This window comes from Dipteris shenzhenensis, chromosome 7, assembly GCF_047967505.1.
Source record: "Dipteris shenzhenensis isolate YYH24624 ecotype China chromosome 7, Dip_SZ_1.0, whole genome shotgun sequence".
NCBI classification, from domain to species: domain Eukaryota; kingdom Viridiplantae; phylum Streptophyta; class Polypodiopsida; order Gleicheniales; family Dipteridaceae; genus Dipteris; species Dipteris shenzhenensis.
In genome coordinates this window covers 27,102,756-27,174,844 of record NC_141602.1, presented here as the reverse complement: position 1 = coordinate 27,174,844, position 72,089 = coordinate 27,102,756, and positions in this window count along the sequence as shown.

Here is a 72,089-nt window from a genome sequence, read left to right as displayed (position 1 = left end):
TTTTGATAAGTGCAAATGTAGATATTGCTGGCTACTGCACTAGTGTGTGTGAAATACTGACATTCGCATATAGAGCATGATGATGCGAATGATCATAGTGCAGATAGATGCTCATTTGAGAAAGAGCGGGACATGGGAAAAGGCAAATTGCCATCCCATGCCTATTTCTACAGGTAGATTACCACATCTATAACCATCCATTTACGTTGAGAGGGGGCAAGACGATTGGATGGTTGCTCTCTCCTGAGGTCTAACAAACATACATTTGTTATCGATTACATGTTAGTGACATTGTCTTGAGTTGCAGAAAACATGTTAATAATTGAGATGTTTTTTCTCTTTTACATGTACAGCAACCATGGCGGACAGAGAAGTTAGGGTAGGCAAACATCAAACTCCAAACCAATCTCAAGGAGAAGGCCAAAGTGTTTCAAAACCACAAGATTTTGTTCCAATGCTAGGGCAGCAAAAGTGGAAGTGTAACTTTTGCAACCAAGTCTTTACAGGATCGGCCATGAGGATAAGAAAACATCTAATTGGCAATGAAAATAAATTAATAAAGAAATGTGATGGACCAAATGTTGAATCAGTTGCTGGCATCCTGCAAGGCATTAACAATGCCTCAAGTTGAATCACTTGTGTACCACTTGAATATGTAAATGAGTGAACATTTACTATGTCCAACTATTGTAATGAAATTTGAGAATGATTTTCATCATGGATGTTCTCAATCAATTAATTGTTAGTTCCTTGTGTATTTATTTGAGTCTTGATGTTGTAGATTGCTTGTAGCATGAACTAATGCATTTAGATCCTTCGTATAATTGTGTTGAAGAATTAAGATTGTAAAGTAGAAGGCGAGAGAGAGAAACCCACAAGCCGCCGCATGCATGTAAGCAATGCTAGCTACTGCACTAGTGTGTGTGAAAAATTGACTTTCGTATACAAGCATGATGTTACGAATGATCATAGCGCAGATAGATGCTTACTCTGAGAAGGAGCAAGCTATGGGAAAAGGCAATATGCCATCCCACGCCCAGGTCCCTAGGTAGATTACCACATCTATAATTATCCAATTATGTCAGGAGGGGGCAAGACGATTGGATGGTTGCTCTGTCTCGAGGTTTGGTGCACTTACTGAATGTTGGTGGAATTTAAATGAGGGAAATGATTTCTCCATGCAACACATGTTCGAGAAATAAAAGTTTAAGATCAAAGAAATGTTTTTATACATGACAATTGACAATTTCACATTATTGATCCATTGAAATGAGTTCGTGAGCATGGCTCTAGAGAAATGAGGCCGAAACCCTGCAAAAGCTTGAGACTATGTTACACTCATAACAACCACAAAGTGGAGATATACCATTTGCCATGAAGAGTACACAAGTTCAGGAACTCATATGCACAAACATTTCTTAGGTGACCCTCAAAGACAAATTGGAAAGTGTAAGGGTCTAGGAGTGGAAAGGGTGATTGCCATCTTGGGTGGTCAGACAGTCAGCACTGTAGACACGATTGTGGATGAAATAGTTGCAGGTCACCAATCTCAACTTATAATTGAAGAAAGAACCATGGGTCTTGAAAACTTAGTTTAGCAATCGGCAACTATGGAAAGTTGTTCACAAAGTGCAACTGCACATAGTAGTGGTGCTGGATCCCTTGCACAATTGGCGAGCTGCTTGAATGTGCAGATGGAAAGAGGACAATGCAATAATGGGCCTCGTTCGAATGCCTGTGCACGTGTGCTGCAACAATCCCTCGAAGCTTCCTTTAAAGCACAACATATTGAGAAAGCGCAACAAGATGTGTTTGAAGCTATATGTTGCACAAGATATCCATTTAGCATGGTGCAAAGCCCACATTGGAAAAAGCCATGGCCTCTGTCACTAAAGCTGCCCTGGGTTTTACAATGCCTAGTTACGATGCTTTCCGTAACAGCATGTTGGATGCTTACTACAGTAGGATGAAAGAGGAGATGCAACAAGTTGTTTATGATGGCATTGAGAAGACTGCTTGCACCATCATATCAGATGGATGGAAGAATGTTAGCAAGCGGCTCGTGATTAACATCATGGTTGTGACGTTCAAAGGGGAGGCTTTCCGATAGTCAATTGATACAAGCACTGAGGCTAAGACGGGAGAATTCATTGTAGAGTAGTTAAGTAGATGCATAGAAGAAATTGGTCTTGAAAATATGATTCAGTTGATTATTGATAATGCCAAGAATTGTCAAAAGGTAGGAAAATTATAAATTGCACATATCGATGTATTTGGGCATCACCATGCTAGTGCCACTGTCTGGATTTAGTCTTAGAGGATTGGTACAAAACACCTGAGAAAAGCTTCTTCAAAGTTGTTGTGGATGAGGCACGAAAGGTCATGTTGTACTTTCTTAACCATGAGCAACTACTAGGCATATTCAAGACTAAACAACCTGCAAGTCACCCGCTAGAGCTTCTAAAGCCAAGTGAAACGCGATTTGGCACAAACTATATAATGATAAGCAACAAGACCTTGTAACGCAGATGCTATTCAGTGCTGAAGCAGCAGAGTGGATAGCCAAGGCATGCTCAAACAACTATCGTAGCAAATTTGGAGACCTAAAGGCATTGGTTAATGACCTGACATTTTGGAGGAGGGTATTCGATGCAGTGGAAGCTATGAAGCCAATTTGGTTTGCAATCTGTACGTTGAATGTGAAAGGACCAAGCATGTGAAGTGCTTATATGGCATGGTGGATTGCTGAGAGGGATGTTTTGAAGGAAGATGTGAGGCCCGACAAGGTGGGTATGGCATTACAAGATGAACCGCATTGCAAAAATGGTGCAAAAATGATGGAATTAAGCTCACAAATCTCTGCACTATGCCGCCCATATATTAGACCCGCAATGGTGGGAATATCGCACAGAAACTGATGTTCATATAATGCAATCGTGGCATGATATTCTTGGATGTTTCTTTGAGGATAGGATAGAGTATGCCTCTGCTGTTAGGGAATTGTCAACTTTTTGAAATACAGAAGGATTGTTTGCTTATCCAAGAATCAAAGAACTAGCAAAAGAGAGGCAAAAGACATGCCAGCATAGAGATGGTGTGGAGTGTGGAGCATCCATGCCTCATTTGCAAGCCTTGGCCATGAAGGTGTTGTTGCAACCTTGTAGCAACTCCTCTAGCGAACGCAACTAGAGTAACTATAAGTTTGTGCATTCTGACACAAGAAACCGCTTGACATCAAAAAGATCGGAAAAGCTAGTTTACCTCTATGTGAATGGTAGAGTTTTGGATGATGTAAAGGGGGTATTCAGCAATGGTGATATGCCAAAGTGGGTACATACTAATCTTCCAGGTCCCTTGCATGATGCCCCTATACTGACTCACCCTAAGCCGAATTCTAGTGACTCAAAAGAGGAGATGTTGGTTTGATGGTATGTTATAATTGGAACATGTTGCAATTGCAATTTTTTTAACATGCAATCCTTCTAAAATGCAGTTTATTTAAAATGTAAATCAAAATGCCACTTAAAATGCAATTTATTTGATATGTAAAGTATTTGATATGCAGTTTAATTTGATATCAAAGTGTTTGTGAAATGTTTACAATTTCAATGACAATTAATCTATGATAATTTTCTAACATTGCAAATTTTCACATCAAACATAATAATGAATCATTATCATATTATTGTACACGGTATTGAGTTTGATCATAGTTTACATTTCAAGCCACGGTCGCTAGGCGAAAAGTATATATGTGCTTAGTTTCCAAATTTTATAGTTGCAGATTAAGTGGCCAAAATTTTATACTAAGAAGCTCATTTTACAAAAATTGTGAGCATCAAAAGATTGCCGGTGCATGCGAGGTCCATATCCTGTTGCTAATTTTGTGGGCCGCATGAACAATTGCATTGCATGCAATTGTTCAACAGAATGATAAATAACCCGCACATCAACACCACCAACACCAAGGTGGACAAGATGGAGAGCAGTATGATCATCATGGTAGGCAGATTTACAGAGGTCTAAAGAAAAACAATTAAGTATTAATTGCGGAGGTCTGAAGAAAAACAAGCATTAAAATTGCACACCTGCAAATTTAGTATTTGAAATAATTAAAATACACTTCTAAAGAAAATTGATTTAAATAAACCCAACAAAGAATTCACACACCATTTACTTTAGTATTTCAAGACAATTAAAATACACCCTTAAGGATAATGGATTTGAAAAAATACATCACTCACGCAACATTTACTTAAATATTTCAAAATAATTAAAAAGCCATCGCATTAGCTCCATTAACAAAATTGGTATATGTCTTTACAAGGCAGTACAATATATGAGATCATAGTGTTGTCAATCGAGGGTCTGTTGAAAATATTGCTCCAATGCCAAGAACATCGTACAATTGCTTCGCTTGGGGAGCATTACAAGTTGGGCAGGCACTCCTGACTTTCATCATATTTGCCAAGCAAGCCAGGTGAAACCGATGATGACATGATAGGACATAATATCCAACCATCGTATGAAAACGATATTGGCATATTGGACATAAAGGTCCATCATCCAAAAAGTGATATGCCTTTCTGACGGACCCTTTCTCCTTCTGGTTTTTTCTAAATTTAGATATTTGCGATGCCTTCCATTCAGTCGTGCAGAGTGCAAGTTTCACCTATCCATTGTTGGGTAAGGCTACATTGCTCACCTTCTCATATAATCCCCATTGTCCTACTGGATCTCCAAATACTCAAGGGATAAATTGTTCAAGTATCACTTTCACCTCCGACCATGTCATTTGATCATGACCTAGCCAGCTCGCATAAACTTAGGTTAAGTATTTGGGATATCATTTGATTGCGTAGAAATTTTGAGCTTGCATGGGCTCGGATTTCTTCATCACTCAATCCTATGAAGTGCTTGATCATTGTCTTATGGGAAAGCATCTGAATCTCATGCTTTAACTGCTCTTGTGTTGCCATTAGAGATGGGTGTATAGACAGTGTAGTGATCTAGTGCATGCAACAATTGTTTTGTAAGAGCTCAAACTTAAAAATGAAGAGCATTCAAAATACCCATGCAAAATACAAAACATTCAAAATACACAATGTAGGTGTAAACTAAATTTCACTCAAAGGCAACATGCAACATCATGAACGTTTCTTGTAGCATAATCTACTACTATAGCAATCACTAACGAGCGAATTCCATAAAGCCTAAAGCCGCCGGCCATCATCTGGATAAAACTCGGCTCTACTGACACCTATGTACATAAATAGATATGATATATAAGAAGATCAAAGTAGGGGGAAACCGGATGGTAGATGCGAGCCATCACCCGGCTTCGATGTTTACTATTATTATACACATCAGCCGAGGCAAGGAGAGTACAATCAGTCGAAGCAGATCATCTCGTGGCCTGATTGAGACATAAACAAACATCTCTCCCTCTCTCTATTTTCCTCTCTCCCTTTTACTCTCCTTCTATGTCCTCTCTCTTTTTTATTCTCCCTCCCTCTCTTTCCTCTCTCTCTCTCTCTCTTTTTCAATCCCTCTCTTTCCCTCTCTCAAACAGCCTACTAGTAGTCAACCAGAGGAGGTGAATCTAACCGACCGAGGCAGGTTATCACCTAGCTCGATTGACCGACTCTAAAAGATCTAGGAGCTCACCAAAAGTAGAAAGTGGGAGTTGCGATGGGAAAGCGACAGGTTTGGTAGGGTGGTAGTGGTGGGGGTGGGGTTCTTTTATAGGATTTGTCATAGACACTGCCGATATCCTTCTTGTACTGTGTGGTATCTCAACATACAAGATTTCATATCCTTCCCAATCAGATGATCCAGGTCGTCACACATGCCCATTGGACACATACCATGTGGTACACAAAGGTTACCAGTGGTGTTTACTAGTGCCGTAATAAGTACCATCGGTATAGACCACGGACCGTGTAGGGCAACTGATATCGCTTGGTATGGCTAGATACCGCGTGGTGTTTGCATAATGGTACTGTGCGATAAGAGCATATACCATGCGATGGTCTTCCGATCGACAACCGATGTAAAGAACCATGTTATTTTCAGTTCAGGGCATTAGGACGCGATCTTTAGTCAAAAAGTACATATTTTTATTTTAAAAAATGTACTTTTTAAATCCCTACTAGGGGGGCCTTGATTCTATCCAACCTGGCTCCCCAATAAGATGAGAACTCATGGTATGCTATAATGTCACCCGATATCTCAACCAGTGGAGATGCACTTTCACTTTCCCTACCCCTTGGCCATCCTTTGGTGCCTTCAAGTTATTTAACATGTTTAGGAGAATTATGGTTCTGAGCACCTTGGAATCATAGGCCACTATTTTCCTCCATGTCTTCTCGATAACATCTATGGTCGCGAGGAAATGCAGCTAGGTCTATGAGAACTCGAGTTCTAGAAACGGAGCATATAGTGTTCATCCCAGTCCTCTCCCATGTCCTTCTTGTTACATTCTTGGAACACATTTAGGGAGGTGGTCCTTTGTGTAGTATCAAACTTGTGAGCAAATACATTTTCGATCATGGGGTGGGCTTGCCATGTATGGAGGTCTCGACCCTCATGATTTGTTCGTCCTTGCACACATAGATTCTATATGAGGACCAATTGTGGATTAGACTTGCTGTGGGCATGAAGGGTCTCACTAGAATAACATCATAGCCATCAAGCTATCTATGGAAATCCATTATGACAAACCAAATGTAGTAGGTGAGGCAAAAGGTTTTGATCTTAGTCCTTTAGAACCCCTACTGGCTGGGCTATAGCTCCATCGGTGAGCTTGACAACTAGGTTGGTGCTTTCAATCTCAGGCCTCCCCCACTTGGCCTAGCACTGTTTGGCAACAATGCTAACTCCCACCCCTCCCTCCAATATTGTTGTAGCATCCTTGTTCTAGTAGGTGATCAAGAACACGTCATTTGTATTTTCACTCTCAAAGTACTAGCCTAGCTTATTGAGACTGGTATCTTTAGTAAATTTGGTTCTTCTATGGGGGCTTTTACGACCTCATAGGAAACTTTCTCAAGGGTGGCCATCTATCCATTCATCCAATCAGAGAGATCTCTGTAAAGGATTAGGTTCCCTCTTAGTAGGGATGCTATAGGAATTTTTACCTTTGTGGACAAGAATCCGGCAGTGAGCCCTTCCATATGTCGACATTGGCTAATCGGCTCTCAGCCTTCTGAATGCATGGGCTAGGTAAGGTCCTCTTCAAACGTTTTGTGTCATTAGAGCAATCATCCCACCGATGTGCCACTTGAAACTTCCTCATCCACTTTTTCTAGGGTGGGAAAAGGTTTGGGGACTTTTTAGGTCTTGGTAGTTTGGATGAAGGTAATCCATGCCGTTGTTGCTCTTAATCCTTTGCTCAAATCTCTCTTGACAGTCGCAGACAAGTTGTTGTGCCTTTGTGAGGCATTCAATTCTCAAAGTGGGGTTAGGTAGTTGTTATGGCCGATTGAGGTCTTATGTCCCCGAGTGTGGGGCTACACCTTCTTTGCATTACCCTTTTCCTCGAGCCAAGGATTGATAGGATCTAGGATCAGTCAGGTGGGACCTAAAGATGTGGAGGTAGATACAATGGTGCTAGTGTTCCCATCAAAATTGCTCTAAATAATGACTCTATTTGATCCCTTCCCTACTTTAATTGCACTTGTAGGCCCTTTGCCTTCAAATTGAGATGTCACCACTTTTTCTCTCTTGGATTGTTTATGGAGTTACTTACTCATAGCCCTAGCCTAAGCCCTTGTAATCACATTCAATGATACTACAAACACTTGGCCTATTTCAATACTTAACAAATTTATGCTGGTTTTAGGATCAGGGGTCATTCTAGGTGCCCTTGTCATGGGACGGTCCTTGTATAGATGGTTTACCCCACAATATGAGCATAACCAAGCATTCAAGTTGGTAGCATACATTCCAGGTAGGGGCGTTCGTCATCCTTGGGACAATCCTTATAGCGAACATTCCAAGTAGGGATTGGTCATCCTTATAGGGACAATCCTTAAGAAGGTGAGGTCCTTGGCATTTATAATAGCTATTGGATGGTTGGCTATTGTCTTGTAAGGACACTCACTTGCTTGAAGTGGGCCTTGATAGGTATAACATTGTATGGCTGGCCTGTGGGCCTGTGGTTTAGCCTATGGTTCATGGTGTTCATATCCCTAGCTCATTGCTTAGTGAGGGCAGTTTGATACACTAGAATATATTATTTGTCTTGCATTATATAGTGGCTTATATGGCTGGACTGATACAGTAAATTCTCATATGGCAAGGAATCGGGTGCCAAAATGGCATAGTCCAAGTCCTCCCACTCACTAGATGGCGCTTCAATAATTATCTGGTTCATAGGCATAATCCATGGTGGTGGAGGTTGAGGACCTAAGACGAGTGGTGGCAATTGAATCTTTGGTGATACATAGGTTGGGGAATAGCCTTGGGGTAATGACATTACGATGTCTCATGATTTCCCCACCTTGCACAGTGGGAATAGTAAAGTGCCAACCTAGCCCTAAGGCAGGGGCACTTAGTTGAGGGTGGTTTCCTATGCAGAGGCCACACCACACATTGTCTTGCCTAAAAAACAAGTGAGGATTACTAGGACCTTCTCTTGTCAACCCTCCTTTAAGTTGTTGGGCCACTACGTTCAATAGATTGGTGGCCACTTCATCTATGTTCATGCCTTGACAAGCAGAGTTGCCTCCTTGGCTTCACCCATGCTAATGGTTTTGCTCATATGAGACTCATCGGATGGAGCTATAGGCAGCTTCTTTGGTTGTGCCTTGTCCTTCATATTATCATCCAAGCATACAATCGACTTGCTACACAATTCAAAAGATGTGGGTTTCAGATGATCATGCAGCTGTGCATCCCTTAACCCAATGAGGAAACGTAGCAATAGTTGCCTATGAGTAGTTAGGGCAGATGCTACAACACATGTCCTCACCAGTGGGACTAATGAGGGTAATTTTCTCTTTCATGCATAGGGCCTTATAGCATTGGCCTACCTTACCATCTAGGCTCAGCCCAAATGCATTTTCTAAGTCACCTATGTCCCTAAAGGTCTCGCAAACATAGTCAAACCTTTCAACATGGGACACTTTGTCTCCCTCTCCTAAGAATTGGGTTATGAGCTTGGAGATGGTGACTAGATGCCTCCTACACTAGCATCCCTCCCCAAAAAAGATGGTGGTGTGACCTCCCTTCCTAGTACTTGTGCTAGGGTCCTCAAAGCCTTATTTGCAAGCAGAGGTACCTTAGGTGCCAACATGGTGCTATAATTGGGTGGTATTTGGGGTGGATTATAAAAGGTTGTAGGCCGTGTAGGTATTGTGTTAGCTAGTCTTGACCTAATAGGACCTAGAGCCAGCATATGTTCATACTAGCCACACCAATGTGGGCCTTGGCATAGGTATGTTAATGTTGGGCACTATCCTATAGGGTGTGGGACCACATATTTTTTGTTCTATGCATATGTATATTCTGAAAAAATAAGCAAAAATGTGCAGAGGCATAAACCAAGATAACCTTGCCCATTTTGATCCAAATGTAAACTTCATGGCCATGCCCACATCCTTTGCAATCTTGTCCTTGTACGATTGCAATGTCCTCAAGTCTAAATTGCTGCAATGCAATCCATGTCTTGAAGTTGTGGTGGTGCAATGGTTTGCAGATGGCCATAGCTTGATGATGTCATTAGAGTGATGTATGTTGCATTATACCAATACACATTCTTCATTTGCAAGGAGGCCAACTTCTCCCCTACATGCATTTGCTTACCTAAATCCTCATGAATCACAGTGAACTTGCCTATGAATGATTCAACTAGTTCCCACTCCTCAAAGTCTGAAGGGAAAACATCTGCCATGAATCAGAGCTCTTAGAAACCAAACATAAAATTTCCAAATGGACTCATTACACTTACAAGTGAAAAAGTTACATAGATAGAAAGGCTCACATTGTGATGGTATCCTAGATTGATTGAATCATGGAGGAAGTCGTGTACCTTTTCCCATGTAGACATGTTGCACTTTTGCAAGCCATCCTTTCTTCCAAAACTTGAACTTCAAGATGCGCCCCTTCCACTCATGCAAGATATCACCTCTCTTGCTCTTAGGAAGCTTATGTGGACCTTTGGCTGATCCTTTTATCCACTATCTAGTCATTTAAGTTGTAGGTGCAAGGGATCCACTCATCCAATGCATTTTTGGTGTTGTGGAAGACACAAGAGGTCACATAATTGCATGGTCTTGTAGCCTTGCTCCTCACCATGCTTGGAGAGGTTGAAACATCAAGAATGGGACTCCTACACAGGGCAATTGTAGCTCCAACAGAGACACAAAAGAGGGAGAAGGAGAGGGACAAAGCAGCACCAGCAGAGACACAAGAGAAGGACAGAGAAGCTCCAAAAAAGGCACAAAAGAGGGAGATGGAGAAGAACAGAGCAGCACCAACATAGGCACAGGAGAGAGAGAGAGAGAGAGAGAGAGCAGAGAGGGAGAGAGAGAGAGAGGGGGGTGGGGGGGGAGGTACACAACAAGTGGAAAAGAGAGAGAGAGAGAGAGAGAGAGAGAGAGAGAGAGAGAGGAGCTGTAGCAAGTAGCCTAGAGCAAGAGGGAGCACAGAAAGAGGGGAAAGAGGGCAAATGCAAGGGAGAGCAACCTCACAATTCAAAAATGGAGGGAATAGCAGGCTGGACCAGAACAGTGGGGGGCAGAGGCCCTAGAAAGAGGGAGGGGAGAAGAAAATCCTACTACAAGGGGCCTACCATCTCATTGAAGGTAGACTTGGGCTCATGTGGGGGAGGTGCACCTAGCTGGTAGGAGGGTCAAACGTGGGTTAAGAGGGGGGAGAATGGTTTGGTTGGTCCCTAGTGTAAGGGGAGCAACCAATAGGGGTTCTCTATAGGCCTGCCCACCCTCCACCTCAACATACCATTGCCCCACACCTTCTAACACTCTCATTGGTACACCTTAAATCCCAAACTAATCCCTTGAAATTACGAAACACTAATTGGAGGCCCTTTTGACACCCCCTTTCTCCCCTAATGTGTGGAGCATAGGGGAGTGATTGCCACTTTACAAGTAATAGCAAGAGAATTTCAATGGCTTACTATAAGAAAAAATGTGGCTAAGTTTGTAGCCAAATGCATCACTTGTCAGAAGATCAAGAGTTATAAGTGGAAGACTCCTAGATCACTAATGCCTTTGCCCATTCCTATGCGATCTTGAGAGCAATATCCATGGATTTCATAATAGGTTTTCCTACTATGGCAAATGAAAATGATATGACATGGACTATATTGGATCACTTTAGTAAAAGCAAGCCTATTTTATCCCATGCAAGAAGACTTTAACAACTCAAGAAGCTACACACATATTCATCAAACACATGTTTGTCCCCATCATGGCTTGCCAAAGATCATAGTTTTTGATTGAGATTCGAAGTTTTGCAGTAAGTTTTAGACTACATTATTTCATAATCTAGGCACTAAGTTAGATTTCTCCTTAGCTTTTCATCCATAATCCAATGGATAAACTAAAGTCACAAATAGTACTATTTTGTACATGTCAAAAGGTTATGTGGGAAGTCAACCAAAGACTTGGGACAAATATCTTCACCTCTTATAGTTTGCCTACAATAATATGCCTCATTTCGCAATTGGAAGAGCACCCTCCTTTGATATCATCATGGGAAAGTTTTACCTATACCTATCACTTGATTGACCCATAGAGTTGAAACAAAAGATGCATTTACTCAAACCTATCAAAATATTCTCAAAGAACTTAGAGAAGCCATCTCAATCACTCAAGAGAAGTAGAAAAAACAAACTAATAAGAAACAAAAACTCATGCTTTTCAAAGAACTTGGTGAATGGACCATTCAAGGTGATTCAAAAATTAATGATCTAGCATATAGGCTTGAATTTCTAAATAATTGGAAAAATACATAATGCTTTTCATATTAGCCTCATAAAGCCATTCAAAGGACCTCTATCTCTACATCCTATTTATGAAGAGGCTCCATTAATTGTTGATGAAGAAGAAATACTAGAATCTGAATGCATTGTTGATCATTAACAAATCTTGATCGAAAAAGGAAATGTCTACACCAAATATTTGCTCAAATTTAAGAATCATCTAAGAGATGATGCTCATTGGATACCTGAGTGGTTCATTCTAGATTTTCTAGAACTCATAAATTCCTATAACCAAATATACAACTGAGGTCAATTGCAATCCAAGCAAGAGGGATGGTACGGAAATCATATTTTTCATACTTCTTGTTTTGGATATTATTTTAGTTTAGTCAAGTGTGACTATGGCAAAGTATTCCATAGGAGCACACTAAATGCAAGGGGGGTCATAGTGGATGCTTTGTGTGGTTTAGCTGGGGTCACCTAACTAGCCTATGGTTTGCCATGCTAGATGGTTAGTATTGTGGGCGATTCCATGTTAATACTGATGTCACTAGTGTTATTGGTATTGTGCTTGATTATTGTACTCTGAGTGCGGTTATATTGGCACCATTTGATTCGATGATTCATTCAATCAATTGTTAATAAACTAATGTAATTGGTGGCTTGAGTATAGGTGATGAACTTATGACAAGGATTGGAGTTAGTGCGATGGTACCAATTGAGGTGTCACACGGTGTATCTTATATGGCCATGGGCCAGTTTTGTGTTGCCTTGATATTGTAAAGTTTGGGTAATAATTTGGAGAGGACATAAATCAATTTTGGGCCCAAAGAGGCTATGTAAAGCAAATCCCTTATTTTGGAAGAGAGAGATATTTTGGCTCCTTATGCTTTAATGAAATATTATAAATACTATAGATGAGGAAGCATGAGCCACTCATCTAGGGGGGGAGATTGTACCCAATCTGGTTGTCGCTATCATTGTGTGGTTATCTTCTTCTTCTCCAATTGATTAAGTGGTGTTTTGTGTGAAATTGTTTCAAAAGGGATTAACACTGACCAAATATGAAGATGGGAGAGGAGAAGAGTGGAGATGAGGAGAGAGGGCACAGCTAGAGAGCACACCACAAATGACTAACTGTACACTAGATTTAGTTGAAAAAATAGAATATATACAAAACCTTTTAGGGTTAGGGTTAGGGGATCTAACCCTTTCCTTTATAGCACTCTATAACGTTAGTGCTATGCACATATGATCACGTGATGGTGCTATGCACACATGATTACATGATGTTGAGCGTGAACTCTCAACACCTTCCCTCAAGATCAACATCATGAAGTAGGCCTTCCCTCAAGATCATGATTCTAGGGAATCGAAGAAGGACTAAGCATTACATTCCATCACACTCCTTTAATGGGAATGTCCTTCCTCTGCATCAAACCAAGAGCTAGTCGGTGTTTCTTGAATAGCTCTTTACCGAGTGGTTTGGTAAAGATGTCTGTGACATTCTCTATGCTATCACAATGCTGCAGAGTGATGTCAGCAATTAACACTCTTTCTCTGATGAAGTGCTCTCTGACATCAATGTGCTTTGTCCTGGAGTGATATACTGGATTCTTGGCCAATGCTTGAGCCGATTGATTATCACAATATATTGTTGTTGGCTTTGACTCATCAAAGTAATATGTTTCTGACAATAGTCTTCTGAGCCATATAGCCTCACATGCACTTGTAGTGAGTGCTCTATATTCTACTTAAGACAAAGACAAAGAAACAGTTGGCTATTTGTTTGACAACCATGATATAGCACCTTGACCAAGGAAAAATGCATATCCCTGTGTCGATCTCTTGGTTGCATTGATCTCTGGCATAGTCATTGTCACAGTATCCATGCAACCATGAATGACTTCCTCTGTATTCTATCCCAAACTGTCTTGTACCTCTGATGTGTCTCAAGACTCTTTTGGCTGCATTCCAATGAGATTGTTTTGGATTTGCCATAAACTGTGCTAGTGAGCTTACTGCATAACAAATATCTAGCCGTGTGATTCTCAAATATATAAGAGATCCAATGAGCTGCCTGTAGTATCTGTCATTGACTATAGGCTTTTCTGAATCTTTAGTAAGTTTCAAACTCTATTCCATGGGAGTGGCTGCAATCTTGCAATCTGCCATATGAAACTTCTTCAGGAGACTATCAATATACTTCGGCTGACTCATGAATGTGCTATCTGAATCTCTCCAGAACTCAATTCCAAGACAATAGTGCATAAGTCCAAGATCTTTCATGTCGAACTCTATAGATTAGTCTTGTTTCAATTTTCTGATGAAGCTATCCTTGCTTCCTGTCACAATCAATTCATCTGCATACAAAAGTGCAATAGTAATGTCTTCCCCTTGAACTTTGTAGTAGAGAGTATGATCTGCATTGGACTTCATGTATCCCAGATCAGCAAAATACTTGTCAATTCTACTGTACCAACTTTTGGGTGCTTGTTTTAAGCCATAGAGGCTTTTCTTGAGATGGCAAACCTTATTCTCCTTTCCTGGTTCAACATAACTTGCCGGTTGTTGCATGTAGACTTCCTCGTCTAGATAACCATTGAGAAATGCATTCTTGACATCGAGCTGATACACATTCCATTTGCTGAGTGTTGCTAGTGATATCAAGAACTGTATGGAATCCATCTTTGCTACTGGAGCATAAGTCTCATCATAGTCTTGACCATATTGTTGTGCAAATCCTTTTGCAACTAATCTAGCTTTATATCTTTGAATACTGCCATTTGGATTGTACTTCACTTTGTATACCCATTTGTTGGCTATGGCCTTCATGCCAATAATCAAAATTCATGGCAGATACTCGATCATTGCCAAAAGCAAAAATTCTCCCATTGAGTATAACTGCATTCAATGTTCAAGCATACACATCATCATCCAACCATCACCTTAAGGACACAATGATCTCAAGGGGATGTGTGCGTGTGTTTTGCAAGACTAACTTTGACAAAACCCATACAATTTTTTTAGCAAGACAAACGAGACAGTGTACTAATGGACAAGTCTTACCAAACAAGGCAAGATAATATATTGGGCATTAAATCACTTTCATAAGAGCATAAAGTATTTGATGAGATTGTAACTGAAGTTATAGAGGGAGTTCCACTCACCTGTATCTATCCAACAAGGAATTGTAAGAACAAAAACCTACAATGCGGGTTTGCAGGCTTCGTTGGCAAAGCTCCACTTGTTATCGATGTCACTACATGAACATGAATTTACAATCACACATCGGCACCTTAGTGGGGTTTGCCTCATGAGCAATTTTAATAGTGGACTCACATGCCTCCAGATTTTCCATTTTTTTTGCACTAGTTATGTGCCTCACTTGCCTTGTCAGATCAAGTTTCATAAGCATGCATGACTGCCATTATCCTATGTGACACAATCATGTGTATAGAGATAGCCCACCTTAATAATATTCTATGGTCAAAGATACTTTGTCCCTATGTGACATTAACCCATGTGTACCAAAAGTATTTTTGTATATTTTGTGTCCCATAGAAAAGGAAGTATAACCAAAATGATAATTGAGATGTGAAAATTTGCCAATAACATTCATACCTTTTGAGCTCACTGTAGTCTAACCTCTATTGTCTCATAGCTAGTCCAAACAATATGTTCCCGACCTCTCGGTTTGTTGATACCAAGTAGTCCTAATCTTGCTCAGCTACTTCCTCTTTTCATGCTTCCTATGATTATTGAAGTCGCATTAATCCAAGAATACTATTTGCCCATGTATACGAGGATATATGCTAAACATCTGCAATATGTAATACAACAATAGTCACCATACATAGGTAACAACCTTATGTATCCAGTGATGCGACAAATTGATGTACTGGGGTTAATACCAAGGATTACAAGGTCTGTGGTTGTGTGTGAACACATGTGTGTCTGTAGGTGTGCGTGAGTTAGATGTGATTGATGATGTGTGAGTTTGTAGGTGTGAATGAGTGAATCTAGGAGTGTGGTGTGTGATTGAGATATCTATTCATGGAGATGATTGTGGATCTAGCTGCTGCTCACTATTGAGCTCACATATGATGCAATCTATAGATGTACCCAATGTCTATAATGACACTCTCTCAATGAATAAACAAGCTTCATTGTTCATCTTGTTGCCTCTATCTTGTCACCATGCTACTCCAACATGTGGTATTAGAGCCACTCAGCATCCATGAGCCTCCTTGAGCCATTTCTAACCACGTCATCATCTTCTTCCTCACACCCTCTTCTTCTCCATTTTTTCCTCTTTTTGAGCAAAATTTCCAAGCGCTTGTTCTCCCTCTATAGGCAAACATTTCCAAAAATTTTTGAGCTATAGAATCCTCTCAATAGGGCAAATTTCCACATCCAAGAAATTAGTGAAATATTGCTCTTGTCGCCCGTGTGCCGACAGCTTCTTCACTCGGCAAACTTTTGCATAATTCTGCATGCTAAGTCATATTTTGTCAATTCCTATTAGCAATAGCTGGGCGGTCCTATGAGCTAGCTCCACTTCAAATTTGAGCCCAAATGCTTTAGTATTCAAGGAGAAATCGGTGAAAAACCAATCCAGAATGACACATTTCTCACAGACAAACCGACATAGCATTGTGCATTTCCTTGCTGGTGGATGATCTCTGGTACAAGACCTTTCTTTTCACCTAGAAAGCCCTCTCAAAGCTACTTATTGTTGGTCGAATTTCATCCTCCAATTTGTTGCTATCTCTGGTTGCTATTTTTGATAGTTTTGTGAATTGGAGGGTTGACTAAGTCAACTAAGATATGGGCCTTTCTTAGTTTGATTGCAAGCATTTTTAGTACTAACTATGCTGGAGTGCTAGATTTCAGCCATTGGACTTGTGGGAGTCTAATTCACCTACAAATTGGGGCTTTTAACCTTAACTAAAAATTGGGGCTTTTGACCTTAACTAAAAGTTTTCAGTATATTGACTCTTCTTGAGCATTAGAACTCAGTTATGGAACTCATGGGTGTCATTGTACTTTTCATTTCTGGAGATGACTTAGTGGTCTATGCAATATATCTTATGATGTATGCAAATTCTTTGCATCTATATGGGAATGACATGATGATTGTGCTCTCGAAGAATATATTCTCAAGCTTGAGTCTATTTGTCAAACCTTGTAAGGCCTTAAACACTGCCCATGTGGTATGACCTTGCCTAGAATTTGATACTTTGCTTCCCATGGACAAAAAGATTATGCTTTGGTATACCACGACGATACACAATGAAGGAAAACTTTGCTTCATCGACACCAAGTACAATGCAATGGACAAGCAAGTTTATGAGTTTGATACAATGGTGGCTTGGAAACGATGCCAGAAAAAGGTTGCCATCAAGGGGGGGAATTTCCCCACAACTTCAACTTAGAATTTTTGTGTGTGGTCAATAAGGTTCTCTGCCCTAGGATGTCCCCCTCAAATGATTGTTAATTTTACCTTGTCAGACCTATGGGAATTTCCCATGCATAGTCATTATCAATTCTCCCAATTGTAAACCAAGAGACCAAAGTCAAAGTGAGATCATGTTGGGGTGAGGATGCCCAAATGAGTATACTCTGTTGATACAACTAGAGTGAGTGCTAGGTTGGGATCATGAGTGTTATCACTAGAGGTGTGCAAGCCATGAAGTTTACCATGGCTACTGCTAGGGTTGAGGTCATTGATTTGTGGGGGGGTTATGATGGGACAAATTGATGTACTGGGGTCACTACCAAGGATTAAAAGGTCTGTGGTTGAGTGTGTGAACACATGTGTGTGTGTGGGTATGCCTGAGTTAGGTGTGACTGATGATGTGAATGGGTGAATCTAGGAGTTACAAGGTGTGAATGAGTGAATCTAGGAGTGTGGTGTGTGATTGAGAGATTCATGGAGATGATTGTGGATCTAGATGCTCATTGTTCATCTTGTTGCCTCTATCTTGTCACCATGCTACTCCAACATCCAAGACTAGTCATCGTAAGTAGGTAAGGGCCCGAAAGCTTTAATGCTACCAACTGGCAATCTTCTAATCATTGAGACTCCATCCGGCTCTCTAATACCCCACTACATCCAATCGATTTCCCAAAACTTCATAATTGTCAATGGGAGAGCTCTGTAATGCATGGCTTATTCTTGCATGAAATGGCACATCTTGTTCGTGAGCAATATGCAAGTCTACCATAGACCGTGAATGAAAACTTTAAAAAGTACCTTACAAGCGAGCTGTTGTGCTGCTCAATCTTTCCCTACCTGTTGCCAATTGCCTAGCCATTTCAGAGGCCCTAGATCTTGTTTTGATCGTAATATAGCCCTTCCATGCAATCAATTCTATAGATAAGCTTTGCAAGAATTTGAAAAATTCCTCAAGGTTGACATACTACTGTATGGAGTCGTTTAATCTGATCATATCCATCATTTCTATCACCATCAAAGGTTTTGATTTGCATCCAAAAGGAAAATCTATGCTTCAGTAGCCAGGCATAGTCATTGCTCATCTTCTCTCGTGTACAATCATTGCCCATGATCAGCTTGCTATTTGTCTTGCAATCTGCTTACTGTTGTTTACAAGTCCGTGGATCAATGTAGTGCAGACCTGGTTGTTGCCGGGAGGCTCTGACCCATAGTTAAACGTGGTATATGGCTTGCTTCTACAAGGTGTAGCCTTCCCTTGTGTAGTGCCAGTTCATGTGAACCGCCACCCGATTCCTCATCTCCTCACAAGTATTTGCATTGCTTGGTGATGGCTATATGGAATGGCATGGTTGTATATATAGCCAACACTAGCTACAACCGACTGAGTCGGGTCTATAATATGGATTCTGTGTTGCGCACGTGGAGGACGTTTTGGTTTCTATTCCATGTGTAGTTTAGGTCGACGTATAGTTGATCATTAATCATCCTTTTTTCTAGTACTTAGTTGTGTATTTTATGTTATCAATGCATGAAAAGTCCCCTTACAAAGCATTTTGTTGTATATTTTACGTTATCATATGCATCTACTGCATAAATGGTTGTATAATCCACACTCCACCACACATGATTTGCTCATCTGGAAATACCACGCCTCTCTTATTCAACCATATAAGTTGGCACATTTTGATATGTCATCTCATTATACTGTATTTGTGTCCCCATCCATTGTAGCTAGATTTTAATTATCTGCATTAAGTAATGTTATGTTATGACAATACTGGTTCAATATGCCTTTGGTGGATATGTATTCATCTAGTGTGATAATGCATGATCATTAATGTTATGATCCAAGTGTCCTACAACCATTCAATGAACACCTTTGTTATACGCTCATATACTCTCATAAAAAACATTATACACATCACCATGTGTGTGTGAGTGTGTGTGTCTGTGTGTGTGTGTGTGTGTGTAAAAATACAATAAAAAACTTTAATTCCCTTTACAACGATTTAAAAGAAAATCACAAAAATAAAATGAAATGTGAATATTATTTGCCAAAAAGTGCTTGACCCTCCTTTACAATTTGTCGAGTCTCCACAAAAGTTGAAGGGACTAGACACTAACTTACATCCATCCAATAAAATCAACTAGTAATAACTTCCTTGAGAATACTAAGACTACACACATCGAAACCTAACCATGTGACAACCAAGGGGCTAGGCACTAACTTGCATCCACCCAATAAAATCAACTAGTTATAACATCCTTGACAATACTAGGACTATACACATTGAAGCCTAACCATGGTTGTTATCCATGTGACAATTTTAAGAATTTGGAAATTTGGAAAAAAGGGTACTAGTCAAAGCATGATTGGTGTTGGTTTTGTCAAAGGTATACTTACAAAATATTATAATACAACGGTAAATGTTTTTATATTTTGTTTCATACCACTAGTGAATTACATAGGGCTATGTGGCAACCCTTTGTAGTCTGAAGGGTGGAGTCATGGTCGGCCCACCTTAGGCTAGCTGGTCAGCCCCTAGAGTAGGAGAGTTCAAAAAGCAGAGGAAATCACCCGTTTGAGAGCTAGAGAGTGCTACTACTTTTTAACACTTTTGTCGAAACAATCCCTAAACATGTTAAATAGCTAATATTTAGGATGCCATTAATCATAAAACCGTAAGAGAGTAAAAGAGATACGTAGACAAATATTTAAAAACATACAATTTCAATCCCATAATTTAGTTGTATGAGCATTCTAACAAGGGAATTGCAAACCATATCAAAATACTAGAGTGATCAAAAGGTTGGAAGAATAGAGAAAGTCACAATCTCATGATCTAGCTCTCGTGAGCATTTTGTTAAGGAAATCACAAACCATGTCAAAAGATTGGAGCAAGATTGGAGCCCAGGGTACCTACTCTATACAACATGTAATGTAATCAGCTCATTAATGGAAGGGGTTCTAATTTGGGGGACTTATGGGGCATTTATGATGGCTTTTTAAAAACCTATATAATATATTTATGGTTTTAAAAATACTTAGCTAATATAATTATGGTATGTACATGTATGGAGGTTAAGTTTAAATTATAGTATAATTATATTTATCTAATATAATTGTGGTATGTACATTTATGGAGCTATTTGAATAGCTAGAAGGAGCTCCGCTCATGATCAAAATTAATGCCTCAAACTTAGCTAGAGAGCTTCAATTCTATTGGTGATGCAAGCTTTGTTTATGCTCAACTAGAGTAGTTTGTGGATGCGTTTGGCCAGCTATATTGAAGATGATTTCAAAAGGTACTTGTTGGAAAATTTGGGCAGCATATAACTCAAGCCAGAGGAGCCATAGTTGTAGTGTTTAGGCTTAGTTTGACTAAAATTTAGCATACATTTGCTTTAGTGAATGCATGATGAATTTTCGCAGGGAAGTTGGACCTGTTTGGGTTTTGTATATGCTGATTTATGCAACAAATCATATCATTCTTTCAAAGGAAGCAATACCTAATTTTTTTGCAGGTTTTATATCTATGAATGTGTTTGTCATGACGAGCGAGAAGCTTGAGAACAACAACTACCTAGCATTAAAATTGCACTAATTAACAAGGATTTGTGGGATATTGTTGATGGGATTGAGGTTAAACCCAAAGGCAATGATGCGGATGCATATGTCAAAGCTTGGAAGAAGAAATCACTTCAAGTTATTCACTATATCTCGGTCACTATTGAGGATACTATCCTTGGGCACATTCAAGTTAAGACAACCACAAAGGATGCTTGGGATGCTATTGCAAAGTTGTTTAAAATGAGCGCAAATGCTTAAAAATTATAGCTCAAGTAGGAAATGCATGATGTGGAGCACAAGAATGCAAGCACTCAAGACTATGGCTTGAAGATTCGAGGCATTGTTGATCAGCTTGGTAGTTTTGGTATCTAAGTTGATGATGATGATGACATTATAACTACATGCTTACATGTAGTTTTGGTATCTAAGTTAATGATGATGATGACATTATAGCTACATGCTTACATGGAGTGTCAAGAGAGTATCAGTCTTTCATCATCACTAGCATCTTTGTTAGGATGAATATTCCATCTTTCAATAAATTCATCCCACTACTCATTAGCGAGGAATCACAATTGTCTAAAGAGGGTATGATTGCACTAGTAGTTCAACATCTACTAATTTAGAGCATGCCTTAGTGATTGGCAGTGGTCAAGGTAGAGGAAGAGGAAATGCATGAGGCCATGGTCAAGGCCAAGGATGTGGTGGATAGCCACAATATGACTAACAAAATCAACAATTTCAACAAAGGATAAACCATAAAATAGTCCAAATAGGGGTGGATATGCCAAAGGTAGGGGGAGCAGTAGAGGCCATGGTGGTACTCAACTAGGAGGGAAGCCACGCTCCAAGTCAAGAGAACAAAGAAAATCATGTGATGAATTGCTTTTTGAATTCCTTCATAAGTGTAATGCCCAATATGATTTCCACATTTTCTATGAAATGTTTAACAAGGAGCTGGATTATTCAGATTTGGTTGATCAACACATTGAATTTCTAGATGAACAATGCAACATCTTTTAAAAGCTCATAGGGGAGGGTAGGGTTTGTATTGGAAGTAAATATTACATCCACATCAAGGATTTATTGACAAATAATAAGTTCAGGACTTCCATTCATAAGGGATATGACCTTTTGCCAAATCCTGTTAAGGTAGAGTGCAACGTGCACAATAAAAAGTGCAAACTTCTAGAGGAATGTTTGGGGTTTGTACTGTACCTAAACTATCACCATGTTGACACTAAGGAAGGCTTGGAGATGCAAGAGGATGAACAAGAAGATGAGAGGCCCTAGGATCAAGAACCAAAAATACAGAGGAACTCCAAGAGGAGATGAAGTATTGGAGAAGGAGGACAAAGAGGAGGTGATAGATGTAGTCAAGGCCCAGTCAAGGAGAGAGATGAAGCTACTAAACTCAACCTTGTGGCACTAAGGTCAAACACACTTAACATGCCAGTAAATAAAGGCCTTGACATTGAAAGCTGTAGCCATGTTGTGCCATTGCTCCCAACTTTCCAAATTGGAGATATGGAGTATATTCTTCTTCATGATATTCAAGCAATATTTGACTTGAGGGAGGATTACGCACTGGCATTGATTGCCCAAGCTTGCCATATGGATTTTGAGATCATTGTGGAGGATGACCCTTTCCATGGCATGGAAGACAACTTCAACTCATAGGAATGTCTATCCATGTGCTTTGAAGAAGCTCAGAAATGTACGGGAGACTATGACATCGATGACGAGACATTCATGAAGATTCAAAGAGACTTTAAATTAGACAAGATCAGAAAAAGGGTGGAGCAAAAATAGTACTAGAAGATTTCATAGAGAGAAGAATCTTCATTTGATATCTCTATTCTCATGTTGCTTTTAATGGAAAGCTCATTTTGATTTGGTTTTTTCAGTTGTATGTTGAAGATGACTCCTTTCTTGTGAGGTCTACTGGGAGTAGAGAGAGAGGTCTTGGCTAGCTTGCCAGTCTCTATCACTATATCAAGATGCTCTCTTCTACAAAACTATAAATTTATCACTGACATTTAAGCAAGTATGGTGAGACAACTATTTGGTTCTTCAAGGCTTTGTCAGAGTTTTTGGGAGGTGATCAAATCAACTAGTAGAAGGACAAGATCATTCTTGTCAAAAAAATCTCTGCTTATAATATTTTTGGCTAATATCCTAGCAAGATCTACTCTAGGGCAGGATATTATCTTGCTAACACTGCCTATGCCCTTGCAAGTGGCATTACAAGCCCTTTGAACTTAGATGTTCATGGAAAACACCATCTTCTTAAGTTTAGAGAGCCAACTTCAGCGCATGAAGCCATTCAATCTGAAGAAGACAATCCAATTCAGTAGCAAGAGATGCAACAGGCAGAAGATGAAAAGGTAGAGGTGCAAGGTAGACCTGTTGATAACGTTTTAAAAGATCCCAGTAATAAAGTTGCAAAGAGGGCCTTGGGCCCTTCACTCTTAGTTGGAGAAAAGTTAGTTTGATACAGTGTAGAACTCAAGCACCATATAGTTACTATTTTGATTATAGTGATTGTACATTGTATTGTTAGTAAGTTTTCAATCTCTTACAAAGGCTTAGTAACTTATTTTGAATCATATTGTATCAATGTAGTAGTTGTATTGAATTTCAAACCTTGCATCATATAGCCATTGATTTACTCTAGGAACTTATGTAAATTTTACATAATATAGTCACTGCTTTGCTCTACTGAGCTGTACATTGTACAGTTTGTTACAAAATTCCTAAGCTCTATTTGTCCACCTGTGCCTCGCAAAATTCTTTGAATGTCTCCATTCCACATGTCTCTGTGTAGCTGTTCAGTTATCCAAGATTTGCCTTCTTCTTTCATTTTGGGACATTTTGAATGCTAGTTTGACTTTTGATGTTGCCACTTTTTTCTTACATTGCAACCTTTGTAGCATACATTGATAGAACCATGTGAAAACTTCTTTGAGGCTATTTGTCTTTTGTGCTCCTCCAAAATGCTATGTCAAAAAAATGCATTTCATGTTGTGTAATGAGACTTCTCCATTCCCTAAGTAGACCAATTTGTAGGGCATCCATATTTTTTAAAAAAATATGGAAGACATTGTAGATAAAATGATGCATTTACAATAAACAAGAAGTAACATTGTGTTGTTAAGAGATAACATAAGGAAATGCCAATAAGAAAAGAATGAAATTTTATTACGATGTAATGTGTTATGTTGCAAGCTGTCCAAGCTTCTGTCATTGATTTTCCAAAAGTCTTTAGTTCCTCCTCCAATGCACCGTGATCATTCTAGGTCCAAGTCTGTTTGTCAAAAAGTATGAAAAGCTTGTCTAAGGATTTCCATACTTTTGTTTGAACAGTTTGTGCAATTCCATCTACTACATGATCTTTAATTGCATTGTGTACGTGCCTCCAAATGCCATACTACACTCTTGAAACATAGTGTGATTGTCTGCTTGGTTTTCTTTTGCCTTGTGGCTATGATAAAAAACGTTCTAGCCTTCACTCCACCAATAGATGGCTTGATGGGCACTTACATTCCATTTTTTGATTTTTTCCAGATTTGTTATGATATGAACGTCCCCTCCATGGACACCAAATACATTCTTGATTGCTTGAAGTGCATCCTTCCTACACTTTTTAGGATGAAGATTCTAGGCAAAACCAATATACAAAAATACTAGCTTCTCAATTATTCGACATAAAGCGTGTAATGTGCATATATGTACATTACACAAAGGGATATCAAGAATGGCTTTGAAATTTGGATCAACCTTATGTTTTCCAGGTGCTTTCCTCTACCATATGGGATCCATGACATATGCTGGCTCCTTGCACTAAAGGCATGGAGATTTTGAATTACCTCCTTTGCTTATGTTGAGCATACACTTGAGGGTCTTGAGGTCACCTACCATATGCCAATCAACCTGGAAATCACCTTTGCCATCAACGTGCAAATACCCTCCTTGAACTTAATCGTTAAAATAGTTGCAGGTATTTCTATGCATTGGAATACCCAATCAAGAGTTTGATGGTCCTCTGTCTTAACCTACCATTGAAAATACAATTGAAGATTTAGTACATTCATAAATACATTATACTTCTAAAAAAACCACTTTCAATCCAAGTGTGTGCTTACCCCAAATGTGCCTAGCCACCAAATGTGTTTTTTTGATTGCACACTGAAGTGATTTAAGTCTGTTGTTGTAATTGAGGGATCAAGAGCTCTACCCATTAGAGTGACAGTCACTTGCTCAATCTTTTTCTCCTTGACAATTTCACATTCTTCTAGTCTTACAACAAATTTTAGAAGCCCCTGGCACTCTTCAAATGTCATACCATAAAACTCAAACATTCTTCTTTGCACGTGTTGAAGATCGACAAAAATGTTGTTAAAAGAGTTATATACAGTGGTCACCTTGTCACTTTCATACACTCCTTCAATATGCATACACATTTCAATATAATCATCTACTTGCTGGTTGAATAGGCCTCTTACCTTCCACACTTTCGTAGGCTTCAGCAAGAGCACACGTTTTATCCTATGATCTTTCAAGGTTGTTGATACTGCATTGAAAATGGAAGTGTAACCTTTCTTGCTCACTCCACTCTCATCGAGTGCCCCTTGGATTACGTTCACATCAACTTTGTTTGTATCTAGATACAAACTATTTCACAAGATTGCATTTGATCATTTTAAAATTTTTCTCCTCTAGCATACTTTTCACAATCGTAGTAGTTGACATCAAACCTTTCATTTGTTTTACTCGAGGGGTATTAGGATCTACATTTTCTTTCTAAGGCTCAAGAATTTTCCTACAACAAGCACAAAAAAAAGAGTTTTTCTAAGCTCAATTGCTATTATCATCAAGTAATCATTATCTTTCAAAATTGCAAAAGTAAAAGAAGACTTACCTTGCTTTCTGAACTCTGGGCTTGCATCCTCCGCTGCTAGCTTTCAAATTCACAAGGTTATGAATTTTTCTATTTCTAAGTCTATCTCCTAAGAGTGCAGCTTTTCTTCTAGGTTTTTGCAACATCTTCTTTGTCATCATGTGTTCTTTAGTTTCTTTCTATAGCTACTCTTTCAATTTAGATATTTTCACTTTTTATTGCAATCATTCCCATCTCTTATTAGTACATTTCCAGGGCCACAGATTGAGCTTTGACATATCCAAGTAGGCCCTTATTGCCATAACCCACAAACTTTAGTAATGTTGTCAGATTGGAAAATGGAGGAGTAAAGTTTTTGATTGGGAATTTTGGGTAAATGCTTCCATCACACCATAAAGCAATATGCTGTAGGCCTTCTATCCCCATGTTCTCTCTTTGGATTGCACCTACTTGTGGACCCTTCCATCATTCTTGCACATGTGGATAGCCTTCTTCTAAATTAGTATGGAGGTGGTAAAGTCTCTTCTTGCTAGATTGTTCTTCAGTGGCATGGTCGCATGTTGCCATTTTTTAAAGCAACGTTGTCCCATTGCTTCACACCCTCATCAAATTTTATAAAACACAGTGTTAGCAATGGACTTACTGCGATAAATCCATCTTAATCTTTCGTGAGGATGTTTAAAAATTTTAAAAACAAAGATTCTTAAAGGTTAGTTATGAGTTTTTGACCACAGAATCTTGCGGCCTACATAAGTCAACAACGATAAGTCCATATTTACTATGATAAGTCCATGTTTATCTTTCATGCGGAGGCTTTTAAAAAAAAAAAAGATTCTTAAACGTGAATTATGGGATTTTGGCATGAAAATCTACTGTCGACATGAGTGAGGACTCGGTGAAACCCGCTTTAAAGAGAGAATATGATAGGATTATTTAATGCCAGTTCATTTTGTTAGATTTTGAAGCAAATAAAAATGAGAAAATAGCGAATTTCTTACATGGCCCCAAAATGAGTTCCCTTTTTTCCTAATGTCTCATACATTGAGGTCTTTTAGCTACATCCGATCACTTGGAGGTCTTTTAGCTTCCTAAATGCTTGAGCTCTTTGGGATATGCCCGGTCCCTAATGGGAGGATTGGCACTTCTTCCTAAGGCTCCCTTTAGGCTCCTTTCTTTCAACGGGCTGGTTCTATCCTTAAAGGCCCTTTCTTTTTCCATGTTTAGCCCAAATGGTGAATTCTCTTTGTAGTATATGTTTTCTTACTACTATGGATAGCTGCAATTGGCAGGCATAATTGATGTTTCCATGATCTGGGTAGTGGCAAATTACAACTAGGTCCTTTGCATTTTGAGATTGCATGCACAAACACCCCAAAGCAAAACACATGCAGAGGGTGGCCACACTGGGGCTAGGCATTGACCTCCCTATACTTGAGTAATATTTTACCTTAAAATTTTGATACTCCTTCATAAATCTATGTATATAAATTCCATTAAGTTGCTATTTTATAAATCCCCTCATGCATATAAATGGCATGTAAGTCCCCCCATTAAACAATAACACCTCATTGCACTAAAGTGCTATGTTACATGTTTATGAGTGACCCCCCAGGGTAATTGCCAAACCCAAATGGGGTTGTGTAATCGAATTTCAGGGAATTGTACATATCTCGCCAAAATTGCACAGTCTCTTTGTGTGCTCCATTGTGGCTGCTCTCTACCTGATTTGCATCCTTCTTGGCCTTGAAGCTCTCTCATAGCTCTTGAATCGATGCTATGGTTTTTGCATTTGCCCTTTTCAATTGCTATATCATTCCATCTTTATCGATGTTAATTGTGTTCTACATGTTGAAGAGCCATTGGTAAAGAGACTCCTTTTGGCTCTTTGATATTCTAGAAGTTTTTTCATCCCTACTAGTTCTTGCTCCATGTTCTCCCTAGCCATACTAGCTTCATCAAGCTGCTTTGATACAATAGATTAATGCACTTCTCTTCTTCTTCTCTTGTATGCCTTTCCATCTTGGCCAATTTTGTAATGGCCTTAGCTTGCTCTCGTGCCTACAAGGCCTTTGCTTCTGCCTCCTTTACCTTGGCTTCTAGACCCTCCTTGACCTCTCTCTCATGTAGCGTTGTCTTTGCTACATATTGATGGCTTTCATATGAAGAAAAGTCATCTTCTTATTGTATGACTCAAAAATTGATTTTGAGGAAAGTCCCCATCAGGTGCATAGTAATTCCGACTAAATGAGATGACAATTTGGATTTGCCATCCCTGCAATTCTTCAAGCTAGTCATCATGCTCCTTGAGATCGCCTGTGAGAAAGAGACCAAACATCCACTCAATTGCTCTACTACTGCTTGAACATGGTTCTTCTTGTATGAGGAAAGTACTACCTTGTCTATTTCAACACATCTTGAATATCTATTGGCAAGCTCAAAACCTTGAAGCTAAAATATCCTTTCTCTTCCATGACTTCTCCAAGAATTGTTCTTGAAAATTTCCTCTAAGAATGCCTCATCAATCATGCTTTTATTTACATTAATTGTTTGGCTTTGATATAAAATGTAGCCATTCTTCACGTTCACTTCATCTATCAACTTGGTGAAGTTGGAGAGAGAATCCAAGTTGAGGGCTTTCAAAAACTCTATGAGGACCTCTCGTATGTCCTGATTTCAAGATTGGGGAAGTACCAATTGTATGAGGAGCTCTCGCATGTCATTATTTCAAGATTGGGTGAGGAAAGATTAAGTGAGAAGCTCTTGCACTATGCAAAGGAGTAGGAAAGATTGTGTGAGATGCTCTTGAACTGTGTAGAGAGGCAGGAGCAGAATGACACATGTGGGAGCTTGGTATATCCAAGGGGGTTAATTGTGAGAGGGGATAGAAGTTATAGGAAGAGTGCAATAGAAAAAGTTCAAGAGGTAATGATGAACAGATTTGGAATTGGTGAACGAGTAAGGTCTAGATGAAATAGTGAAATGAGTCAAAAATGGAGAATGAAATGGAATAGTGGAGGCTTAACTAGAGTGAGGGACATCGTGATCGTTGGTTGAGGCTTATTTAGAAGTCACCATGGTGGTTGCCTAGGCATGTATGATTGATTGGTGGCTAAACCATCGAATAGTAAGACAACTTTGTTTTGCAAGCATCAAAGGCTTGAACTAATCCTTGTATGCTAACCTTAAGTCTTTTTTTGCAAAAAAAAATTGATGACTTGAATTTGTGATTAACTGAATGCAGCTTAGACAAAATAGTGAAAGAAGTAAAAAATGGTGAATAAAATGGAACAGTAGAGGGTTAAGTAGAGTGAAGGCCACCATGGTGGTTGGCTCAAGTGAGGGCCATGGTTGTGGTTGGTTGGGGCTCTGGTTGGGGCTCGTTGGTAGCTAAACCATAAGTCTTTTTCCATAAAAAAAATTGATGGCTCAAATTTTAGATGGCTTGCATGCGATTAAGTAGGGCGTAGTTAATTACCAACCACCACGGTGGCCCATGATGCCAACATTTCCAGGCACGGTGAATCCTTCATGGTTATTTGGACGAGTGGCATGTGATTTATTGGCAGCTCAATTTTTTATTAATCAAATATGCAGCTCATGACGGCATCACCAGGATTACATGGAATTTAATTACCACTTAATTATTAGTCACTAGCATGGCAGCTCCATGATTATTTGGATAGCACCACCAAGCTTGCATGCAATTTAAGGGTGTTTGAATATGCCCATACCTGCCCATGGTACATCGAATGCATTTGCAACATGGGCAGGCAATCTTGTCCCCATCCATGATCCATGGGCAGTGCCCAAGGTGCGCTAGTCTGTAAATGCAATTATCAGTCATCGACATGGTGTCTCCTTCATGATTATTTGGATGGCACCACTGGCATGCATGTGATTAATTTTCACTTACCAATCACTAGCATGGCAACTCCTCATGATTATTTGGATGGGCTTGCATGGGCTTGCATGTGATATTATGTCCCCATTGAGAAGTGGTGATATTAAATATTGGTCACCACAGTGGCATGTGATCAAATAGTAGCTCATGATTCTATAATTGGATGAGCTTGTATGCTACATTTATTTTTTGGGCAAGCAGTCTAGTGCAGTTAATTGCTAGTGACCACGGTGCCACCACCTTTCATGAGAAGGCCAAATTTTACTCTAGCCTTATAAATTTTAGAAATGGTGGCTTTATTTTGAAGCCCTGATGAAGCTTTGCATGGCAAACTATTTGTAAAATACAACACTACTTGGACGGTCAGGCAGGTGATTACTTGATGGCTCGAACTATGACTAATTGAAGATGGATCATGATTATTTGGATGGCACCACACACCTCAAATACTATTTTTTGACGGTTGTGCATAACACTTGGTGAAAAACAGGATTTATGGGGACTTTGACCATTGAAAGCATATCAAATGGACATGATACTTTGCATATGCTTTAACATAGATTTGATTGACGCATGTGCAAAGGATCGTGCCCATCGGTTATGTGCACAGTCGAATAATACACCTCAAATACTATTTTTTGGCTTAAGGTTTAGGATATACGGTTTAGGGTTTAGGGTTTAGGGTATAGTTTTTAGGGTTTAAGTTATAGGAAATAGGGTTTACGATATAGGAATTTGGGTTTACTCTATACGGATCAGGGTTTAGGATTTAGGGTATGGGGTAAAATTACAAATATTAGCCATGCTACCATTTTTAAGTCTTCAATGGGTTTAAGTATAATTAAACTTCATTCACAAGTTTTTAATAAGCTAGAATTTGAATATTCTAACCATATAGATGACTCTTGTGCACCAATTGCTTGTGCAATGACTACAACTAGCATCGACCACTACTAGATGATAGTATTATTTATATTGAATTTGAAACAAAAGAGATTACATCTTGCGAGTATAACAATCAGCCATTGTTGAGAGCAAAATTTGAATAAAAGAGCTTACATCCAAGGACAGTTTATAATAACTCAATAATTTCTCAAAGCCTCATTAAGAAAAAATTAAACAAAACTACATCTATATCTAAAGATAGTTTATGACAACTCGATAATGGCTGAGAGCCTTATCGATCAAAAATTGAACAAAAGAGATTACATCTACATCCAAAGATAGTTTATAACAACTCAACAATTGCTAAGAGCCTCATCAAGCAAAAATAAAACAAAAGAGATTACATCTACATCCAAAGACAATTTATAACAGCTCAGCAATTGCTGAGAGCCTCATCGAGAAAAAATTAAATAAAATAGATTATATTGAAAGACATTTTTTGCCATAATAGTATTATATTAAAGTTGAAATAAAAGATTACATGCAGTGAGGATAACCACTCAAACATTTTTGAGAGCCCAAAAGATTACATTCGGTGAGGATAACCACTCAAACACTGCTGAGAGCCCCATTGAGCAAAAGATATTACATCCAAAGAGGATATTTGTACAACTCAATATTGCCAAGAGCCTCATTGAGGCTTGTTGATAGACAACAATACATTATTGTATTCATAGAGGCCAGCTTGCTACATTTGAATTATTGAGAAGCCAATGGAGTAAATAATAGAGAGGCCAATGGAGAGATGAAGACCATGCACAATTCTAGGAGTCAAAATCTAGGGTTAACAATAATACAAGATAACTCTACCCTAAAAGACCTTAGCACTTTGTCAACGTCTCCAAGGAATCCATAAAAGACTACCACAAAGAGGCCAGCTATGTGCATGAAGACATGAAGACTATGCACAAGAGTAGGCATTTCAATCCCTATCGAGTGCAACACAATGACATTGTACCAAAAATGAGACAAGAAGGGGATCATGTTAGGGGGGTAAAATTGGCTTCAGTCCCTGGCATGGTGATGATGAGTAGGTGGTGAGCAGTGGAGCGAATGAACAGGGGAATGGATGAGCATATGAAATCTGGAAGGAGTGAGCATGGAGCAAAGTAGCCAAATTGTAGAGTAGGGGAGAGAATGAGAGCTGGAAGGAGGGAGCATGGAGCAAAGTAGCCAAATTGTAGAGCAAGGGAGTGGATGAGAAGATGAGAGCTAGAAGCAAGGAGCATGAAGCAAAGTAGCGAAATAGCATTCTCCAAGTTTGGGGCCACAGTTAAATAGTAACCATGGCACTCTCCTTAATCGTCCAAATAATAATGAGCCACCTTCAATTAATCAAAATTTGGGCCACCATGGTGATTGGAGGATTAACTGCACATATACAGTCCTGGTGATGTGCACATAACCGATGGGCATGATACTCTCTACACACATGAATACAACCTATGTTAATGCATGTACAAATTATCATACCCATCGTATATGCTTTGGGTGGACAAAGTCGCCACAAACCCCATTTTCCATCAAGTGTTATGCACAACCATTAAAAAATAGTATTTGGGGTGTGTTATTTGTATGTGCACATACCCGATGGGGACGATAATCCTCGCTTATGTCAATCCAGCCTATGTTGAGGACAGTACAAAGTATCCTACCCATCGGATATGCTTGGGATGGTTAAACTTGCCACGATACTATTGATACAAGTCAATCTAATAGATGTTGATGCTTGTGCAATGTATCATGCCCATCAGAGATGCTTTGGATGGTCAAACTTGCCACTAACCTCATTTTTCACAAAGTGTTATGCACGCTCCTCTGAGGTGTGTTATTCAAATGTGCACATACCTTATGGGCATGATACTTTGCATGTGCATTAATACAACCTATGTTTATATGTATGCAAAGTATTGTGCCCATTAGATATGCTCTGGATGGTCAAAGTTGCCACAAACCTCGTTTTTCACCAAGTGTTATGCACAACCACCAAAAAATAGTATATGAGGTGTGTCATTTCGAATGCGCTCATATCTGATGGATGCTATAATTTGCATACACATAAATATAATATATGTTGAGGCGCATGCAAAATATCATGCCCATTGCTTTCGATTGTCAAATGTGCCACAAACTCTGTTTTTCACCAAGTGTTATGCACAACCGCCAAAAAATAGTTTCTAAGGTGTATTATTCAAATTCTCTCATACTAGATGGGCACGATGCTTTGGACATGTATTAATCTAACCTAATTAGAGATGCATGAAAAATATTGTGTCCATCAAATATGCTTTGGATGGTAAAACACGCCACAAACCCCATTTTTCACCAAGTGAAATAGCATCTGAAGTGTGTTATTCAAATGCACTCATACCCAATGGGCACGACACTTTGCACACACGTCAGTACAACCTATGTTGAGGTGCATGCAAAGTATTATGCCCATAGGATATCCTTTGGATGGTCAAAGTCAGCACAAACCCAAATTTTCATCAAGTATTATGCACAAGCCCAGTTTTTCATCAAGTATTATGGATAACCGCCAAAAAGTAGTATTTGAGGTGTGTTATTTAAATGTGCACATACTGGATGGGCATGATACCTTGCACTGGTTTCAATTTAACCTTTGTTGAGTCCTGTGCAACATATTGTTATCAGATATGCTTTGGATGGTCAAACTCACCACAAACCCTATTTTTCACTAAGTGTCATGCACAATCACTAAAAAACACGCTCTGGGTGTGTTATTTGAATGTGCACACACTGGATGGACATGACACTTTGCACGTGTGTCATTCTAACCTATGATGATCTGTGTGCAAAGTATCGTGCCCATCAAATATGCTATGGATGGTCAAGGTCGTCAGAAACCCCATTTTCCACCAAGTGTTATGCACAGCTGTCATAAAATGTATCTGAGGTGTGTCATTCTAATGCACTCATACCCGATGGTGGGCATGATACTTTGCACACATATCAATACAATCTATGTTGAGTCGCGTGCAAAATATCATGCCCATCGCATTTTCTTTAGATGGTCAAACGTGCCACAAACTCCGCTTTTCACCAAGTGTTATGCACAATTGTCAAAAAATAGTATCTGAGGTGTATTATTCAAATGCTCTTATACCCGATGGAAATAATTCTTTACATACATGTTAATCTAATCTAATTAGAGGTGCATGGAAAATATTGTGTCCATCGGATATGATTTGGATGGTCAAACGCACCATAAACCCCATTTTTCATCATGTTATGCACAATTACCAAAGAATAGTATCTTAGGTGTGTATTCAAATGCACTCATACCTAATGGGCATGATACTTTGCACACACTTTTAAGGTGCCTGCAAATTATCGTGCCCATCGGATATGTTTTGGATGGTCAAAGCTGGCACAAACCCAATTTTTTATTAAGTATTATGCACAACTGTCAAAAAATTGTATTTGAGGTGTGTTATTCAAGTGCATACATACCATTTGGGCATGATACCTTGCATTCGTGTCAATTTCATATTTTTTGAGTCCTGTGCAAAGTATCCTGTCCATCGAATACGCTTTGGATGGTCAAACTAGCCACAAATCTTATTTTTCACTAAGTGTCATGCACAACCGCCAAAAAACACGCACTAAGGTGTGTTATTCAAGTGCGCACATACCCGATAGACATGATATTATGTGTAGGCATCAATCTTGCATATTTTGATGCATGTCAAAATTATCATGCCCATGGTTTGGATGGTCAATGTTGCCACAAACCCCGTATTTCACCAAGTAATATGCTTAACTACCAAAAGAAACTATCTGAGGTGTGTCATAAGAATGCACTCATACTTGATGGGCATGATACTTTACACATGTGAATCCAACCTATGTTGAGGCACGTGCAAATTATCATGCCCATCGGATATGCTTTGGATCGTCAAACTCACGACCACAAACATCGTTTTTCACCAAGTGTTATGAGTATCTGAGTTGTGTCATTCAAATGTGCTCATACTTGATGGGCACGATACTTTGCCCACGTTTTCCATAAGTTGAAATTTGAAAATTCTAACCATATATATGACTCCAAATGGCTTATGCCGATCGATTTGAGTGCTTGGAGGGCTAAATTTGGGTCTCATACGAGGAAGTTATGTTAATTTTTGGGCAAATTTATCAAATTTCGAGATTGAAATATTAGCTAAAATAGTTTGGAGAAGCTCCTAGATTTGCCTTTGGGCAAATATTCGCCCTTAAAAATTTACTTTCCCCTTGGAAAGTTAGGAAAAAAAGAAATTAATGAAATGGAGGAGAGGAATAGAAGGAAGTACACTTGCATTGGCAGGGAAAGTGAGGAGAGGGGAGGGAGGGAAGGAAAAGGGGGGAAGGAAAGTGGGTGGGGGGGGGGAGGAGGGGGAAGGGGGGGAAAGGGGAGGTGGGGGAAGGGGGGGAAAGGGGAGGTGGGGGGGTAAAGGGGGAACAGGAGGGGGAGGGGCGGAGAGGAAGGGGAAAGGGGGGGGTAAAAGGGGGGAAGGGGTGGGGGAGGTAAAGAAGGAAAGGAGGGGGAGGGGAAGAGGGGGGGGGGGGGGGGTAAAAAGGGGGGGGAGGGGGGAAAATAGAGAAAGGTGGGAGGGGAAAGGGGCGGGGAGGGAAAGGGGGAAGGGGGGAGGGGAAAGGGGGAATGGGGGGAGAGGAAGGGGGAATGGGGGAGGGGAAGGGGGAAATGAGGGAAAGGGAGATCTCCTAGACTAGCTCTTAATCCAAAAGTCATCATTAACTTGCTCAGTATTGAGACAAGGCAATGTCCTCAGTATCATTGAATGTGATCACGAGGGCCCAAACTAAGTCCATGAGTAAGGAGCTCTACAAACAAGCTAATAGGGAAAAGGCAACCACCTCCTAGTCTAAGGCCCCAACCACCTCCTAGTCTAAGGCCAAAGGCCAAGCGAGTGCAGTTAAGGTAGGGAAAGGTTCAGATCGGGTCATCATCCACGGGTCATCATCCAGAGGAGTTCGGATGAAGAGACCGCAAAATGGTCTGCACCTTGACATCATTAGGTTCTACATGGTCAATATTAAACCCCACTATACCATGGCTCGAGGATAGGGTTAGGGTAGGTGAACCATAGCCGCATAAATGAGATGTAAGCCTAGTGGGTTAGAATGAGTACCCCGACCTAGCCATGGAAAAGCCACACCGCTTGGAAGAGGCACAACAATTAATTTGGGAATGTCAGGAGAGATTTGAGCAATGGCTCACAAAAGTCATGGACGCCATCCACCCAAACCATCAGACTCCAAAAAGAACCTTAAAGCTCTTGCCTACCCTAAATAAGGTGGATGAGATGGTCGTAAATAGCACCTCATCGGGGAAGTCCCTACTACGTCATAAGATGTTCAATAAGGACCCTACTTTGCAATAGGTGGATGTAAATGAGGACCTCACATCCTTTTATGATTTTAAAGAACCCTAGCTTGAGGTTCCAGAACCAATTGGTCAACTGTGGGATGTGGCTAGGCTCGTCGCATTCCTGGCCACCAAGATAAAGATGCCCACAGCAGCTCGAATCCCATCCTTTGGAGATATCTCTCCGATTGGATGAACGGGCAAATGGCCAACCTAGAAGAATTGGACACCGAGGTCATCAAAGCCCACACAAGGAGCCAAATGTGCTAAAAATATCGGTCAATAGTCTCGACCAGTACTTTGAGAGCGATGATACAAATTTGACATTATGCCAAGGTAAGAAAGCCACGTCAATCTTGATGGCAAGGCGGTGTTAGCATCATTACAAAGTGTTGTTGAAAAAAATGGGAAAATCCTAACATGGGCAGCACCAATCTGATTGTAAAATTAGCTGATGGTACGACAACACAGCCAATTAATGGGAGTCCTAAAGGATATAAAGATCAAAACCTTTGGTCCCACCTACCATGTTTAGTTTGTGGTGATAGACTTCCACGGGTAGCTGGATGGCTATTATGTCATCCTAGGCAAGCCTTTTATGCACACCGTAGGCCTAGTACATGACTAGGCCTCTAATAGGATTTATTTGCACAAGGACGATAAAATTGTAAGGGCTGACCTACAGATTTGGAAGGATACCCCATGATCAACAATCTATTTGCAGCAGCGGCTGAGTCGAACACTACTTAGAGAACTAATCCTATGAATGTGTTCCAAGCCTGTAATGAAAAAGATAAGGGTGAGCACAAGGATGAGCACTGGTGCACTCCGTTGCCAGAGCCTAAATTCTCCCAAAATTGGATGCATATCCTTACGACCATAGATGCGGTCGAAAAGATAGGAACTAAGATGGCGGCTTACGATCCCCAGGGGATGGGTATGGTAGTTCCCCTTAACATGATAAATGTCATGAGGGCCCCAACTGAGGTTCAAGGGGTGAGGAAAGTGAGGAAGACCTCCACTAGCTAAGACATGCGAGTGTCCTGAGTGACATTACACCATGAGTTCTCATCGAACTAGGGAGCCAGATTGAATATAATAAAGGCCCCCTTGGCTCCCTTAAGGCAGAGGAGGCCCCTCCTGCAAAGATGCCTCCTATGAAGGATAAACCACTGCAAAACACGAGTGCCTCAACAGCCAAGGATAAATAGGCCCTCCAATGGCCAATGGTCACTGCCTTCAAGGAATATCTAAGGGATTTTCTAGAGGTATTCCTAGATGATCTGTGCATTCACTCTAAATGGGGGATCATCTCAAGTATTTGAGACTTGTATTCAAGAGACGTCTCTACCAAATCTCCCTCAATCCCTTGAAGTGCCACTTTAGGGTGAACCACGGGGTAATAATCGAGCATGTAGTGTCCAAGAATGGATTTCCATTGACTATAATAAGATTCAGCTCATTTTGGAACTACCCCCAGTCACGAATGCAAAGAGGCATATAGGCTACTACCGCTAATTTATTTATAATTATGTTGAGATTGCTTGCCCCTTGTACAAATTTCTAATTGTATTCCATTGGACAAAGGAGTGCCAATTATCCTGTGAGGCCCTTAAGTTGGTCTTGGCATCTGCCCCTATTCTGCAAGCACCAGACTTAGTATTTCATGTTCACAATGATGCCTCGAAATTTGCGATAGGGTGCGTACTGGCATAGCTAGGTGAGTTTAACTTGGATTATCCTCCATTGGACAAAGGAGTGCCAATTATCCTATGAGGCCCTTAAGTTGGTCTTGGCATCTTCCCCTATTCTGCAAGCACTAGACTTAGTATTTCATGTTCACAATGATGCCTCAAAATTTGCGATAGGGTGCATACTGGCATAGCTAGGTGAGTTTAACTTGGAAAGGAGGGGGAGGGGAAGAGGGGGGGGGGGGGGGGGTACAAAGGGGGGGGAGGGGGGAAAACAGAGAAAGGTGGGAGGGGAATGTGGGAGAGGAGAGCACACACAAAAGGGGTAAGGAGACACCAAAATGTGGTGGAGCAAAAGCTACTCCAGCTTATTCCTCTATCATATAAATATGAGTATACATGGGCACTGTACAAGTGGGTGGGCACACTGCCCTTTACCCCAACAACCTCCCACTTAAAGGTAGTGTGCCTTTAAGGGAGTATGGTACACATATAATACAATCAGCCATAGGCTGAAAAACAAGATGACCAGACCGTCATCCTATGCCCATCGGCACTTTACAATGTGCAAAGTGCATAGAGGATAAGCTGCTAGCAGACATCAGGTTTGCAGGATAGAAAATGACAAGCTGTAGATGCGTGTCAACCAAGATCTCATGCCAGATCTCACTGGGAGAGTGAACTCTCACCACCACGTGCTCTTGTGCTAAGTCCATAGCACCTGAACTGTCACTGGGTAAAGAAAATGTCTCTGTACCACCTGTGACCATAAGCACATGCCCTACAATAGACCTCTGCTGGTCTACCCAACCTGCATCACCTGCATGCTGCTCCTGGAAGCATAAGGACCTGATGTCCACAACCACTTCCCTACTGCCAAAATCTGCCATAATCATGCTACCAACTCCCACTGCAACGGAAGCAAGAACCGGAAGTGTAGCCCCAATGGCAAACATGTGAGAACCAAGTCTCAACACAGTCATGGATGCATGAAGTACTATGGCTGCCATATCAACCATAACTTGCTGCTCAACTGATCTGTGATCGTCAAACCTACTGTGTTTCAAGTATGGAGCCAATACAAGCAATGGAGTACTCAGTAACTTCCCCCTCTCCATACTGAAACAACCAAGTATCTGACAAACATCATCAAGACCATGCAGCTCCCACTGCAAAGCATCCCTGTCCATAAGGAACCATATGGCAAGTAACCTCAGAAGGATAGCAACCTCCTGAATACTAAGACCATAACCTGTCTCACTGCGCATCACATCCTGAGCTCTCATAACGGTATCAAACCTATGAAGCCAAGCTCGAGGGGATTGCTTCTGGCTATGAAGGCACTTACGAAGCAAACATATCAATGATTCCTGCCCATGCGCAATATGACCCGAGTCAATAACTGCAGAAACCACATCTATCCTGGCATAACCAGCCAATGGATCATACCGGGCATCATTAGCCAAGGTATCCTCCTCACCATGCATAGCCTCATCCTCATCTGCAAGAGGCACTCCGCATCCTGGGAGTAAACTATAACTGTCCATAGAAGATGCATCAACAATCTCCATAGGAGTATAAACCTGTGGAATACTAGAGACATCTGATCGTCTCTGACCAAAATCAGGAAGTAATCGTGGCTGTCCCAACTTTATAACCTGCTCACCGTGGGAAAAACCTCCCACTCCAAGGGATATGGGCTGCCCCTGCAAAGAATTCGGAGGTATCAGTGCACTTACACCCTCCTGGAACACCACTCTCCTGCTATCCACAGTCTTGGGCTGTCTAAACATAGCATCCTCTCTGAAATAGACATTATGGCTGCGTATCAACTCTCTAGTTGAAGAATCCCATAACCTGTAGTCCCTACTGGACTCACTGTATCCAAGGAAGATACACCTCCTCGATCGGGAACCATGAGCATAAGCCTCGCAGCCAAACACACGTAAATGCTCATAACATGGTGCCTTGCCTGTCAAGAAGTCAAATGGCACTCTACCATTTAGAGATCTCCTGGGTGACCTGTTAAGCAAGTATGCAGCTGTCTTACATGCCTCAGCCCAATAGCATTCGGTAAGACCTGCATACCGTAGCATGCTACCCATCCTGTCCAATAGAATCTGATTTATGCCTTCTGCTAAGGCATCGTGAGTAGAAAGATGAGGAGTGGTCAACACCCTCCTGATACCAAGTGTATCACATAGATGCTGAAATCTAGAAGAGGTAAATTCTGCATCACCATCAGTCATCAAGCTCAATAGCTTCTTTCTTGACTGATTTTCAGCATTACCCAAGAAGCGCTGAAATGTATCATATACATCATGCTTCTGTCGAATCGGATAGACCCATATGTACTTTGTAGCAGCATCAATAAATGTCACAAAGTAAGAGGCACCACCTAGTGAAATGGTAGGCATAGGTCCACAAACTGCACTATGAACCAACTGTAATGGCTCAACATACCTCTCACTGACTGTCTTCCTCACAAAGGAGGATCCTGACTGCTGACCATCATCACAATCATGACATAAAATTTGAGAGACATCCATAATAGGAATGTATCTCAATGTTGTAAGGGCTTCCATACCTGCAGTAGACATATGTCCAAGTCTGGCATACCATAAACTAGCTGATGGCTGCTTACTAATCATAAGCATCTTATCCTGGACACCTGATACATGCAATGCATAAGAGAATCCAACCCGTGATCCCCTAGCCATAACCAGATTGCCACTAGCAATCTTCCATGCATGATCACCCAAAGAGACATGATAACCTGCCTCAACCAACTGTCCAGTACTGATCTTGCTCGTAGCAAGTCCTGGTATATGTCTAACCCTATGTAGAACAAGAATAGAGCCACTAGGCATAACAAGGTGGATATCCCCATAACCATAGACATCCATAGAATGATCAATGCCCATCAAACCACTCTCCACAATGCATTCCTGATATGCACTGAACCATGACCTATGAGGGGTCATATGACATGAAGCACATGGATCTAACATCCAATCACCGAGAATGGGTACATCAGTGGCCAAGAAGGAGGTGTCAGACATAGACAAAAGAATGCCTTCATCACTGCTACTGTCAGTGGAAACCCTGGCATCCATGCCTTGAAGCTCAACATGCTTCTTCTCCTTCTTCCTGTCATTCTTAACCTTGCTCTTCTTCTTGCATTTTCTTAGCCATTTCCAGCAATACTTTCTCATGTGGCCATACTTTCCACAATAGAAACATTTAACACAAGTCCGAGAGCTAGACTCGCTCTTAGAATTCCCCCTTGAACATGACCTGTTTCTACCAATTGATCGACCTTTGGAGTGCATATCAAGGCTGTATTTCAGCCCATCATGCTGTAACATAACACTATCATGGTCATACATCCGGCATATACGAGTATAGAACTCATATGCATGGTAGTCTACACCCTGTACACCATCCTGTACCTGCAAGTAGACCGACTTCGAGAGTGATGACTGAATGATAGAGCATGCTTGCTCATCCATGTCATCCCAATCACTCTGTTTAATGCTATTAGGCTTGACACCTTTGCATTGAATGGGCTTATGCTGCCTCTTCTGCACTAACACATCATAAATCTGCTCTTTCCAATACTGAAAGTTTGATCCATCCAACCTCTCAATATCAAAGAGGGCACTACCAGCTGTAGATGCCATATCTGTGGCACAATAGGTCACAACCAAAGAGCAGTATAGTGCAATAGGCAACCCAAATGACCAAAAAATATAGTGTTGTCTAGACCAATCAGGTCTCCAAATAAATTGGCTCATCCAATGCTCAAAAGCACTCAGCCATAAAGAGGCATAAACAAGAATATATGCAGCCCAGTAACCTTCCAATGCCTAGCAATCCAAGTAAGAAATGCACTGAACCAAATGAGCAATGCCTGCTCAACCAATGGCAATAGGAGCCCAGCTCAACTATCCATAAACATCAGTGCAGCATCCACCAATGCAAATCCATAATGCATTGAAATGGCATTTACTGCATCACCAATGCATCACCTCGAGTGTGCAATCCTTTGGCAACAAAATCAAGCATTCACCACTTGCCAAATGTGCCAAAGTGACTTGCCAAAATGCCAATAATGCCCTTGGACTGAAGTGAGATTCCAATCACTTTTTGTAATTTACTGTGAGTTCCCAATTCACTGTTGTGCAAGAGAAATTCCTACAACAATACCTCACAGCCACTTTGGGCAAAATAACACGCTGTCCCTGTTTTTGAACAGCGATATCTTTTCACTGAAAGATCGGATGCCAAAGCTGTAAACAGCAAAGTTGTAGCTGGTAGAAAGATCTACAACTTATCAGTTGACCTCAAGAGCCAAATCCTTGTGGACTCTCAAATATTCTCACCTGAAAAACAGCTTCCTGCACATTGGTCACAAATAGACAGTAGACTGCAACTTTTTGTGGTCTTGCAGAGGCTGTAACTCCTGCAGCTTATACTGGATCAACTTGCTTCCAAAATCAAAGTTGTAGTATTTTCTGTGAACTACAACTTTCTAGTTCGGCACAAAGTGCAATTCCGCACCAGGAAAGAGATATTCAGTCCTGAAAATGACTGTTCTGTCATTTTTAAAAAAAAACAGCAGCAACTATTCAATGACTTGGACTATGATTTTTTTTCAAATGCTGAAGGCTATTCAATCGAGAGCTAGCACAAGGGGGCTCCACACTCCTTTATCTCCTTCCATAGCCAAGCCTTTAAGCTCCTTCTCAATGGTGCATTGAAGACACATTCATCCACCATATTCTATTTCATTTGGTCTGTGATGTCTCCTGCGCTATCTCATACGACGAAAACAATGCCGCCGAATGTGCCCTATGTGACCACAATGCCAACATCTCAAATGTCGACCTGCAGAAGAAAACGCTCACAAAAGAGTTCACCAGCACTCGTAGTGCTCAAGCATATAAATGCATAAACTCTCCTGCAGTAGTGCAAACCACACTATGCTCTGTAATCGCCACACTGATGCAAATCTCAACTGCCAAAATGTACCCGAAATATGTAGATCGAGTGGGAGATCAACTCAACCACTACACAAGCTCAAATCACCTGTAGAAATCAATAGAATCCGGCTCAAAATCGAGCACCGAATGCTCTCACAATTAGAGCATTACTCCATGACAATCCTGGGCATAAACCGTAGCAAACTGTATCGCAAAAGAACCTGTGCATAATAGATCTGCTAAAGGCTCACAAAGAGCATGCTCAACCACATAACCATACATAGAGCACAAACAGCTCGCAAGTCTTGCCACACTGTGTGCATAACACCTGTAGGAGGCAAGAAACCATTGTGGGAGTAAACCACTCAACCTGCAACACCTGTAGGAGCAAGGAAGGAGCTATACAAGCTCACAACGCTACAAATCTGAGCTCGAAACTACTGCAAACCACCTACATGAGCAAAAATTCTCGAAATTTGTGTAGGACAGATTTTCGGATTTTGCTGCAGCAGAAAATCAGTGCACTTTTTGGTGAATCTGACACCACCAGTGCGTCCGGAACGTGCCAAAACCCCAATATAGACTACTGGTTCAAATTTTTCTGACACCCGGAGAGTGATTTATGGCCTCCGGACGCTCCGAAACGGCCCTTTTTTACAGTAGCGATTTCTGTATCTTCTCATCCGGCTAACAGATCTGAGCTCAATCAAGACCAAAGCTGAGGTACATGGAGGGGAATCAAAGGGGAGCTTATGGGCTGAAAATCTCAGCAAAAGAAGCTCCAAAAACAACTCCCAAAACAGCCCTAAATCTGCCTGCAGACTTCATCCACAACAGCCATACATAGGTGCAATTTGTGTAGCCAAACCACCTGCAAATATGGCACTCCAAAACACTCGATCTGTGGGCAAACCAAGAGTAAATCCTCAACTGAAAATCCTCTGTTCAAAGCTCTCAAACATGGCTGCAAATCAGCCCCTTCACCATAGCCGAGCTCGAAGCTCGAAGCGTGATGGCTCCACTGCACATGCACGTAGACCGCACGCCTCCTGCTCTGATACCAGTTGTGGGAGAGGAGAGCACACACAAAAGGGGTAAGGAGACACCAAAATGTGGTGGAGCAAAAGCTACTCCAGCTTATTCCTCTATCATATAAATATGAGTATACATGGGCACTGTACAAGTGGGTGGGCACACTGCCCTTTACCCCAACAGGGAAAGGGGCGGGGAGGGAAAGGGGGAAGGGGGGAGGGGAATGGGGGAATGGGGGGAGAGGAAGGGGGAATGGGGGAGGGGAAGGGGGAAATGAGGGAAAGGGGGATCTCCTAGTCCAGCTCTTAATCCAAAAGTCATCATTAACTTGCTGAGTATTGAGACAGGGCAGTGTCCTCAGTATCATTGAATGTGATCACGAGGGCCCAAACTAAGTCCATGAGTAAGGAGCTCTACAAACAAGCTAATAGGGAAAAGGCAACCACCTCCTAGTCTAAGGCCCCAACCACCTCCTAGTCTAAGGCCAAAGGCCAAGCGAGTGCAGTTAAGGTAGGGAAAGGTTCAGATCGGGTCATCATCCAGAGGAGTTCGGATGAAGAGACCGCAAAATGGTCTCCACCTTGACATCATTAGGTTCTACATGGTCAATATTAAACCCCACTATACCATGGCTCGAGGATAGGGTTAGGGTAGGTGAACCATAGCCGCATAAATGAGATGTAAGCCTAGTGGGTTAGAATGAGTACCCGGACCTAGCCATGGAAAAGCCACACCGCTTGGAAGAGGCACAACAATTAATTTGGGAATGTCAGGAGAGATTTGAGCAATGGCTCACAAAAGTCATGGACGCCATCCACCCAAACCATCAGACTCCAAAAAGAACCTTAAAGCTCTTGCCTACCCTAAATAAGGTGGATGAGATGGTCGTAAATAGCACCTCATCGGGGAAGTCCCTACTACGTCATAAGATGTTCAATAAGGACCCTACTTTGCAATAGGTGGATGTAAATGAGGACCTCACATCCTTTTCTGATTTTAAAGAACCCTAGCTTGAGGTTCCAGAACCAATTGGTCAACTGCGAGATGTGGCTAGGCTCGTCGCATTCCTGGCCACCAAGATAAAGATGCCCACAGCAGCTCGAATCCCATCCTTTGGAGATATCTCTCCGATTGGATGAACGGGCAGATGGCCAACCTAGAAGAATTGGACACCGAGGTCATCAAAGCCCACACAAGGAGCCAAATGTGCTAAAAATATCGGTCAATAGTCTCGACCAGTACTTTGAGAGCGATGATACAAATTTGACATTATGCCAAGGTAAGAAAGCCACGTCAATCTTGATGGCAAGGCGGTGTTAGCATCATTACAAAGTGTTGTTGAAAAAAATGGGAAAATCCTAACATGGGCAGCACCAATCTGATTGTAAAATTAGCTGATGGTACGACAACACAGCCAATTAATGGGAGTCCTAAAGGATATAAAGATCAAAACCTTTGGTCCCACCTACCATGTTTAGTTTGTGGTGATAGACTTCCACGGGTAGCTGGATGGCTATTATGTCATCCTAGGCAAGCCTTTTATGCACACCGTAGGCCTAGTACATGACTAGGCCTCTAATAGGATTTATTTGCACAAGGACGCTAAAATTGTAAGGGCTGACCTACAGATTTGGAAGGATACCCCATGATCAACAATGTATTTGCAACGGCGGCTGAGTCGAACACTATTTAGAGAACTAATCCTATGAATGTGTTCCAAGCTTGTAATGAAAAAGATAAGGGTGAGGACCAGGATGAGCACTGGTGCACTCCATTGCCAGAGCCTAAATTCTCCCAAAATTGGATGCATATCCTTACGACCATAGATGCAGTCGAAAAGATAGAAACTAAGATGGCGGCTTACAATCCCGAGGGGATGGGTATGGTAGTTCCCCTTAACATGATAAATGTCATGAGGGCCCCAACTGAGGTTCAAGGGGTGAGGAAAGTGAGGAAGACCTCCACTAGCTAAGACATGTGAGTGTCCTGAGTGACATTACACCATGAGTTCTCATCGAACTAGGGAGCCAGATTGAATATAATAAAGGCCCCCTTGGCTCCCTTAAGGTAGAGGAGGCCCCTCCTGCAAAGATGCCTCCTACGAAGGATAAACCACTGCAAAACACCAGTGCCTCAATGGCCAAGGATAGTTAGGCCCTCCAATGGCCAATGGTCACTGCCTTCAAGGAATATCTAAGGGATTTTCTAGAGGTATTCCTAGATGATCTGTGCGTTCACTCTAAATGGGATGATCATCTCAAGTATTTGAGACTTGTATTCAAGAGATGTCTCTACCAAATCTCCCTCAATCCCTTGAAGTCCAATTTAGGGTGAAGCACGGGGTAATAATCGAGCATGTAGTGTCCAAGAATGGATTTCCACTGACTATAATAAGATTCAGCTCATTTTAAATTACCCCCAGTCATGAATGCAAAGGGTGTTCAACAATTCATCAGGCATATAGGCTACTACCGCTACTTTATTTATAATTATGTTGAGATTGCTTGCCCCTTGTACAAATTTCTAATTGTATTCCATTGGACAAAGGAGTGCCAATTATCCTGTGAGGCCCTTAAGTTGGTCTTGACATCTGCCCCTATTCTGCAAGCACCAGACTTAGTATTTCATGTTCACAATGATGCCTCAAAATTTGCGATAGGGTGCGTACTGGCATAGCTAGGTGAGTTTAACTTGGATTATCCAAAGTCACCAGCTGAACAATGCCGAAATGAACTATACCACAACTAAATGTGAAGGTCTAGCCATGGTGTATGCAATTAAAAGGTTTAGGCATTACTTGTTAGCTAACAAGTTTGTCTTTTTCATAGATTACCAGGCTCTTCTTTACTTAGTCAACAAACCATGCATGCCCAGCCATATCACCCGATGGATGCTCATCCTCCTAGAATTTGACTTCATAGTGGTGATGGTCAGGAAAGGATGTATGCACTTCATGGCTGATCATTTGTCCCAGATCCCTAATGGAGAACTCGTGACAAGAGTGGAACTCGGATGCCCCATTATTCTTGGTGGACTTGGTTCCTGAGTGGGCACAAGAGATCGAACACTTCTTAGCAAATGGGTTTCTTCAAGACAAAACACTCAGTAAGGATAGGGCTAGAAAATTGATCAAAGTCCCATACCAATTGATAGCCGAAAAACTCTACCGGATGGGAAAAGATGGTATTACACATTGATGTGTCTGGGAAGATGAGTTTGTGGAAGTCGTGAAAGAAGCTCATTTTGGCATTGTTGGTGGCCACTTCACGGGAGAGCTTATGGCCTGTAAGGTGTTACAAGATGGAGTATGGTGGCCAATGCTCTTCGCGGATGCCCCCGAGTTTGTCAAATGTTGTGATTCTATCCAACGCTGTGATTCTATCCAATGCGTCTCCACACCACACAGTAAGGACTGCATGCCTTTGACTAGAGTTTTCACTTACCAACCCTTTGAAAAGTGGGGGATAGATTTTCTTGGTCCAATCAATCCCGCCGCTAAAGGGACTTAGGCCTATTATATTATAGTGGCCACAAGCTATTTCACCAAATGGGTGGAAGCCAGAGCCATAAGGGAAGTGGATGCGAGGGCTACCACAAGGAAAGTGGATGCGAGGGCTACTGTGAAGTTCATGTACAAAAATGTAATATCCTGCTTTGGCCTTCCAATTGAGATTGTGAGCGACCGAGGGACGCTCTTTGTGAATGATACAATTCAAATATTGATGAGTGAGGTTCTCATTGTGCATTGGAATTCCACTCCATACTCTTAAGAAAATGGTTACGCAACGAAAGCTCAGATAAGTTTTTTTGCCAAATTATGATGTGCATGGTTGAGGCCAGTCGCAACAACTTGGAGCACAAACTCACTGCAAGACTATGGGCCTACCAAACGGCCTACAAAGTGGCAACGAGGTGGAGCCAGTTATGCCCATGGAATTTATTGTGCCAAGCCTGAGAATATTCAAGGAGGCAATTCTTGAGAGATTAATTGACCTGGAAAAGCTTGATGAAACAAAGTTAAGTGCAGCTTATGGCATAAGTTACGTTGCAAAAAATGGTTTGACTGCCACTTACACAATAAGGATTTGAAAGAGGGTGATCTCGTTGTTTTATATAGCATTAGAAACTTTTATATAGCATTAGAAACACCAGTGCAAGCTGAAGTCTCGTGGCATGAGCGCTACCATGACCTTTTAACATTACAAAAATTACATGGCATCCATCAAGAAAAGGAACTAAAATTGGAGAGTGCATTCAACCTATTGCTAAAATGTGTAACATGTTTGTTGAAGTTCTCAAGCACTACCACATCTACTGGTCATAACATGGCATGAGGCTTTTGACTTTATAAACAATACTTCCAAATTTCTATGAGCGTCTCTTCAATCGATGACATCAAGTCATCCATGGTACATTCCACATGTCCCTGCAAAAAAAAAGGGTAGTGTGATTGCTCAAGTACTGATTAAGACTGTAAATACCCTCACAACGACAACAAAGACTAACGAGTGGGGATGATTATTGTGACTTTGTGTACGTGAGATTATGTTCCTCGTAAATTCTTGTGTATCCCCCACATGAAATTGAAAAGATGGGTGTGAAGAGATAAGTTTAAGATAAGCATCTCTCAAGCTTATTACTAGTACCTAATGATGCGTACTCACTTATATGCATGTGAGCTGATGTAATATTTAGAGTTAATGTAAGAAACTTAAGGAATGAAGCATATGTGTCGTACTCTTCACCTGCAAGTACTTGTTCAAAAGGATAGCCTTCATCCTCACAAAACGCCCGACCTCAGTAGACTCTAGGCTCCACTTAAACGTGGCTCCTTTGAATGAACAAGTCTTGGACGACAACATTTGCGCAAACTCAAATCGACCAGAAGAGGAAGATGCAAGATCCCAACGGGAAAAAGGACGTCCATCGACAAATACGACATTGCATAGGAGCGACTCCAAATCAGACCTTTCCTCTGCCTGCAACAACAAGCCAATGCAAAGACGTGTAATCCCTTCATCATATAAAAGGAAGTTGCAGTACTGGCTGGTTTTACACTTTACAGGCATGGATAAAACTCTATCCTCTCGATCAATACTGAACAAAATCGATTTGATCATAGGCAGAAGCAGGCATGTTATAATGAGTATAACCAGCTTCGCTTACAGTGATACATTTCTCATCATTGTAGAGCATTATCCGAAGATCTTGACTCTTGTCAATGCATGCAATGTCCGTAACCATATGACGCAGACGAGTCAATCGTTTCACCTGTTTGGAACAACCTAATTATGTGTCAAGAAAACGAAGATCTTGTCAATACGGTTGTGCACTTCAATAGGTCTGGAAATTATACGAACCTTTCTCATTTCTAGGCGTTGCAGTCTAGCTGCGTTCTCTTGAGATGTTGCAACAGAGGCATCGCCTACACAGCACACACAGACCAGGCCTGTGCCTGGTCTTTCGTTGTCTTGAACCTACAAATTCGAAGTAAACAGTTTCAATACAAAAGGTTCCGCTATTGCATTAAAATAGGATCACAACTTACTACATTATCAAAGGATTGCCTACCACGATGTGATAACGCTCCTTGGTGCGAATTTGAAGAGCGTCTTGCTCTGCTCTCTCTTTAAAAAACGCGAACAGATTGGAGGGCTGAGGATCATAAAATGACTTCATGATCTTCTTACCTTTTCCCGACATTTTAAATTCCTCTTCAAGGTATTGGGGTGTGTAAGGTTGTTTCCAGTCAAAAAATCGCCTACAGAGTTAATTGGTGACGTTAGTAGTCAAGACCAAAACTCAACTTCAAGTAAATGTCAGAGATTTAAGTTGCAATCTAACAGTCTGCTGGACGAGGAGACTAACCCGTCTATTGATGAAAATAGGATGCGCCCAACGCTTAGAAGCATCTTAGGTCGAACTGTGTCGTCCAAATGAGTACTTCTCAATTTCTGTATTATACATGTGAGATCATCCCGTAAAGTTTCCACAATGGAATGACAAATTGCAAACTTGTTGCCTTCTTCATTGCCCACAGAAAAATTCGCCACCCCGGTTGCCTGGCGCTCCGGCCTCTCGGCAGCTGTGGAAAAGGGGAGTTGGTGGTGGTGTGTGAGAAAAAAACATATCTATACAGTTCCAGAATTGCTTAACGCAGACGAACACGATCTTCCCGTAAAAATAGATCACATGGGAGGAAATGCGCCACCTTCATCAGCGCTCTCTTTTTTGATCGCATACAGAGAAGAGCCGGCCAAATGCGAGAAAGCAAGTTTGTCTTGGAACGGTACAAACTCGAGCAATCTGGGCGAGCTTTGAGAAACCACCAAGAACCTTCTAATAGAGAAGGGAGAGTAATTGAGCTGCAGCCAATGATCTTGGCTATTCGTGGAGGGTGATGCGGGTGGGGAGGTAATGGTAGTGGCGGTAACGGGAGGAAGAGCACTAAGACGTTTGTGGGGGGGTATGTAAGCCATAGTCGATAGAGCTCAGACTGATTGATCGCGGAATTGAGATCACAAATGGAGCTGTAAATTTGAACATGGGCGTTCATGAGATGAGAATCTCCTTGAGAAACAATGGCCAACGAACTTTACAACGAAGAGAGTTTGAAACTTTAGAACAAAACGAAGGCGTGATCATAAGCGTGAGAAATCCGCTTTGCTTTTCTTCAACTCCCAAGGGTAGGGCCTATTCCCACTAGCAATTAGGTTATATTAGTGAGCTTAACATAACCAATTCTGTTAAGTTAAAGTTAACCTTTAAAAGGGAACTCAAAGGGAATTGCATTCCCATTGGTAACCCATTATGTTATGAACTAAGTGGTCTTCACTAAAAATTTCCAGGTATTTTTCCTACAAAATGGTTTATCTCATCAATCCAAAGTCCTTTTTTAAAAGTTAGGGCCACAATGGATTCTTCTTTTAGAGACCTTTCAAACAAGTGCCCATCTTGTATAGTTCCAAGTTGATCTTGACTATGAAAATTTCTTAACAAGAATCTTGCTCTGCTCACCTTTAACTTAAACTTAAAAAAGTGCTTAAAGTACCTATTTTGAAGGGGTTAAATTTACAAGCATTTTAAACGAGCTATTAGGAGATTTCACTTAACTAGATTCTCTAAATACCAATGGGAATGCGCACTTAAGAGAACACTCCATTAAGAGCCTTAACTAGTGCTCCCTAATTGGTAGTGGGAATAGGCCCTTATAACTCCCTTAGTGACATCCAAAAAAAGCTAAACTTGGAAAAGGTTGGATCACCAAAGACACTATGAATTCTGCCTTTTCACAAAGTCCAGAGTGCCCCAATAACCAACCCATGTGAAGAAAACTCATGTCTTTGTGGATAGATCCCAAAGAGCATGTGAAGAAAAGATCAAAACTCATGTCTTTGTGGATAGATCCCAAAAGAGCCAAAAATACTTTCCAAAGCAAGCAATAGGAAGGTCAAAGGTAATCTCATAGAGACAACACTGTGACAACATAAATTCCCAGTCTTTGCCAAAATAAAGCTTAGAAGTGCCTATACCCTCTCACCCAATGTTGTAATGCATCTGGGGCATGACATTGAGATATCAATGAGCAGAGTACTCTCTTGCACATTTTTGACTAAACATGTTGCTACATGTTAAGGTTTGTGTACCTCTATTACATTTGGATTGAAAGAGCTCTAGTTGCTTGGAGTAATTTCAAAAGAGAGGCTTATAAGAATTTCAAAAGAGGGGGTTGAGTTCCTTGACTTTGGTGCTTGCTTGCTTGCTTAGTATCCCCTCGGGAACCCCTCTTCTCTGATCACTATGGTTGCATGTAAGAGAGAGAAGGAACAATGTTTGGGTGAAGCACAAATATAAGCTACCCATGTATAAGCAATTCTATAGCCTACACTTGCAAGAGCTTCGATCTGATCTTGAAGGGCCCTCATGTGAAGTTTTGAATTATGAATTGCTTGCACCTTTGTACCAAAACTTTCACACAAAACAGGTGCCCTATAAGTTGTGGGGAAAAGTAAATTCAATCAATTAGTAATCATATGGCATGGAGGACAAGAGAGATAATAGTATAAGCTTATCTTCATTTTTGTGCATGCTTTTAAAGTTTGTCTTTACCATATGCTTCAACAAAGCCCACTTGGCAGGATGGTAAATCTATAGAAAAGTTGGAAAGCCAAGAAGAAACTCTACTTTGTTGCATTATGTATCTTGTTTCAAGGACAATTAGATAGTCATCTTCCACAAAAATGTTCTCCCTAATGATGAATTGGCATCTGCAATAGATTTGAGGGAAGTTAATGGTTCAGCATTGGAACAGCTACCCACAAAGCTATTTTGATTAAGACTATCTTTGAGTTGCAATCCCTAAAGGACATAGGTGCTAGCCAATTTCCTTCTTATCAATTACCTCATCAAACACGCTAGCAAACAAAATAATATCAATGCTAAAGGAGAACTTTATAGGCCCTTGAGATTTTTTGCAATATCAAGGAAAGCCATTTGTAGACTTCCATAATAAAAGCTCACTTGTAGATTTCTTTAAATGAGCCTAAAATAAAGGAGAAAGATGCATGGATCATCTTTAGAGTTTGAACCTTTAAGAATGTAAGAAGTAGTTTGAGATTTATGATGTAAGCTACTTTTTAAGAGGTGCATACACTGATGTGACACAAAGATGTAATTGAAAGAGCCTTTGGATTGAAATCTATGAATTAATCTACTTTTTGAGATCCAAACACTTGGATGTACATCAACATGTAATTGAAATAAAATTTCATTCTATCATATTTAGCCTCAAGATATAGAGTAAGAGTTTCAAGTACTTCTAACCTTGTTTGACTAGTTCTAGTTCTACTTGCTCTTCACTATAGCTCTTCATTATGCTTGATTTGTCTTACCATGAGGGCTCTTCCAAATCTCTCTCTTTTTATTTAAGAGATATCTATTAACTGCCTTCTTTCAAACACACATATTTCCAAGGGTACTTCTAAAGAAGAAAGCCAATAATTCTTGGAGTACTAGTCTATGTCTTTCCCTCCACCATACCTTGTATTTTTTTAAAATCCCCTATTACTCTCCAGTGAGACTTCTCATTCCTTGCACATTCCAAATAGCTTTTTTCCCATAATCCATAAGAGCTCATTAAAGGAAATCCAAACCTCATTATACTTGTGTGTTGTGCAAGCATCATTTGTGCAAGATATTGTAGCTCAAAGCTTAGCCTATTGGTTCGAGAATCCTTGAGAGAGTAGCTCAAACCTCATTATACTTATGTGTTGTGCAAGATATTGTAGCTCAAAGCTTAGCCCATTGGTTCCAGAATCCTTGAGAGAGTAAGATGTATTCATTATAAAGAATAAGATTTGAAAGATACTTCATGATTTTGTATTGCCTATCTGATTTTTATTGGTGGAAGTCCCTCCCCACTAGGAGGAGGTGGGATTGTTGATTTTGAATTATCATTGTTATTCTCCTTCTTTGACGTGAACATACTCAGTGCTTCATTTATTTCTTCTTTAGAAAAAAACGAGTCATGAAAACAACAATCAGTCATGATTTGTCATTTGCAACACGTTATCTAGATCTTTTGCTACTCCTAAATATTGATCAAAGTTACAAGTCAACACACCAAGTTTAGAGTTTGCACCTTTAAAAATGTAAGAAGTAGTTTGAGATTTATGACTTAAGCTACTTTTTAAGAGGTGGATACATTGATACATGACACAAAGATGTAATTGAAAGAGCCTTTAGATTGAAATCTATGAATGAATCTACTTTTTGAGATCCAAACATGTGGATGTACATGAACATGTTAATAAAATAAAATTTTATTCTATCACATTCAACCTCAAGATATAGAATAAGAGTTTTAAGTACTTCTAACCATGTTCGAATAGTCCTAGTTCTACTTGCTCTCCACTATAGCTCTTCATTATGCTTGATTTCTCTTACCATGAGGGCCCTTCCAAATCTCTCTCTTTACTTAAGATGCGTGGATCATCTTTAGAGTTTGCACCTTTAAGAATGTAAGAAGTAGTTTGAGATTTATGATGTAAGCTACTTTTTAAGAGGTGGATACATTGATACATGACACCAAGATGTAATTGAAAGAGCCTTTGGATTGAAATCTATGAATTAATCTACTTTTTGAGATCCAAGAATGTACATCAACACGTAATTGAAATAAAATTTTATTCTATCATATTCAGCCTCAAGATATAGAGTAAGAGTTTTAAGTACTTCTAGTTCTACTTGCTCTCCACTATCGCTCTTCATTATGCTTGATTTGTCTTACCGTGAGGGCTCTTCCAAATCTCTCTCTCTACTTAAGAGATATCTATTAACTACCTTCTTTCAAACACACATATTTCCAAGGTTGCTTCTAAACAAGAAAGTGAATAATTCTTGGTGTACTAGTCTATGCCTTTTCCCTCCACCATACCTTGTATTTTTTTAAAAAGCCCCTCTTACTCTCTAGTGAGACTTCTCATTCCTTGCACATTCCAAATAGCTATACTTTTGTATTTCTTCATAGGATAGTACCCATATTGAAATACAATGTGTTGCATAAGGGGAAGTAAACTTAGTGGATTACTTCTTCCCTTTGCATGCTTGCCAATTTTTCTAGTTATAAAACCAAAAGAAAGAACTGTAACACATGGTGAGTGAATTTAAGTTCTGCTTAGTCAAATTTTAAGCTAGTTGAAAGAAAATTTTCTTGTTATGTGTATTGGCATGCTTTTTGCCCATAATCCATAAGAGCTGATTAAAGGAAATCCAAACCTCATTATACTTAGGTGTTGTGCAAGCATCATTTGTGCAAGATGTTGTAGCTCAAATCTTAGTCCATTGGTTCTAGAATCCTTGAGAGAGTAAGATGTATTCGTTATAAGAATAGAATTTTAAAGATAGCTTCATGCTTTTGTACTGCCCATCCAAATTTTGTTGGTGGAAGTCCCTCCCAGTAGGACGAGGTGGGGTTGTTGATTTTGAATTATCATGCTATTCTCCTTCTTTGACGTGAACATACTTAGTGCTTCATTTATGTCTTCTTTAGAAAAAAAACAGCGAGTCATGAAAACAACACGGAGTCATGAGTTGTCATTTGCAACACGTTATCTAGATCTTTTGCTACTCCTAAATATTGATCAAATTTACAATCTTTTGATGACATTAAAAAGAATTAGTTTCATAACTTTTGCAAACTTAGTAATTTTTTTTTAAAAAATGTACATATTGCTAATTTAAAGGTGAGATTTTATTCGTTTTTCATGTCAAACAAAAAAGTTTAAAAAACTAGGTCAATGACAAGATCTAATTTTTTTAAGCTACTAAGGTAATGGGCTGGGTATGCAAACATGGAAACACTTCCGAATCCACCCGGTAAAGGTTTGTGGGTGCTCGAATGTTAGGGAAGTTTTGTGCATCCAAGTGCCACCGAGGACCTCCATCTGACACTCCCTCATCTTCAAATTGCATTGAAGCTTGCCTGCCTATTGACCCACATCCACTCGATAACTGAATCTACTGTGTGCATATAGGAGCATTGAGGCCGTGTTCATAGCCCCCCACCCCATTGAGAAATGGTGTTGCTATGTGCACCTTCTAGTGCACAGTCATGTATGTTAAGAGGGGTTGTCAGTGAATGGGGGAGTGGTTTTACGTCTTCTATTGTAGCAATGCCCAAGTAGTGGCCACGATCGAACAATGGTATCCTCTCTTGCCCATGTTTCTGGGACATCACTGAATGAGTTTCTACCTTTCGCCATGCATCCATTGCACGGACCCGACTAGAACAATGGTGTCCGTTAACCAAACTAATCATGTGTGGGTGGTGTGGCTTCGTGACCACTCATCAATGGTTTTCCCATCCTGTGTTCTGGTCCCAATGACGATGACAACCAACCCTCTAAGTACAATCCTGGAGACCCTTGAGTAAGAGGTAGACTGGCAAACTAAGTACATTAGAGGGGGAAGATCAAGCATGAGATTAGAGCTCTTATACTGTCGATCTACACCAAGGGAGATTAGAGCAAGAATTTGAAACTAAATCAAATTAGACAGGGAACTTCAAATGAGGAACAATGAAATTCAAATATGAAGGGGTTGAGTAGAGCACCGTGAAATCTTGATGAATGTTGTATAAAAGGGTCTAAGGACATCTCGAGAGCCTCAACTGCATCTGCTCCCCCACTCCTCCCAACACATGTCACACCTTCTTGTTAGACCACATACTTGCTACCTCCAAAACACACAGACATGTCAATGCCTTAGAGATATCTCCCTACTTGCACGCTTCCCCTCTCTGCATGGTTCATCTTCTGCACTCTTACTTCCTCTCCTCCATCACATCGTATGCTTCATCTATGAGCTTTCACTTCATCCCAGTCCTCTGGCTTTGTTGATAGGCTTGGTCCTGCTAGTCCACTCAAATGGCCCAAACTAGAGGAGGTACACCAGCTTCTAGAAGATTTGTAGTGATTGGCCGTCTGTCCAAGTGCATCAGCACCAAGCAACCTATGAGAAAGAGTGCATCTCATGGAGCCCTATCCAAGAAAGGAGTGCCCCAGTTGTGAGAGACTTAAAGCTGGACTGTTGAGGGCATGCACAGTGCAATGGCAGAGGTGGAATCTGGAATACTAACCTTGAGAGCTACTATGCACAAATATGGCATGGGTTCGTTGTCACTTAAAGGCTGGTTGGATGGGCATACAGGGACTTGGAGGTGAGGTCCTGACCCCGTCCTCAGCCAAGCAAATGAGAAACTCATCATGGAATGGGTCTATGATGAGCACTCAAGAGCTGCACACCTAGTCATACTTCATGACCTGAAAGTGAAGATGGTTGAAATCTATGAGATAAGGCATACTCCATTTGTTGAAGGGATTCTCGAACACTCATGGTGGAGATGCTTCCAACATCGTATATTGGAGAGGATGCTAAGAATGGCTCAGGCCCTCAAACGGGACCAAGTAATTCCAAGCCTGGTGGGTAAGTTTTTTGACAAGATTGCCCTTCTGTACCAAAGCATAATTGTAGTGCTGAACAAATTTGGAACTAGTGATGAGAGCATTTGCCATGCAGGAAGGGTAGGGGGAATGTGAGTTCTAGCTAGAAATGGCAGGAGGGACATGAAAGGGCTGATACCCAAACCTTTGAATGGATGAAATTCATGTGTTGTATTAATTCAGTAGGAGAAGCCATTCCCAACTGATACATCTTTAGGGGGAGGTCAAGGGCAAGGAATTACTTGAGAAAATGTGAAGCAAATAGTGAAGGCACATGGTAGGAGGAATGGACTAGAAAAGAAATGGAAGAACTAGAAAGCAATGAAAGGAAATGGAAAGTACAAAGCAATGATAGCTGAAATACTCACATGATAGAAAAGCTTGAATATGTAGACCACTCGGATGTGACACGAGACAAGTACAACACTATATAGTGTGACACTAGACTCTAGAAAGCCAAAGTGTATATGGGATAACTCCCAATATGACATGTGGCATGTTTAGGACTCACTAGACTATAAAAACACACCTAGAACACTCACTTTGACCATGTTCCAACCCCCCCCCATGAAGGAAATGTGAGGGACTACTAGAATGGAACAAAAAATAGAACATGAAAATGATGGAGTTTATTGCTCTATGTACCCCAAGTAGCTCAAAGGCTCAAATGAAACATGGCTACCTGACCAACACATCGGTTTAGGGAATGCACCAACATCTTGGAGCTCAGCTAGGCCTAATAAAGAGACCCATCCAAGCCAATAGAAAGGCTCCAACAATACACCCCCCTGGCTTCATAACAGGATATGGTAGGAAGCCACACACCACTCATATAGGAAATAAAACACCATTTGAGGAGGACGAGTAAGAACCTTTATTGACTCAATGACTCAAGGAGATTACTACACCAATTTTCGGGGGACTACCCAAGGCAGAGTACCCAAGTACATCAAGCTCATGTAGATCTCTAGATGGAGAGAGAGATCGCGGATGTGATCCATGAGAGCATGTGTTGGTGATGGTAGGCCTCCATCCGCTTCCTCTACTTCACTATGGATGATCGCAACCAAATTGGCATGGTCTTTGATTTGTTGTGTGGTAATTTCTTGAAGCAACAATCCTCGAAGTGACCAAGCTTCCCACAGTATGTGCACTTGAGAGGTTTGCATTTACCTTTACCCTTTGAAAAAAGTGTTGTAGAGTCAGGAGTATTAGTATATCTTTATTCATGGTCAAGTAGCATGGCCACCATGCCATGGAGGCTATATTTGCTACCCGTAGTGCTAGAATGACCTCTTGATACTTTGGAATGTCTTCAATGCTTGAGAGGGGGACAAAAACTTGATCATCTTCCCCTATAGGGGCCTTCAAAGCAGCAAGTTGTGTGATGAGGACTCCATGTGATTTAAATGTTGTTGAAGAGTATCTTCATGCTTCATGGTGAGCTTGTGGAACTCCTGGCAAAGAAATACCTTGGAGTTGATGAGTTGGTTGCCAAACAAGTGCTCTAACTTGCTCCACAACTCACATGTGAAAATCAAGGTAGTGAATGACAGTATTGGCAAGAGCCAAACCAATAAAAGAGACTGCCATGTCATTTTGAGCTTGCCATCAGAGAATATTTTCTTCATCATGTTGGTATCTCTTGATATCCCATTCACAATCAGCCATATATTATCTCTCATAAGTGGAAGCCACATTTTGGCTTGCCATGTTGCAAAGTTCTTCTCGGAGAACTTCTCAATGGTAACACTTGATATGGAAGACTCCATAGCTGAAAAAATGAAAGTACCAATGCAAGACCTACAAGTTGAAGAGTTTAAACCTGTAGTGGAGTACCTCGGGCCTTGGAGTAGCAACTTTAGTTGTCAGGGAGCAGGTTGGGGCAGAGAATGGTGGCAAAATTTGAGGCAGATGGTGGGCAGAGAAAAGGCTGCAATCCAAGAAGAGAAGGATTCCAGTAATGCAAAGAGATTGATGATACATGAGAGTCACTCTATATCAAATGGGTCTGTAGAAACATTTGAGAATTGGAATAGAACTTCTTCAAAAGATGTGTCACTTATAATAGCAACAGGCAGTAGGAATTCCATCACAAACTCAAATTTCATCAAAACTTCAAGAAGCCATAACTTTTGACTGAAAACTCGGATTAAATCAATGTAAAAGGAAAAAATATAGAGTTCAAAGTCCTCTACAATTTTGTTGAAGACTTCAAGTCAAAATTCCATTTTGAGAGTCAAATATAGATCTTCAAGCAGTAAATGGTGATGAGAAGCCCATGAACCTCTTAGATATCTCCTCCAAGTTGGCATCTCGATCTTCATCAGATGAGTCTCGGGTGGAGGAGAAGAGAAGAGGTAGCTTTCCAGGAGGAGGCGGGGGAGTAACTTCATTGGCCTCCCTCACCTCAACCTCTTGGAAGGGGAGGAGAGACAAGGCTAGGAGCATGCCTTTGATACCACATGAAGGCATATGGTAGGAGAATGGAATGGAAAAGAAATGGAAGAACTAGAAAGTAATGAAGGAAATGGAAAGTACAAAGCAATGATAACCAAAATACTCACATGATAGAAAAGCATGATGTGGACCACTCTGATGTGACACTAGACAAGTACAACAATATATAGTGTGACACGAGACTCTAGAAAGTCAAAGTGTATATGGGATGAGTCGCAATATGACATGTGGCATGTCTAGGACTCACTAGACTATAAAAACACACTTAGAACACCTAGAACACTCACTTTGACTTCATGTTCCAACAAATAGTTGCATGGCAATTCAACCGAAGGCTTGGATGACTATCTGTATTTTCCATTTGCTACTGAAACATTTCCAAAACTTAGTGGGCACCATTAGCTTGAAGAATTGTCATCTTCTTGTCCTTGATGGTTGCAAGTCACACATCTCTCTTGATGCAGTTATCCTTCTTGCAAAAATGGGCATGGACATGGTTATAGAAACCATGCAACACTTCTTGCTTTGTTGTCCTTGAGGACCACTGCCTCTACCCACTTTGTGCAACAGTAAGTTGCACCTAGGATGTATTGGTTTCCAATGTATTTTGCTATTGGCTTGATGGGACCTACAAAATCTAATCCCCATTTTTGAAATGGGCCCAATGTAAGCATGGGGTAATGTGGCATTTTGTCGTCATCCAGAGGCCTATCATCTCTTTGGCATGTCTGATAAGATTTTGCATAGTTATGAGCATATTTGAGTACTGTCAGCCATTATAGGCCTACTTGCATTATTTTTTTGCCTATGATTCCTCCTGAGAAGTGTTCTCCTGTTGATCCATCATGAGACAACCTTTTGCTCATGACTTTTACACATCTTCTAATGACTTGATCGATCCCCCTCCTGTAGAGAACTCCAACAATGAACAAGTAAGGTTTGCTTTGTAAGACAGGCTTTTTCCTTTGGTCTCTAGTCAAAGATTCAGGGATCCGACCATCAGTAATAAAGAACAACATTTTATCATACCAATTTGGAGGATTATCTATTCGGACATGAATATTCCCACATCAAGCAGTTCACCTGGTATTCTTGTCGAATCTTCTCCTAATGTTAGTTTGCTCAGGTAATCTGCAATAGCATGATGCTTTCCAGGTCTATGAACAATTGAATAATCAAGTTCCTATAACAAAAGCATCCATCTTGCAAGTCTACCATTCAATTGAGGTTTGTTGACTAAATATAGTAGTGCTTGATGGTCCACATGAAAGATAACCTTGTTTCCAAGTAGATAGTGCCTAAACTTATGCAATGCATACACCATGCCAAGTGCTTCTCTTTCAGTGACTGCATAATTCTTCTCATGTTTGGATAGAATTCTACTTGCATAGTACACTGGTCTGAATCAATTGTCTTTCTTTTGTTGCATCAAAACTTCACCAACTAATACATCCACAAAAACATCAAATTGAAATGTCCAATTAGGTGGTTGGAGTGGTGCTATGACCAATATCTTTTTCAAGATTCAAAGGCTTCTTACTGCTCTTTTCCCCATTATACATATGGTTTTGATTCCCTTGTTAGCTTGGTGAGTGGGAAGCATACTTCTGATAAATACCTTAAAAACCTACAATGCCATTTGATTTTACCCACAAATCTTTGCAATTGTTTGACAGTCTTTGGAGGGTTTGCCTTCTGTATCACAGAGACTTTTTTGGGATCAATTTCCATTCCTTCTTTCGAGATGATATGGCCCAAAAGGACTCCTCTTTTTATAGCAAATGCACATTTAGCAGGGTTGAGGCTGGAGCCTAGCCATTCTACATTTCCCAAAGCATAGTCTGAGTTGATTAAGGTGCTCATGTCTCTTTCCAAAAAATTGAGAAATCACCTAAAAGTACTCTCATGAAAGTTGTTAAATATTCTGTGAATACCTCCTGTATGTACCTTTGGAAAGTTGGTGGTGCATTCTTGAGTCCAAAGGTCATTACGTTTGATGCAAAGACTCCCCACTCAGTCATAAATGTTGTTTTGTCCTTGTCTTATGGGGCCATTCTAATCTGATTATAGCCACTAAATCCATCAAGAAAATTGTAGATTTCATGTCTAGCAACAACATCTTAGACCGAGTCACAAATGGTAGTGGGAATGGATCAGTAATTGTGGCAGCATTCAACTTTCTGTAGTCCACACATATCCTGAGTTTTCCATTCTTTTTGGGAACAATGACAATTGGTGACAACCATGTCACGTGATCCAAGGGATAGATGAATCCAAACTTGTGTAGTTTGTCCAGTTCATCCTGTGTTGGTAGAATGTAGGATCTTACCCCTTCATATGTCTATAATGCCATGCAAACATGTCTTTGAATTCAATCAACAACTATTTGAGGTGTTCTTTGAATACCTCTTGAAGTTGAGTGCTTACAAGCACTATTTTTGGGTCACTACTAGGGTCTCCAAGATTCACTTCCTTGAGATCATCCTCTTTTACTCTTGCACTTCTTTTCATATGTTCTTCAAACTGTTGCTTTGCCTCAATGATGGCCTACACACTTGTTTTGTGATTGTCATCCAATGTAGTATCCTCATTGTCTAACTTAGTTGCATCATTATGTTATATAGCTACAGAATTCATATCCGACATCTGTCGAAATTTGTGTGCCTGTGAAGTTTGCAGAGTCTGCTCAGAATTTAGTGGTTGGCCTTATATACCAATGTACTACTTCACAATGCTTTGGACATCCACCTCGAATAGAGGTATCACTAATGGGTTCATTCTCAAGAACATTTCCTCTTCATCTTCCTCTAGTTTAGCCACCATGTTGGCTCCTTCTGCCTCTAATGGTGGCTGCATATGTCTAGGGAAACTCTTTTTTGTTGTTAGGGAGACCTTGAACTTTCTCTTGCCCTTTCTGATGGTAATCCTCTTAGCTCCCCAATCTTGTTTTACTTTTGCAGCCCAGAGCCAAGCTCTACCTAAGAGCATGGAGAAGGAACTATCTCTTTCCTCTATGTGGAAATGTCATAGTGAAACTTGAAGGGCCTGATGGGGGAATGAGAGCAAGAGGGAGAGAGTGAGAGAGAGAGAAGACTCCAATGTGCGGGTGTGAAGTGATGAGCCACACCACAAACTCTTTAGTTTTATTAGGATTAGGTTTTACCCTATGACTGTCTTAAGACAGTCATAGGTGTCCTATCTTTAATGAAGGGTTGGCAATGTGCCTTTACCCCAACAACCTCCCACCTAAAGGCCAATGTGCCTAAAGGGGAGAAAAGAATAAAAAATTACAGCAATATACAGTTACTGTATACAAGACCATATAATAAGAATGGTCTCATCCTAATCCCATGATGTGGCGGCAATGTGCAAACCGCTCTGTAGGCAAGCTCTTAGTGAGCAAATCTGCAGGATTATCATCAGTATGCACTTTCACAAGCTCAAGTCGCTTGTCTTCCACTGATGAAATGATATTTCACTTCTATGTGCTTGGTCTTCTGATGAAAGACCGGATTCTTTGCCAACATGATAGCACTCTGACTATCACAATGCAAAACTGGCATATCTCCTGTAATGCCCAAATCTCCCACCAGCCGAGTAAGCCATATTGATTCCTTGCAAGCCTCAGTGGCTGCAACATATTCAGCTTCAGTAGTTGACAGTGCAATGCATTTCTGCAACCGAGACACCCATGATATAGCACCTCCTGCAAATGTGAAAATATAATCGGTAGTAGACTTCCGGTTATCTGCATTCCCTGCATAGTCTGAATCTGTAAAACCATGCACCGATGCATCCTGCCTACCATAGCATATGCACAAGTCTTTGGTACCCTTGAGATACCTCAAGACACCTTTCACTGCTTCCCAGTGCCTCTTGCCTGGATTTGCCATATACGTGCTGATGACTCCCACCGCAAAAGCAATATCCGGACGAGTGGCAACCATGGCATACATCAAAGATCCAACTGCAGATGCATACGGAACCTTGGCCATTTCAACCTTATCATCATCTGATCTGGGGCTGTCCTTACTGCTGAGTTTTAAATGTGGAGGCAACGGGGTACTAATAGACTTCCCCCCCTCCATTTTAAAGCGCTGCAGTACTTTGTCAATGTACTCTTTCTGTGACAGAAACAAAAGTCCCTCGGACCTGTCACGAGTAATCCTCATGCCAAGAATATGATTTGCATCACCCAAGTCTTTCATGTCAAAAGACTTATGCAGTTGTTTCTTTAAAGCACTAATCTCATGCTGAGATTTACTGGCAATAAGCATGTCATCCACATATAGAATGAGTAGCATCAAACTGCCATCCTTTGCCCGTTTGGTGTACAAGCAATGATTGGTCTCACACCTATGATACCCTTGGGACTGCATGAAGGCATCAAACTTCTTGTACCATTCTCTTGGCGCCTGCTTGAGTCCATACAAGCTCCTCTTGAGCTTACACACAAGCTGCTCTTTCCCTTTAACAGCATATCCCTCTGGCTGACTCATATAGATCTCATCATGGAGATCTCCGTGAAGAAAAGCTGTCTTCACATCCATCTGACATAAATCCATGTCGTCATGAGCAACAAGAGCTAACACTGCTCTCAAAGTAGTCATCTTGACTACAGGTGAAAAGATCTCATCAAAGTCAATGCCCTTCTCCTGCTTAAATCCCTTGGCAACCAATCTGGCCTTATACCGAGGTAAAGCATTTGAATCCACTTTGACTTTGTAAACCCACTTGCATGGCAAAACCTTTCTGCCTGCAGGTAACTGCACCAAGTCCCATGTATCATTCTGAAGTAGGGAGTCCATTTCTGACTGCATGGCTTTCTCCCACTTCTTTTTCTCTGTTCTTCCCATAGCTTCCTTGAAGCTGGAAGGCTCACCACAATCTGTTAGCATGATAAAATCAGCCACAGTATTGGCTCCTGGAACAAACCTGGCAGGAGGCCGTTGTACACGGGTGCTCCTCCTAACAAAATGTTCCGGATTAGGCTGCTGTCCAGCCTGTTCTTCATGCATGACGGGTGGCTGTACCACCATATCTGGCTGTGCTACAGCTCCATCTACTGGCATATCCAGTGGTGCATCATTGGCAAAATTATCTGGCTGATTTTCAACCTGTATACCCTCTTGAACAGGGTGATCTGCAGCAGCCTGCTGCTGCATATAAATGGGCATTCTTTGCTGTCCAACATCATCATAAATAACCCTCCTGTATTCCACAGGTTGCACGGGTTCCTTGTGTACACTATCCTCTTTAAAGATGACATCATTGCTGCGTATAATCTTTCGTTTAACGGGATCCCATAACCTTTACCCCATTTCACCTTCGTCACCATAACCCATAAAGATGCATCTGATAGACTTTGGATCCAGTTTGGTGTGCAGTTCTTTGCGTACATGAGCAAAGCACTCGCAGCCAAATACACGTAAGTGCTTATATGAAGGTGGCTTGCTAGACCACACCTCCTCTGGCACTTTCAACTCCAAAGCCTTGTTTGGCGACCTGTTAATAATGTGAACTGCTGTTTGCACGGCTTCTGCCCAAAAGCCATGGGGTAATGCAGCATAAGACAACATACATCGAACCTTCTCCTAAATAGTTCGATTCATACACTCACTTGCACCATTTTGAGATGCATTATGAGGAGCTGTGAGTTCCTGTTTGATGCCCTTAGCTTGGCAAAACTGCACAAAAGCATGTGACACATACTCACCCCCATTATCGGATCTGAGGCATTTCAGCCTGCGACCTGTCCGATTCTCAACCTGAGCGACAAACTTCTTGAAAGCATCTAAGGCATCGCCCTTATGCTTCAAGAAATAGACCCACACTTTGCGTGTGGCATCATCAATGAAAGTAATAAAATATTTTGCACCCCCTAGTGATAACTGTGGCATCTCACACAAATCAGTGTGCACTAGATCAAGTGGTGCTCTATTCTGGGGAGTTCTCCTCTTATGAGGAGTCACAGAATGCTTGCCAAATATACAATGATCACAAGTAGGCAAATCTGAAAAAGAAAGAGACGGCAGATAACCCAAACGTGACAGTTCTTGCATTCCTTTAACAGACATGTGTCCCAACCGGCTATGCCACAATGAAACCTTTGGCAGCTCGGTTATGGCAACAACATGATTACCCACACTGGAAACATAAAGAGGGTACAAGGTATCACTCTTAAAACCCTCAGCCACTACAGCCTGGCCATCAGTAATCACCCATTTGGAATCCCCAAATGTGGTGTGGTAACCACTGTCATCCAATAAGCCAGTGCTAATCAGATTTTTCTTGATTTGCGGCACATGGCGGACACCATCAAGCATGAATATGCGTCCATCAGGAAATACTATCTGTATACTGCCAATCCCTGCAATCTGACATGCATAGTTGTTCCCAAGATGAACAACTCCATGAGTACCTGTGTAGGAAGTAAACCACTCCCTATGAGGAGTAACATGAAAAGAAGCACCTGAATCCAAGAGCCAGGTGTGCATGTCATGGCCATCAATAACCAAAGCATGTGCTATTACAGCAGAAGAGCATAAAACATCATGTATGTCACTGTCACTGTCCTCTGCTGCAACATTCACTGCATCCAAGTCATCTGCCTTGGCCTTGCCTTTGCCTTTGCTTGCATTTGTTGCATCCTTTGTTTCAGCCTTCTTGGCTTTCTGATCCCGTATGAACTTGAAGCACTTAGACTTCACATGTCCCTTCTTGCCACAATAAAAGCATTCAATATCCTTTTTGCCACGGGACTGACTGCGGGAATTGGACTTACTAGCAGATCTCCCCTTCTGCTGAGTCCTGCCTCTATCCTGTACCTGCAAAGCATTTGAAGACTTGCTGCCCGCATTATTCTTCCTGCTCATCTCCTCCATAAGGAGAGAGCTCTCTACATCAGCATAAATAAGAGTGACATTCGAATTTGACAGGGTGGTCTTGAAAGTGTGCCAACTCTCAGGGAGGGTACACAGCAAGAAGGTAGCCTTGAACTCCTCATCAAGGTTCAACCCCTGTGCAATCAGCTGTGTAAAGATGGCATTGAACTCACTCAAGTGTGAGGTCATAGCTGTACCTTCCTTCATGCGAAGATCAACCAGCTTCTTCAGCCAATAAACCTTACTGGCTGAGCTCTTTTGGGCATACAATTCTTCTAGCCTTTGCCATAGACCATAAGAGGTCTTTTCAGCCTGAACATTGAACACAAGAGTGTTTGAAATAGTGAGCATGATAGCTGCCCTTGCGGACAAATCAAGCTCTTCCCAGTCATCAGCTCCAGATGGCTTGACACCCTTCACCCTTATGGGCTTAGCAATCTTCTTTAACAGAAGTACATTCAAGCACTGTTCTGCCCATAATGCATAGTTGTGTGCTCCTTCCAGTTTCTTTATGTTCAGAATTGAAGAATCACTTCCCCCTGATGCCATATCAGATAAGGAAAGTACCTGACTCCCTGGAAGTAAAAAGGACTGAATAAAAATTCTGATTTCTCAGAAAAAACTTGCTCTATTCAAGAGCCAAAAGCACTCTCAATGGTGCTGTTTTTTTTACTGTCAGGAAAATCTGCAGCAAAACAGTAAATGACCCTGCAAATACTGTACCTTCTGACACACTATACCGTGCTCAAAGAGGCATAAAAACAGTAATTTCAGACTGCTGCAGCTGCTCAACAAGTGCTTAACAGTGCATAATCATCTGACAAAGCACAAACACTGCTGTAAACACTGCTGTACTGACTGTACTTATCACTTCTCCCACCTCAGATGAGGTATTGCACTGAGTTAATATGCTAAACCACTTGGCAAACACCCAAAAAAAAATGACACTTCAGCCTGTCACAAAACCTGCAACAGAAAATGGGATAAATCCCAAGCAATCACCCTTATACCAAGGGGAGAAAATGCATCTGAAGATCTCTGTCGGTAACCCAAGTGCTATCAAACAAAGTCTGGGCAAAAGCCCCTTGATCTGACACCTGAATCAAGTGGAGAACACCTCAACACTGAGGTAGCATGCAATATGAAAATCTCTCTGACAAAATCATCCACCAGTGTAATGCATATACTGCCCTGTGTAGAAATGACATACACAGATCCCAACGTACAAACACTCAATGAGGAACCTTTTGAGCACTGTCAACGATGGACAGTTAGGGACCGAGTAAACTCGATGCGCCCTGGCCAAGCGTGGCTCAACTGAGGTTCTCTGAGTGTTGCACAAGAAATGTGACCTGCAAGAAAATGTCACCTCGACACTGCGGAAATCAAGACAAATGTGTGCTCTCTGGCACCACACTGCCTCAAGGCATACAATGCATCACCTGCCGGGCAAAAGCCCTATGATCTGCTCACCTATAAACTGAGATTCAAACCCAGTAAAAGCATATGTCCTCTTGCAAAATCAAGGCATTACCTTCCCAGAACAAAATAACTATGCAATCAACCACACACTGTGGTTCTCTTTTCCTCAAGCACGAGGTAAATGAAGGTACTTGCTGTACTTTCAAGAAAACACAGTTCTGTGAACTGAAAAATGATTCTTAATCAAGAGGAATGAAGAGCAGAGTGCTCTTTCACCTCTCTTTCTTCCCCAAACAAAAAATGTACCTTTTGTACTTTCGTACTTACTGTACTTGTGCAAAAGCCAGATCCAAGGAGAGAAGTTGCCTCTGACACAGATCCCAAAACAAAACAATACCTCCCTGCTGCAAAAAATCAGAAGCAGCTCCCTACTGAAAGACCTGTCAACGTACAGTACGGTAATCTGTACTGTACGGCACAAGGCCGTCCGTACGGATGTACGGACGTACGGCCACCGTACGACTGTACGGCCGTACAGATGTACGGCGCGCGAAGGAGGCCTGCGGCAGCTCCTGCGCGATGCACCGATGTGCTGCTGCCTTTCTAAGTGGCGTGCTGCTGCGCCGCCCTGACCTGCGCAATGCGTCGCTGCCCTGGCTACTCGACGCGCTGCCGTCCTGCGCCCAGATCTGCTGTGCCGCCCTGACCTGCGCAATGCGTCGCCGCCCTGGCTGCTCAACGGGAAGCTCGTCCGTACGGATGTACGGACGACGTACGGCGCTGTACGGTGCTGTCACCTGCTCTAGGTAGAGGTCGAGGGTGGTTAGGCTAGGGTAGGGAGTGGAGTAGGAGAGGTAGGCTCTGATACCAGTTGAAGGGCCTGATGGGGGAATGAGAGCAAGAGGGAGAGAGTGAGAGAGAGAGAAGACTCCAATGTGCGGGTGTGAAGTGATGAGCCACACCACAAACTCTTTAGTTTTATTAGGATTAGGTTTTACCCTATGACTGTCTTAAGACAGTCATAGGTGTCCTATCTTTAATGAAGGGTTGGCAATGTGCCTTTACCCCAACAAAACTTAAGTCCCATATTCTGATTTTCTAACCTGTGAGAATTCCTAGTGGTTGTATCCTTCTCTGGCCAGCCATTCTTACTTAGAAGGGTGTTGGAGCTAATTCGTTAGAGTAGAATTTCTTGAACAATTCTTTAGACAATATGTTCTAGATCTGATGTCAATAAGTACATTAGGGATTCTTTGTCTTTTGTAGTCCACATCAATTGTTGGTACTGATAATCCACGTCTTCCACAGTGAGGTGTAGATTTCTACAGCTTCTTCTTAATCCTCCTCAAGTATGTTGTTAGGTGCATTTGGTAGGTTGTCTTCTTGTAAGCCTTGAAATAATTGTTCTTTGAATGCAGGTACGAGATTCAGGAGCTGGTCCAAGGTAATTTGTACCTTTGAGTGTAGTAGTTCTTTGAAGAAAGCATCAGGCCAACCATGACCTTTTGCCTTGTAAGCATTGTCTTCTTTCAAGACTATAGTGCTTTTATGGATGTCAGGCATGTCCACCTGTAGTTCATTAGCTGTAATGGGAAGAGGACTAGACCCAAATAACCATGTCAGGTAGTTTGAGATCCGTTGGATAGCTAGTAGATTTGGGGAACTACCTGACATAAGCCTGATGCAATGAAGAAGGAACAATTTGCAACTACGTTTGAAGGTAAGGCAATGAGTTGGTTTATGCGGTATGGTCTTGTTCATTTTGCAGATGATTATACTTTGAAGAATTCATTCTCGAGTCGATTCAAAAAAGAAAAAACTCCGGTTTGTAATGCTTAAGAAGCTTTGGAATATGATGCACCTATCAGTGGAGGACTATGCACAGAAGTTTAGAAATCTGAACTAGAGGTTGCTATCCCACAAAGGCCTACCCAAGAGCAACTTAGTGACTACTTTTACAAAGGACTGAACAAATAATTGAAGACTACAGTAGTAGCACAAGACCAGTTGGTAGGAGCAAATGACTTCAACAACTTGGTGGAAGCAGCCCAAAGAGCTGAGAGAAGATGTGGACCTAACAAAAAATCAAAGAAAGGTAAGAAGGAGGTAAGAAGATAAAAGCCCATGACTCTGACACAAATTCAGACATAGAAATTGATTTGGATGTAGAGGATGAGGATAGTGAAGACTCAGAGTCAGATAGCTCTAATGAAGACTCTGACGATGAGGAATCTAGCAAAAGCAAAAATAAGAAAAAGGACAAGAATTCAAAGACCAAGGACAAGGCAAAGATAAAAAAGAAAGAGGATAAGAGCTCAAAAGGAGACTCTAGATTGGAACAAATGATCAAGGAGCACTTTCAAAACCTAAGGTTGTCACCAAATAAAGACAAGATTTCTTGTGAATATTGTGGCAAAGACAATCATGATGACAAAGACAAGTGTTGGCACAACCCAAACTTCATAGGGAGGGTACCCCATCATATTCAAGTAGCAAACGATGTGGTCCTACCATCTATAGTCAATTACATTGGAATAAGAGGACAAATGCAACAAAGGTTCAATAATATTGCACCAAGAAGGCCAAATAGCTATAATTGGGTAGCTCAACAAAGACCAAACATGAATCAAGTTGTAATTATTGTGGGGTGGATGGTCATAGGCAAGGTCCACAATGTGAGCTATGGTGTAAGCATAGGGAGGAAAGAGGCATTCCAATTGTGCTGTAAAATTCAAGAGGGAATCCAAATCCCCCAGCACAACCACCAGTAGGAGTTAATATGGTATTCCTAATTAGTATCGAGGAATTGAAGGAGACTAGGCATCAGGACACTAGTCGACCTGTCACAACAATCAATACAACCAAACAAGACAACTCATTCCTTGAAGAGGAAGGTGAAGGCACAATAGTTAGGAAAAACAAGGAGACTACTAAAGCTCACACAGATGTGGATGCAATGGCAGTAACAAGATCAAAGGGAAAACAACCACCTCTAGACTTGGGAGAATCTCCCAAGAATACAATTAATCCAATTGATTGGGCTGAACAAGAAGGGGTTAGAAACAAAGCCTTAAAGCAAATTCTACACATCAGTACAACAAAGGACACAAGGGAAGCTAAGATACACAAAAAGGGGAAGGCAGCAATAGATCTTATGCCAAAAATATAGTTGTTCGACTTCAAGCTACCGAAATTGTTACCAAGAATAATGATAATCCCATTCGTGCAAAGGATGTTAGAGATACATATATGCTAAGCGAAAAGAGTGCAGTAGAGCATTCAGCTGAGCCAAACAAGAAAGGCACAATCAACCGACTAAAACATATGTCCCTAAAGCAGAGATCTACATTCTTGTTGGAACTAAACTAGACAGTAATTACAACAAGGAGAGTAGCAACAATAAACAAAGAATTTTGCTACTTTGACTAGTGGGTTCCGGATCTTGACATGTTGTGGAAGAGGTACTCACCTTTTCCATTGGGGTGGCAAGGGATTGAAATTGAGATGTCTTTGAGTAGTGATGTATATGCATGTAGCTAAGTGGGTACTGAGTGTAGTCCGTAAGAAAGTTTATGTAGGTGTTAGAGGCATTCAACACTCCAATCTCGTTTGTTGGGTCAACGTTTGCTTGGGTGTAGCCAATTGCAAAACTATTTTCGGGGCCATTTTGGGGCTGCGATGCAAAGCATTGGTGGGTGAGATTTTGAATTTTGTGTGGACCTGCACTCTCGTCGAAAGTTTCTCTAGCATCATGATTGCCCCATTGGTGTAATAATGAGACACAATCTTATTATAATCAATAGCACAGAGCTTGAGACATGGCACTATATGCATTTACTCACGAGCACAGAGACTATTGCTTGCCTCTGGCCTGACTACACACAGCTTTTGCCTTGCTATTTGTCATTGTGTAGCTTCACCATATGTCAGTGTGCAACACAATATCTTGTTGCATTGAGCACCATGCTAGTTCAAGCACAACCACGTTGTCCTAACTATAGCACAAAACTTTTGCCTTGCCACGTGTCATTGCGCAGCTTTGCCATCTATCGCTGCACAACACAATCTTTTGCTGTGCTAACCACCGTGCTGGTTCAAGCAATGATGTTGGCATGGAGAGACCACCACGTTGGCATGAAGACCACCATGGCATGTTAATCTCCAAAGGGGACCCCTCAAGGTCCATATCTACAACCACCGCGATGGATGTTGGAGCTATTTTAGTTCTAAACCAAGGAAAATAATGTTATTTTGGAGATATTAGTCGTATTACTCCTTATGCAACAATTTATCAACCACCACACACGTTCTTGGAGCTATTTTAGTTCCAAGCTAAAGAAAATGTAGACATTTGCAATTTATGATAGTTTCCTTGCAACCACCACGCTAGTTATTGAAGTTATTATAGTTATAAACCACCGCATTGGTTATTGGAACCATTTTCACTATAGTAACAATAGCTTTTTCAACAATTTCTTATGCAACAATCCCTATGGTTGC